The sequence below is a fragment of the Carya illinoinensis genome, chromosome 1 (assembly GCF_018687715.1).
Source record: "Carya illinoinensis cultivar Pawnee chromosome 1, C.illinoinensisPawnee_v1, whole genome shotgun sequence".
Lineage (NCBI taxonomy): Eukaryota > Viridiplantae > Streptophyta > Magnoliopsida > Fagales > Juglandaceae > Carya > Carya illinoinensis.
The window spans coordinates 31,163,162-31,235,250 of NC_056752.1; the positions used below are offsets into that span (position 1 = coordinate 31,163,162).

General features: G+C 34.2%; 4 protein-coding genes across 5 annotated transcripts; 2 read left to right on the plus strand and 2 right to left on the minus strand.

Annotated features, from left to right (window-relative positions):
* The first annotated feature begins 35 nt into the window (after positions 1-35).
* Positions 36-2,802, plus strand: LOC122315074 (CRIB domain-containing protein RIC4-like). Its single transcript, XM_043130800.1, has 3 exons — positions 36-454; positions 567-704; positions 2,134-2,802. The coding sequence occupies exons 1-3, from the start codon at positions 322-324 to the stop codon at positions 2,373-2,375; spliced, it is 513 nt and encodes a 170-aa protein (XP_042986734.1). The 5' UTR covers positions 36-321; the 3' UTR covers positions 2,376-2,802.
* A 15,381-nt stretch (positions 2,803-18,183) lies between these two features.
* On the plus strand, positions 18,184-24,903 carry LOC122315079 (eukaryotic translation initiation factor 3 subunit H). The gene is made up of 11 exons (XM_043130816.1): positions 18,184-18,411; positions 18,522-18,638; positions 18,755-18,858; positions 20,617-20,683; positions 21,896-22,029; positions 22,117-22,165; positions 22,684-22,755; positions 22,840-22,941; positions 23,019-23,086; positions 23,925-24,077; positions 24,609-24,903. Exons 1-11 carry the CDS (start codon positions 18,322-18,324, stop codon positions 24,664-24,666), a joined length of 1,014 nt encoding a protein of 337 aa, XP_042986750.1. The 5' UTR covers positions 18,184-18,321; the 3' UTR covers positions 24,667-24,903.
* A 1,607-nt stretch (positions 24,904-26,510) lies between these two features.
* LOC122315080 (probably inactive leucine-rich repeat receptor-like protein kinase At3g28040) lies at positions 26,511-30,312 on the minus strand. The gene is made up of 2 exons (XM_043130831.1): positions 28,301-30,312; positions 26,511-28,213 (listed from the first exon to the last, which is right to left on the minus strand). The coding sequence occupies exons 1-2, from the start codon at positions 29,845-29,847 to the stop codon at positions 26,734-26,736; spliced, it is 3,027 nt and encodes a 1,008-aa protein (XP_042986765.1). The 5' UTR covers positions 29,848-30,312; the 3' UTR covers positions 26,511-26,733.
* Positions 30,313-40,343: 10,031 nt separating this feature from the next.
* Positions 40,344-47,248, minus strand: LOC122315087 (uncharacterized WD repeat-containing protein C2A9.03-like). 2 transcript variants are annotated; one of them, XM_043130850.1, is made up of 10 exons: positions 47,056-47,248; positions 46,050-46,208; positions 45,779-45,946; positions 45,556-45,642; positions 45,038-45,172; positions 44,708-44,818; positions 42,260-42,351; positions 42,063-42,168; positions 41,447-41,533; positions 40,344-40,986 (listed from the first exon to the last, which is right to left on the minus strand). In XM_043130850.1, exons 2-10 carry the CDS (start codon positions 46,179-46,181, stop codon positions 40,573-40,575), a joined length of 1,332 nt encoding a protein of 443 aa, XP_042986784.1. In that variant the 5' UTR covers positions 46,182-46,208; positions 47,056-47,248; the 3' UTR covers positions 40,344-40,572. The 2 variants fall into 2 exon arrangements, with proteins under 2 accessions (XP_042986784.1, XP_042986777.1); XM_043130843.1 differs by having other exon boundaries at positions 46,050-46,188; positions 47,056-47,247.
* Positions 47,249-72,089: the final 24,841 nt, after the last annotated feature.

The following is a 72,089-nucleotide window of genomic DNA, read 5'->3' on the forward strand; positions in this document are numbered from 1 at the left end:
AAAAATAAAGTAGGGTTGAGTAGCACAGTTTAACCAACTAACAACTCCAACACCCACTCCATAATGATATATTTCTTTCTCTCTCTCTCTCTCTCTCTCTGATACCAAACTTGGGTTTGGGTTCAGCGTACATTTCATCACATAAATCATTCTAGCTTATTCCTAAAGCCAACTGGGTTCAATATAACTTGTACCCATTTTTCTGGTTTCCATGCTCTTAAGATCTACAGATGATATTAGTACTGTATCTCAGCTAGCTAGCTTTGTAGTAGCTCCGTACGTTTTCTTGCTGGTTTATTGTTTTACTTCTATGAAGCTGGGATGAGAGATCGTGCAGAAAGATTTGCAGTTCTTCCTTTCTCAGTTGGCTGCACTTCAGAGTCCAGCGTTGCTCTAGGCGCCTCAGCTAAACAGAAGAAACCAAAGCCAGAATCAAACCGGCCTCCTCTAATGAGTATGCATGGCCGCCTCTACATATCTCTGATGTTTCTCTCCTTGATTGATCCATATTCTCTTTTATTTGCAGTATTTGGTTGATTTTATCAATTTTTTTATCCTTTTATAAGGAAGAGAAGAAGGAGAAGAAAGGCCATCCAGATCAAAAATGAAGAATTCTTTTGGTTTTCTTGCTCTACCAAAGCCGAACATTGCTGGTGGGATACAGCGAGTGTTCAGAAGCATCAAAAGTTTTTCTCAACTCTTTGGTAAGTGAATGATTGATTGATTACTTGTTCGTTTCTCAAGATATATATCTAAACTTCATGATCTTTCTCCCTAAACCAACCATATCCATATTCCATGTTCTTCAACAGCGCATGCAGTAAGAGCTTAGGGAAAAAGACAATAGTAGTTTAGAGAGATCACTTTATAGGAAGAATACAAATTAATAGTTCTTTCGTTTGCAATATATACAAATATATGTACACTAATATCACCTGGAGCATGTGATTGGAATCATGCATATATACATGCATACACATAGATACATGCATACATAAAAAAAACATGCATAGATAGTACACACTCTTACATATTCACTAAGGAAGCCATTTTTTTACTCTGAATCCACAGTGAAGAACTTATAATTCACAAGCCAAACAATAGAGTTGAAAGCTTACAACTGCATGATGGACATTTTTTTACAAATTATTTGTCTCATTAGTACTGTATAATTGCAAACTTGGATATAGATGTGTGTGCGTGTGTGTGTTTCAGATGGTACAGTAAATTAATGGTATACAATATTATGTGTGTATATATATATATATATTGATGGGGGTGAGACGTCATTTTACAACTACTCTAATTAATAAAATATTTGTGAAGGAAACCTCGGGGAAGAAGTTAGGTAGCTAACCTTTGCTTGCATTCTCAGCATAATTAATTGATCAATAATGCTTAGTACCCCACCTGCATGCAGGGAGCTTCATCTTGATCAGATTCCATCCTAAGACTCATTATAATTCAATATAAATATTAAATTTCAACATATAAAAAGTATATATGTCATTGCACAATAATGATACTGATCACAAAAAAAAAAAAAAGGATTTTGGGAGAGATTTTCATGATGCATTCTTGGCATGATGATCTGTGTGTCTTCAATGATGTTATTTTAATATTATTTCTAGCTATATCCTTGATCTAGAACAAAAAGGTATTATCTCTATCACGCCGATCAGAAGTTAAGAAATTTTTAGAATAACTTTAATTAATAGAAAGCATATATAATATATACATTTACACGCGCGTTTGTGTAACTATGTCGAGACGATATTGTCTTATATATCAATATTGGTGTGTGAATTGGTGTACAAAATGTACTTACAAGAAAATCTTTCCTATTGCAAATAGGATAGGAGATGGATGATAGAGTAGAACATGTTATTCTACTTTTAAAAAGCAATAAATAATCTAATGTTTGATGGGTAATGCCACGTCAGTATATATATAGCGGTGATGGAAAAGAGACGAGAATAAAATATATAACATAATTATTAATATTAATTCTATCTTCAACAGTACCGTACTCGTAATTTTCAGATTTATTAGATTATTGATAGTGTCTGCATATTATATATATATACTTCTCAACATGTCATTTACACATCTCTCTCTTTATGAAAAATATAGTTTACAAAGAAGAGAATGAAGAGATGGAAAAGGAGATGGAAATTGGATATCCAACAGACGTGAAACATGTCACACACATAGGGTTGGATGGGTCAACGACAACAAACCCAGCAAAGGGATGGGAAAATCTGACAGCTCCTGAAATCATTTCTTTCCCTTCAATTTCTTTGAGGCAGTTCGAGCTCGCCATGGCAGCACAGGCTCACGAACCACCTCTCGTAGATCATGTTGCTCCTAATTGATCAAAGTTTAGTTAAAATGATTGATTATTTTGACTACGAAGTATAAAGATGATGATGATTAGGTACCGATCGAGTGGTGAAGACAAGTCTTAATATTGGATTGAAAACTTATGGTGATGACCTTATTGCATGTGTGCTAGCAGATAGCTTTGTATACAGCCTGAAAAAATCACATCCAAAACAACGTTTTCGGTTTTTGTTGTGTACTTCTTTCCTGCAAACAGCTAGGTGCTGATGACAAGAGTGCTACTGCATCTTCTGTAGAGATCTTGCAAACCCTGATTCAAACTTCTTTACAAATGTGCTATATATATATATATATGGATGATTTACTTGAATCATATACACACATATTGTGTGTGTGTGTTTTTATGTTGTTTTTACCTTGAACAGCGGGAGATGTTAAAAAATCTTATCCTTTCCTCTCTCTGTCTCTTGTCTGTCTGTCTGTCTCTCTGTGTGTAGTAGTTGCCAAAATCCAAATACATGTGAGCCAATGCATAAGGACACACCGACAGACACTGAGATAAGAAGTGTAGCCTGGCCTCTTTCAAGATAATGATATATATGTTCCAATATATGGATTGGAGTAGATACTCGAAGATGCTGTTAATCTTATTAACTTATTCATGATGACCCTAGCTAGTGGAATACTTCCTCCTATTAAAGTCTTGTACGTTTGAATCTTAAAATACATGCATGATATCTTCGTCTATAAGATGCAGATAATGCAGTTTATTATAGTTTACTTCATCCCAAAAAGCAACATCTAACCCACCTCCACTTATTTGCTTATATGGCAGTCTTAAAAGACAACAACCACTTAATTTGCATCCATATAACCGCACGTATTTTATATTGAAAAAATAATATTTACAATTATAAAGTACGTAAACATTTTTTAAAAAAGAAAATGATTAGTTATAGAATTAATATTAAAAAATTAATTTTTTAAAAATAAAAAAGAAATGTATGAATTAAACTGATCATTTTGATTTTAAAATATACTAAAAGTGGAGCACCACAACGGCCCAATCGAAGGCCGACCAAGTTCGGCATAAAATATCTTGTCCAAAACTACAATTACCCCTTTATAGTGTGAACCCCAAATAACATTTTTGACATATTACACTTTCAAACTACTATTTTTTAAAATTTACCCTCTTAATTATGAACTTCCATTCTTAAGATAAATGGATACAATGAATGACAAACACTACGACCCGTTTGGATTATGAATTGAACTTAGTTTAACTTTAAGCTGAATCTAACATCTAAATATTCAACTTTTAAATCATTAAATTTATCTCATGCTACAACAAAAATAGGTTTTAGTGACAGATGAAACTGTCACAAGAAATGGAAAAAACGTCACGAAATATATTTGGTGACGGTTTCTGACCGTCACCACCACTGTCACGTAATGTGCGTCACGGATTACATTTGGTGACAGTTTACTGTACAAGCGTCACTAAAAATATTTTTAGTGACGGTTGGGGATGTGCCGTTTGAAATAACGTTCGAACGTATTATTTTCTGTGACGGTTAGAATCTGTCACAGAATATAACGTTCGAACTTAAAATTATACGTTCGAACGTAAAAAAGACGAGCTGACATCCGAACGAGAAAATGTAACATTTGTTGATTATAGTTCAGACGTATAATGTAAACGTTCGAACGTTTATACGTGCGAACGTTACGTTTGAATCACGAATCCAACGAAAAGGAAATAATGTCCGAACGTTTGTATCATAACGTTCAGACGTTAATTCGAATGTTAAGAGTAGAGTTCAAACGTAAAGTGTACGTTAGGATTTTTGTAACGTTAAACTTTTTTGACATTCGAACGTTTTTTAACTTGGGTTTAAACGTTCGAACGTTTTGTTACTATTTTGTATGGTTACGTTCGAACTTATTTTTGAACGTGTAATACTGTTGAAACATATTTTATTTACATTCGAACGTACATATCAGAAATGATAAACTCATCCACTTAATAAACAAACCAATTGTTTCATATTACAGTACATATTTCACAACCAATATTGTTTGAAACTATTTTCAAATTAGATGTTAAAAACGTAATACAGAAATAAAATTCATTTCTTTTTCTTTCCTCGCCCAGCACGATTCTGTTGCAATGACATAACACGCTCCATTTGCATCATCATCTCCCGCTGCACTTGCTCTTGGACCTCACTACGGATTCTTTCATCCTGGTCTCTTTGTTGGTCCTGCAAACGCATTTCTAAATGAGACTGTCGCTCTAAGAGGGACTCCAACTCTTGCTGTCTAGACCTCATATACTCATTCTCGAGTCGTGCAGCTTCAAATCTTTGGTAAGATTATTAATTTGTGATATCGATGAGGTTGAGGAAGATGAACCGGAATGCTTGAAAGATCGTCCCAAACCTCTTGCCATACTAGAGTTGGGCCCAAGCACATGTGAAAAAATGTCCAAGTCACTAGGAGAGGAATCCCCAGAAGCTGACTGCATCTCCATCATTTTTTCCTGCAGTTTGAAAGATCAAAACACACAATAAGTAACATATTAAAAGAAATACAAATAAAAAATAATTTAATCACATGTTACATAATTTATTTAACAAAAGGAACACCGCTTACATAATTAATTGCAGCTGCAGGATCCATCCACTCACTATGCTCATTAGTGTGAGCAGCAGCATAGACATGAATGAGGGAAAAGTTTTCAGGATCATCACGTTTCTAAGAAAACGACATTAGCAATTTGAAAAAGACAGTATTAGTACTTATATAAAAGAATAATAAGAAAAAATATGAATTATTGCATTTATTAGTTACCATTTTTTCAGCAAGACGATGGAATGATCTTGAACCAGGACGATGGTGAATAGTCAGAGCAGATCTATTATTTGCATTTGTAGAACTTAAGTGCTACAAAAATAATTCTCACCGTTAATTGTAATATATGTACATACATATAATATAAACAACAAAATATAAATGTAAATAATTATAGAAAATAAATCTAGAATACCTGATATTCTGGAGAGGCAAAAAAATCACAACACTTTATCCAGTCGTCTAATTTCATCTGTTGGAAAGGGGACTATGCAGCCTCTTCAAACGTCTCAAATTTCTTGAAATGGTCGTGACATCGTCCCTTGTGACGTCAGAATAGTGTAACCATTAACTCATTCACAGTTCTCAAATCCTCGCTACGACCAAAGTCGAGGTCAAATTCATCCTAATTATAAATTAATTATGTTAAAAATATGATAAACTAATGTAGGTGAAAAAAATGATATAATTAGTAAACTCACCAGCACACGACTCCGAATGTGTTCCTTAATCTCATTCGGCACATCTCTCTAGGAGCGCACATAAAATGGAGCGTAAGCTCGAATTACTGTGCCAATATAGGAGGAAAGCACTGCTGCACTATCATTCACTCTTCCAGTGGAATTATCAGGAATTGTGATTTTCAGTTTACCATGCCTTCGATTTTTCTCAAGTGAGATGCCACGTGTATAGCCACGACCACGACGAGCCAATTGTTCATCAACTAATAGATGATAATATAATTTTGAAGGTTATATATATTATTTATTGAAACAAACATCTTGATTATATATAGCATTAATGTAAACATTCCTTACCGGTAGGTGTCGACTGTGCATCGTTCTCTGTAATGTTAACTTCATCTTCAGGAACAGACTCCTCAGGTGGGGAGTCCTCAATGGGTTCAGGACTTGGACTCGGTGGAGGAGGCACATTTCTCCTTTGTCTTTTTGGCGGCATACTTGGAAATGATTATATATAACAAAAAAATATTATTAGAATAAATTTATATTTATTATAAAATTCTATAATGGCTGTATATGAATAAACTTTTTAGTACTTTTAGTCTTCATCTTCGAATGTATTTTCCATGTTTGTTTCAGAATCTCTCTGTATAACATCTTCGTCATCATCATCAAGCTCTTGTTCGTCATCCTTATCCACTTCCCCCCGGATTCTTGTTCGTCTTCTTCTTCTGACTCTTCTTCTGTACTTTTCTCACTTTCTTCAATTGAGTGATAATTTAATGAAGACGGGTCGAGATGGATGAGTGGGACGTCATCTCTACATAAGGAGAGCAACTCGAGTGCACCGAGGTCAACAAATAAGTTAATACCCCCTCCTCCATCTTCCTGGTAGGCCTCTACATTTGGAGTGTCATCTTCATCTCCACTATTATCGTAATCTGCACTCGTTCCTACTTCATATATATTTCGAGAGATAAATTTTTGTACAACTCGCCAAGTTATCTCTCCACTATCTTCATCAGCACTTTTCATTGGATCAATCAAGTAATAGATTTGAGTAGCTTGACAAGCCAGTACGAATGGATCATCTTCGTACCATTTAGATGTAGTATTGACACTCGTAAAATGATTATCCCTATATATCGAATCCCGACCACCGCCTAGATCCCACCAATCACATTTAAAGACATATGTTATAGACCCACCCAGATATTTCAATCCGATAATATCACGAATGACACCATAATAATCAATATCATCTGTTCCATGACTCCCCTCGACCAAGATACCACAGTTTTGAGTTTTTCTATTACGTTCACGGTCCAGAATATGGAATCTATAACTTCGAACTGTGCATGCAGTGTATCGAAGTGCTCTATTTGATAGACCACGGGCCAATGCATACAATTCAAAAGAGACTGATCCGGGATCACGAGCACGTTGTTCCAATATCTAACAATTTAAATAATGTCATTTATTAAATATTAGCTAGAGTTAAAACTTTCATCATGTAACATATAGTATAGAGTTTAGTTCATACACGTTGTTCAAACCATCCAGAAAATTATGACTCGTGTCTTGCCACTATATCCTCGACGCCTTCCATCTTAAGTTTGTCCATGTGCTCACTGTATAGTATAAGTTATCATATTATTTTACATAACAATAGTTAAAGTTGTATATAATCTTTAGAATTATTTAAACCTTGTACAATGACATACCTGAGATAGTGATCAATCTCCTGACAATTATTTAGTACGTACCACCGAACTTTACCCAACTTTGTATCAAGTAAATCGTAACCCGTTTGTGCACCCAAAGGTCGTACATTCTGAGAAAACACTGATAGCTCACGAGAAGGCGGAGCAGCAAGATCAGCATTTCGTTCTTGATGAATAAATCGTGTCTCAACACCATGAAGATATAAAGAGCAAAATGTTAACCATTCATCATGTATATAGGCCTCTGCTATTGAACCCTCAGCTCTGGCTTTATTCCCAACAGTGCGCTTCAGTCGACCTAAATATCTTTCAACTGGATACATCCAACGGAACTGTACTGGTCCACCCAACATGATCTCCCGGGGTAAATGTATTGCTAAATGGACCATGACATCAAAAAATGACGGTGGAAAGATTTGCTCAAATTTACATAGTATAGTAGCAATGTCTTCTTCCAGTTTCTGCAGCATATCTCGCTTCACTACCCGAGCACACAAATCCTTAAAAAACATACACAGTTCAGTTATGGCAACACGTACAGCAGATGTTAGCTTCCCATGAATTCCCACCAGTAATAACTTCTGTAAAAATACGTGACAGTCATGACTTTTCAATCCACCAATTTTCCAGTCATCATGGCTTACGCATTTACTGATATTTGAAGCATAACCATCTGACAACTTCACACCTTGCAACCATTTGCAGAAGTCCATCCTCTCCTCCCTTGTCATTGTAAAACATGCATGCGGCATGACCACCCTCTCACCATCCACTCATAAATGCAAATTATATTTAATTCCCATTCTCTCAAGATCTTTCCTTGTCTTAATCGTATCTTTCGTCTTTTTATTGATGCTCATTAATGTACCCAGTATATTATCACAAATATTCTTCTCAATATGCATTACATCCAAACTATGTCGCAACATGCAGGACGACTAATACGGCAACTCAAAAAAAATACTACGCTTTGTCCAATTCAATTCTGCTACGCCTCGTTTTCTCTTGTTCTTTCCCTACCTTTGCCAAAATTGTTCGCTGCCACATGTACCAATTGTTCCAGGATCTCTTCCCCAGACAACTCATTTGGTGCAATTCTATCTTCTACGCGTCCATCAAACTTAGCTGATTCTGTTCTCCATGCATGATTTGTTGGTAGATAACATCGATGACCCATGAAACACAACTTTTGAGAATATTTTAACCACTCACTAGTAGTTTCTTTATTACACGTCAGACACGCTAACTTTCCTTTAGTACTCCAGCCAGAAAGATTCCCATATGCCGGAAAGTCATTTATCGTCCACATTACCACAACATGCATCTGAAAAGTTGTTGATGTGGATGCATCATAAGTTCTGACGCTTGCTTCCCATAACTCTTTCAACTCTTCAATCAACGGCTGCAAATATACGTCAATGTCATTCCCAGGTGATCTTGGGCCGGGGATAAGCAAAGTTAACAAAAAGTTGGGCGCCTTCATGCACCTCCATGGTGGAAGATTGTACGGAATCAACACTACAAGCCAAGTGCTATAACTTGTACTCATATTTCCAAAAGGGTTGAATCCATCAGTTGTGAGTCCGAGACGCACGTTCCTTGCTTCTATCCCAAACTCTGGATACTGATTATCGAAAGATTGCCACGCAAGTGAGTCAGCAGGGTGCCTCATAAATCCATCATTTTAAACTCTTTTCTCTTTGTGCCACTTCATATCGTGAGCTATTTTCTTACACATGTATAATCTTTGCAACCGGGGTTTCAATGGGAAATATCGCAATACTTTAACCGGCACGCTTTTCTTATCCTTCCACCTCGACTCTCCGCATACAGGACATGCTTGTTTCTCCTCGTTCTCATTCCAAAATAAAACACAATCATTCTTGCCCGCATGTATGGACTTATACTCAAACCCTAATCCCTTTCTCAACTGTTTCACTTCATAAAAGTTCTTCGGCAATGCAGATCCTTCGGGAAGCACTTCGTTAAATAAGTCTAATACCATGTTAATTGCTTTGGTTGACATTCCACACAATGATTTTATGTGAAGCAATCACACAATAAACGACATTTTAGAATGTTTTGTACAACTTGGATAAAGCTCACACTTTGCATCTTCCCACATTTCTGGAAAATTATCTGAATCATTTCGTCGCCCACTTGAGCCATTGTCGTCAACCTCATCCATAAACATCCTAGCTCCAATGTCACTCAACATCTCCTCCATCTCATCTCGCTCATAATCATCCACGTGCCGCAAATTTCCCCACTGACTGAATAAGTCATATGCTGATTCAGCATACGGCTCACCATGCAGTACCCATCGAGTATACCCCAAATCCATACCGTTCACAAATATATGACTTTCAGCTTCATCCAATCCTATCGCATACAAATTTTTACAACCTCGACATGGACACTTAATGTAACCACGACTATCAGCAAAGGCCACTGTAAAATCAATGAAGGCCCTTACTCCACGCGCATAGGGTATGTAATCTTTTCCAAGTCTATCGCGTAGACGCATCCAACTTTTTATCCATTTCTAAAAACATCTAATTTTTTAGTAATATATGGAAAAGTTAAATACACATGCATGTCATGATACATCATGTTCAAAGTACTCTTTCTCAAGGTAGTTGGTCCTATCCCATTCGAGATTATATTCTCCATATTGCACAAGTCCCGTCACTCTACTACTTTGAACGTTAGTAAAAATTTCGACAGTACTTCCCCATAGTTCTCCAAGTATACATGTTCACATATAGGGATTATGACCCTAAGAACAGTATACCCGAAGAACAAATGAGGAAGACACTGAAACTTCATATTAAACGTTCAAAGTAGGAATAACGTTTATGTGCAATACATATAATATAATCTCAAACTGTCCACACTGGACAATTCAGGAATTAATGTACACCTAAATGTACACTAATTCCCAAACGGGTCTAAGGTTATTCATGCAATGTTATACAATATCTAACAAAAAAGTCTACAAATAATCATGTGCACATTGTTTGAATTATCCCGATGTACTAATAATATTTATATTATTAATGATTGATAACACTTAGAAATTATTTGTAGACTTATATAATTCCTAATAACAAATTATATGTCATTTACCAGCTATATAATATATAACACTACTATAAAATATCTTATAATTACTATTATAAGTTACTGATAACACTTATATTTTATTTGTTATTATATAGCATAAAATAACAATTTTTACTTATTTATTTCGTATTTAATATAATATATAGTAAATTAGATTATAATTACTAGTTATACTATATATTGATAACACTTAATTGTTATCAGTTATTATATAATTATTACTATTATTGCAAAAATTATTATAATTATTATAATAAGTTTTATTATTAAATAAGTAATTATTATTATAATTACTTATCTATTTCTTATTAATCCTTTTTTAATACTATACATTACATGATAATTATTATTATGGATTAATACTAATAACACTATACTATATATTATTAGATAAAATATTTAGGATTATTGAGCTATTAGATTTTTAGGAATTATTATTTTATAATACTTATTTATATTATAATTTTAGTAATACGAATTTTTATATATACTATATAGTTATGCCTTATAATTGACACTTAGTAATATATGATAATTTCTTATATTAGTTATTTAACTAATTATATAGATAATAGTTTTAATTGTAATATTATAATTTATAATTATCGTTATTATAAATTATATACTATTTATTTTTAGGATTACACAAATAAATACACTATTTATTTATTAAATAAATTTTTATATATATTCTTTTATCACAACAAATTACTAAAATAGACACATAAACTAACAAATAATTATTATTCAAAAACATACACTATACTAAAACATTATCACATTAAGAATAAACATATTCAATAACAATAATTTTTCTTTTTAATTCATCCAAACAACACAATCTATATCACAAATTAAATCCACAATAAAATTTAACAATAGAGTTTAGTATATATACCTTGTGCTTTAAATAAATTCTTCTTCAAAAATCACAACTTTTCAACAATTCACAACAATGATCCTTCAAAAAATACACAATACTAGTTAGTTAAATATATATGAAATAAAACATTGATAATTATCATGTAAATTACAAATAAAAAATGAGAAATATTATTTACCTTAATGCTTAAAACTATACCTTTGCAAACTCTCTCTCACTATAACCCTCCACTTCTTCTCTTCCTCTCTCTAAAACTCTCTTTGTCTCTCCAAACCTTTCCACTTCCCAGCTCCCTCTCTCTAAAACTCTCTCTGTCTCTCACTCTAACACGCATGGAGGAAAGCAGAAATGAATCTGTTTTCCCGTGCGTGAAAGTTTTATTTTCTGCTTGTTATGCGATTAACGTTCGGACGTTCATTAATGAACGTCTGAACGTTTCATTTTACATGCGAACGTTTAAGCAGTAACGTTCAAACGTAAAATTATCCCGCCCAGTAATTATGTGACGCCCCCAAATCCCCACACCCGAACATGGGGAAATCGAGACGTCCGGATGGTGACAACCCGGGTCACCATCCCATCGACGGGTGCCAAGTGTGTGCAAAGGCAACAAATGTGCAAAAGGAAACGCAGCGGATAACGAAAGTCATAAAACTAAGTACTAGAATTTTTTTTTCTTAATGTAATACAAGCTATTTAAAACATACGTAAATAAAATATTACAAAAACCCAAATACAGTTTTAAACAAATATAAAACATATCATCAGCAACCCGGCGGAGCCGCATCCTCGGGCTCAGCCTCCTCCTCCTCATCCTCATCACCTGCACCAAAAGTTACGGAACCACAAATGGTTCCGCAGGTAAGTAAACCCCAACGCTACCAGATAAAAACACATAGGACTCAAACAATATGCATGAAACATGCCCAATGCACAAAGCCCATAAAACATAATTTTTTTCCACACACACCAAAAATCCCATTTGGCCCAAAAACATATCCTTTCCGAAAAACACGCCAAAAGTCACATTTGGCCGCCAAAAGTCCATTTGGCCCAATATCTCGCCAGAAGTCTATCCGGCCCAATATCTCGCCAGAAGTCTATCTGGCCCACGCCAAAAGTCCCATTTGGCCTCACAAACCATTATCTAATTTTAACCGTATACACCATGACCTCCCCTAGGGGTCATCCGCACACCCTGGCTCCAGTGTCACACCGTAGAGTACCACCACGCATGTGACACCTAACGAGCGATGCCCAGTTCCGCGCCCCGCGCGTTCGTAGCCAAGCATCCTCTAGCCCTCGCCAGCGAAGGGCCACGGAGTCGGTGAGTAGGGCGATGCCCGGTTCCGCGCCCGGCGCGTTCGTAGCCAAGCATCCCCTAGCCCCGCTCCCGTCATCGCTCTCGACAACTCAGGGGACATCACTCAGTTTATTCCGCTCCCGAGTGACCAGAGGAGCTCCACCGAGATAATAACTCATCCCGGCTTGGGCTCGTGATACACACGCACCCGCAATACACTTACGCCAATACACAGGCTTTTCACATAAATCCACAAACACACGTGCATGCACCATGTAATGCCATAATAAAATAATCCAACAATCATAAATCAAATAAACAGGCAACTCCGTCCTCCATCCATCCGACCCCCGAAACTCCTCGGACTCAGTCTGGAATCAATAACCAACAACAGTAAATAATTGAATGAGCAATATATATTAAAATCTGAAAATAGGGTTTGGAAAATACTTACAGCGCTATATGGCAATTTTAGAAAACAAGCGGCGTTGCAAACGGCGGAGGAAAAGCAACGTAACAGTGTAATTTACACTGTTGCCGTGGGTAATAAATTACCCACTTTCGAACGAGGACAAACCAAAGCTCGGGATTGATAGGGAAGGGTCTTGAGATATTTATGAAGCTAAAGGAAACGAGTTTTGGCCGTGGGTGGTGGTGGAAACGGCGGTCGAAGGCCAAAAAGGGGCTGAACGGAGATGAGCTCGTGGGAGCTACTCCGGCAACGGATCGGGGCCGAAATTAGGTGGGTTAGGTCGGCAAGAGGTAGGGGAAGAAGCTGTGAAGAGATGGTGGCCGGAGGTGGTGCGACGGCACCGGAATCGGTGAAAAACCGTGTGGCTTCAAAGGGCTTTTCTGGCCAAACGGCCGGCCGGATGGGGGAGATATTTGGTGGGAAGGTGTGCCGGAGGGAGGGGGTTCGAACGAGACCGGTGGCGAGCCAAACGGTGGCCGGACGGCGGCGGTCTGGGCTGAAGAAGATTCCGGCGACAAGGGCAAAAACAGAGCAGGTGCAGCGACTTCCGGCGGCTCTCGAAAGCTAACGGCTGGTCCAATGGCTCTGAAAATTGGTGAGGATGATCTATGGTGGAAGGGGAAGAGAATGGTGGTGACGGTGCATCAAACGGTGGCCGGACGGCGGAGAACCGGCCGGTCAAAGGGGCAGCGACGGGATGGATAAATGAGAGAAAAACGCACGGGGGGGGAGGGGTCGACGCACGGGAAGAAAAGCAGGAGAAGAAAAAGAAAAAAGAAAAAAAAAGAAAGAAGAAGAAAAAGGAAAGAGAAAAAGGAAAAAGGAAAAAGATGTGAAAAGAAATGAGGTTCAATCCTCACTCCGGGAAAACAAAACAAACCGCCGAAAAGAGATTAAAAACCACAAAACAACTAAAAGAAATAAAACACAACATCAAGTAAATTAAAAATCAATTTTAAAACGCATGTAAATTAAAATAATAAACTAATATATTAATTAAAATAAAAACAACCATTTCAACGAAAATACACTCAAAAGCGGGTCGGCACAAATTATACAGTACGTTCGCACGTATTATTGTCCATCCTACGTATTCGTCAATAACATTTGAACGTTTATATAGTACGTTAGAACGTACTGTGCAAATTTGGTTTAAGCGGGAAATTTCCCTCCGAATTTATTATAACGTCCGAACGTTTCGCATGAAGGTTCGAACGTAAATATTATTATTTACATATTAGAATTTAGTATATTCCTCATAATATACTTATATATTAAATTATAAATTATACAATATTAATTAATATATAATTTGTACCAATTATAATATATATAACATAAGTATTATATAAGAACGTACTATATATATATTATAACTTTATATTAACTAATAATATAAAATATATATTATATTATAACTATAATATAATAAGTATATTATATATTATAGTTATAACAAGTATATTATAATATATTATATAGGAAAAATTGTATATTATCCTAGTATACTACATACTATATAACACTATATAGTATACACTATATAGTATATAGTGTAATATACTATATACTATATAATATACATACATTATACGTATATAATACTATACATTATATAATATATCATATTATATAGTAATATATAGGTAATATAATATATATTATAATAATATATTATATAATATATATAATATAATATATAGTGTAAAAACGTTCGAATGTTATAACTAAAACGTTTGGACGTTTTGATTGACGTTCGAACTTATACGTTATACGTTCGCATGTTAACACAACGTCCGAACGTACAAGTTATACGTTCGCACGTATGATTTTAAGTCCGAACATAATTTACATAACGTTCGCATGTGCAGTTAACGTCCGAACGTTAATTAATTAACGTTCGGAACGTTAACTGTATATAAGGCCAGGCACGACGATTTCCAGGCCATAACTTGTACGAAACCGGTTATAAAACTCAAACTCTCTCTTCCTCTCCGCCACGCACGCAGCCGCAACTGTCGCCATCCGCCACCGCAACCGTCACTAAAAGGTAATGTGCCCTCTCCCTCTTATATTTCCTTGCTTTTAATCGGTGGGTTTCAAAAATTCGAAACCCACCGTAGGCCGATTATAAAACTTGCATTTCCGGCCACCATTCGTAGTAAATTGATAAAATAGGACCGTAGAAACATTCCCCACTGTATATAAATGCTTATTTTGGTTGTTTGTGGCTTCGAAACATGCGTTTCGAAGCTTTCGGTAATGGCTGAGTTGACTCAGCGATTCCGTGTCGTAACGTTCGGACGTCACGACACAACGTCCGGACGTGTGACCTTTGGTATTCTTTACGTTTGCACGTTATATTGTAACGTGCGAACGTATTATTTTTACGTGTGAACGTTTTTATCCAACGCTTTAACAGAACGTTGGATAAAACGTTCGAACGTAAACCGTTGCTCTTCTTCAGCTAGTAAGAACGTCCGAACGTATGACAGTTCAAATTCATTACGTCCGAACGTTTAGATAATACGTTCGGACGTAATGAACTCATTCGGACGTTTTTATCGAACGTTTGAATGAAACGTTCGATAAAAACGTCCGAACGTATCATCTTTGTAAATTCGCACCTATTTTAACGTGTGAACGTACTTTCAATAACGTTCGAACGTTTCCTATTAAAATATTTTTATATTGTTTCTTTTAAGTATTATTATTTTATAAATTGAAAAAGTGAAATTATTTAAAAGTTTTACTGGCAAAATTATGTAAATTTATAAGGATGATATTTTAATTTTCTGTATAATCCATATATGTCATAATACGTATGTATCTGTGATTATAATCATTTTTTTTAAATGTTATAACTTATATATTTTTTTTAATTTTTAGGATATGGCTCAGTATATGACGACAAGGAAGCGAGGGAGGGATGGAGGCAATCCGGATATTGCTCGACTGGGGGCACGAACTGTTATGGGGGAACGACAAATCCTCATTAATGAGTTTGATGAGCTCAACTAGGAGCAGAAGAGCTGAGAGACGTCTTCGTCACCAGAGGCTGGGGCCCCATATGCACATTGAAGGGAAAGATTTAGCCCACAATGGTTCGAGAGTTTTACATTGGGATGGCCACCATGCCTAACGATGCATCATCCCATACTCTCAGTGTACGCGGTGTACAGTTTCAGTTCTCAGCAGATGTTCTCGCCGACTTACTCCAGATTCCGCGTATACTACCTGAGTCGACAGCTGCTCAGGCTGGTGACATAGCAGTTGCATTTTCCCCGGGCATATTCGAGGCAGATCCAGCCGCTTCTGCTTCATCTTCGGGCCCTGTTGAGTTTATGCCCAGTCATGAAGAAGATCGACCCAAAGGCGATCCTATTGCTGCTGAGGTTGGTGACGATGAGCGGGACCAGGATTTCTACAGCCTCACTGGCACGGACCGCACAAAGCTCGATAGGCCGAACTCCTTCAGCCAGAATCAGCTGCTGCCTTTCTTTCGCATGTTGCACATTTTTGTTGTAACAAATGTAGACCCGGTGGCACATAAAAGCACATTCAGTCGGGCTCGTGCACAGTTCCTGATTGGCTTGGCACGTGGTGAGCCCATTGACTTGCCCCTTGTTATATTTGAGCGGATCCGTTACGAGGCCAGCATCGTTACCACGGATAATCTCCCGTACGGAGTCATCATCAGCCGCTTATTACTAGCCCGGGGAGTGCCACTCCAGGCGGAGGAGATGGTGATAAACCAGATGAGCCTTATCGACATAACCACACACCGCCGGAGCATTGGACAGGGGAGAGGCTCAGCTCGGCGTCAGTCTGGTCCTACGCCAGATCTTGTTCCCCCGACTGAGTATGGGGCTGATGTTGCTCGCCCGTCGGCGAGTACTAGTTAGCAGCCGGGAGTTACATCTGCTGGGGATGTGCGACCTGCTTGGGTTGATACAATGATGACAGATATGAAGGTGCATATAGACCAACAGATCGATAGACAGATTGCACATATAGATCAAGCTGTCGCACATCTTGCACATCATGTAGATGTGCTAAACAATAAGGTTGAGACATTGACTGAGGAATTTCGATCTTTTGTAAACCAGCAGTTCTGAAAGTGATTTGTAAAAATTTATCATTCGAACGTTTTTTATTTTCGACATATGTAATGGACACATATTTAATGTATGTATTGTGTAGCTTAATTTCTACTCTTAATTTTTTTTTAATATAACGTTACTCAACCTTACTATTAAAAAAATATATATTATGGTTAATTTATGTAATTTAACATATAACGTTCGAATTTTATCACATTAACGTTCGAACATTGGGGTTAATATATTAACGTTCGCACGTAATTAGTTAAAACGTTCGAACGTTCGCGCTAATTTTTTTACGTTCGCACGTAAATATACATAACATTCGAACGTTACTGTGACGTGCGAACGTATTATGTGAAACGTCCAAACGTTTTGAAATTCTTGCCCAACATTTAGTGACAGTTCTCACAAACTGTCACAGTAAATACGTTTTAGTCACAGTTTGGAAACTGTCACTATTTATAATCTGTCACTAAAAGCCATATTTGTTGTAGTGTCAACTCAAAACCTCTTTACACATGGGATCTATAACTTTTTTCAACTCAACACATTTTTATACATGAGACCCACAACCTTTTTCAATTTTCTATAAATACATCTAAACTCATTGTAAGTAAGTCTCACAAAACTCACTTCACCATCTCAATTCATTATTATTTATAAAAAATTTAATTTATTTTAACTTAACTCAACATCTAAATAAGTTGTAATATTGTATCTTTATGGTTGAATTATTTGCCGTCTAATTTTCATCCCAAGTCATTTTCTGTTTGGATCTGGTCCAATAAGAACCTTGACATAATACTTTCTCTCCTCGCCCAATTTCCAATTCCAGCCCACGGTAGAAACTTTTAAGCCCAATGATATAGCCCAAGTAAAACGCATCTGCCTCTCAATCTCAAACCCCACCGAAGCTAGGGTTTTTCTTTCTATCATTTTTTCGCTCCTTCATCCATTCAGTAGGTTCTTGTTCTTCGGTGGGCCCTCAGATACGAGAGAGAGGGAGCTTCCTTTCCGTCCTCCGTACACTCGTTATCCTTCGCCATGGCTGTCCCTGCGGTTAGGTCGTTCCTCCAAGTGGCAGCCACCGAGGAGGTTGCTTCTCCTCTGCGTGTTGTTCAGATCGAGGGTCTGGTAATGCGATTTGCAGTCACTTTGTTTACAGGAGAATGATTCTATTACAGTTTTTTTTTTTTTTTGTTGGCTTTTTTGGGGGGCTATAAATGATTTCATTGAACCAACAGGCTATCTTGAAGATAATCAAACACTGCAAGGAGTTCTCACCGGCTCTTGTTACGGGCCAACTTCTCGGGCTTGATGTAGGCACCGTTCTTGAAGTTACCAACTGTTTCCCCTTCCCGGTAAAATAACCTCTTGAGGAAATTCTGATTATCATCGTTTCCCTCTCCCTCTCCGTTTCTCGCTGTTCTTAAATCCCACCCATTATTTCTGATAACTTCTAATTGTGAATGTTTAGATTAGGGAAGAGGATGAGGAAAACGAAGCCGAAGGTGCCAATTACCAGCTCGAAATGATGAAATGTTTGAGGGAGGTTAATGTTGACAACAACACCGTTGGATGGTCAGTTTTGATGTAGCTGATACATTGCTGAGTTTTTATGCCTTGCTTTTGATTTGCCCTTGGAATTATTACATGCTTAAAATCTATAATAATAATAATTATAAATAAATAAATAAATAAAAAGAAGAAGAAGAAGAAGAAAGAACTACAGTTCTGGCAATGCAATACGTACATTCGTGGTTTAACAGCTTTAAGTTGCCAACAATCACAATTACTCAATTATCTTCTGATACACGGTCAAATTGTAGGTAGTTGAAATCCGGTGGCCTTTCATGCTCATTGTTCTTGATTTAAAACATTCTCTGTATTAGTTTGGAGGTTGTACTCAGATTTTGCTTGTGAGACTATATGGGGGACTAAGATCCCCATTAAGAGTTTTTGTTTGCTTGAACGGCTGCTTTAGGGAAGATTCTCACCATCTATAATTTAAGGAAAAGACACATCATTGTGATTGATTAGCATTGCATGTGTAAGAGGACTGGTGAGTCCGTTTATCATCTTTTACTCCTTTGTAAGATTGCTTGTGCATTGTGAAGTGACTTCTTCAGTTGGGTTGGTTTGGCTTGGGTTAGAATGTGGGTCAATTTGATTCTTCAAGAGTGTTATGTGGCACCCCGCAAATTGCAGCAATGTGGAAGATGGTTCCGACTTTCCTTATTTGGTATCCGTATATTTGGAATGAAAGGAATGATGGAATCTTTGGGGACCCCAAACGAACAGAGGAATTCAAAAATTCCTTTTTAAATGCTCTTTTTTTTTTTTTTCTTTTTTGGACACCCTCAATAGCCTTTAATGGACTAAACTTTCATGATTTTCTAGATAGGTGTCTATCTTGTATAGATCTTGTCTACTTGGTTGTGCCTTTTCTGCATTCTAATGAAGATTTCTTACCCATCGATATAACCTTTCCATGGAAGTCCATATGGTAGAGTGCGGCCCCTCGAGAGCAACTTTTTCTTTCAGGATGACTGCACTAGTGAAGATTTGACCTTGGAGAACTTGAGGAAGAACATGTTGTGGTAATAGAATGATGCTACATGTGCAAGAGGAATGGGAAAACCATGGATCATCGTTTAGTCCGTTGTGAGATAGTGAGAACTATATTGAAAGCCATTTTTGGTCTATTTAGGTGATATCTAGACATTCAGTAGATCTTTCAGCATGCTGGAAAGGAGGATCGAATGATCACAATGGAACCTGATGGACAATGATTATCTTTTAATGTAGTACATATTTTTTTTTGTGAAAAATCTTTTAATGTAGTACATATGGAGAGAGAAATGATCAGAGCTTTGAAGACAGCTCAATGACAATGGATGACCGCGCAGCTTTCTTCTTCAATACACTTTATTATTGGATGGCTCGCTTCTGTTTCTCTAGCTTTAGAATTCAGGAGTTTCGCTTCTGTTGCTACCTAGGCATATTTGATGTACACTTCCTATGTACTTGGACATTGCCATTGTGATTGCTAATAAAACTTAGTTTAGAGATAAATAAATAAATAGACAAATTTGCTACAATCTATTGTTATTGGCTTTTCCTTGCCCAATTCACCAGGACCTAAGGGGATTCTCGTCAGATTGAACTTTTCTAACAACTAATATCTTTTCAAAGAGGTTAACTATATAGGGCAGTGAAACTATTAAAGTTTACAAAGTACAGGCATGCGTTTGTATGTAGGTGAAGCTTCTTTTCAAGTGTTATAAGTGGATAAGATGTCTGAAAAGAACAGTGAATAGCTTCCCTTCAATTTGACAGGTACCAATCAACCTTATTAGGTTCTTTTCAGACAGTCGAATTGATTGAAACCTTCATGAATTATCAGGTATTGGTTATATGTCACTGTTCTCTATTACATTTTTGTGCAAATAAAATTGATTGTAAATATGAAATCTTGAAGTAATGCGCCCTTGAGAAACTTTCTATACATGAATAGTTGACACATTGAAAATGGGTGGTGTGGCTGTTGTCTCTTTTTCTTTATCATATTTTCCGCACCTCAATCCCCTGTCTTTTCCTATATGCATGGAATGTTATCTGATTGCAGTATGGAGACGTATTTGTTGGGGATCTTAATACATGTATGTGTAATGAAGAGTTATAAAATTGTTGTCTTTGATTGTCAAATAAACTATTGGCTATCATTTGAAGAAAATCATATTAGTGATGTTGGGAATTAATACTTCAGTGATTATCAAATCAGCCTGGAAGTGGCTACCTTATTGACCTAATTGGTGGATCCTGAAGGTTAATTGATACTATAGTATGCACCTCAACTTTTCCATTGGATTGTTAGACGGTGCATTTGCATATAGGCAGGCAGTCAGAATGTCAAAAGGAAAGTGTAATAACCCAAAGAATGCCCAAGCCACATTTGGGCTCATACTCATAAGGACTAGTCAATGGTACTATTGAAGTTCATTGGAATCATTGTGAAGGGCAAGAACTTCTCCCTCGCAAGTAATGCGGGATCTCATTCACTGCTTTCCTATTCAATCCAAGGTATTACAATCTCCTCCCTTAAATCTTGACATCATTGTTGGGCCATTCCATGATAGGTGGCCAACTCAAGTCCCATACTCATGGTTGGGTTTGGCTCTGATACCATTTGTGACAACCCAAGGATGGCCTAAGCCACATTTAGGCCTATAGTCCGAAAAGGATTAGTCAATACAATTAGAGCCTCTTGAGATCATTATAAAGGGTAAGAACTCACTCCAAGCAACATGAGATCCTGTTCACCTCCTTCCTATTCAATTTTGGATATTACAGGAAAAAAAAAAATGAATTCAGGAAATGAAACCTTTGACTATAAGTTTCTAGATCCTCTATGCATGGAAACTGATAGATCTCAATTTGTTTTTAAATGTTTTGTATTGGAACCCTCATGTAAAACATTTTATTAGAATTTACCTTTTGAAAGGTGTTTCTGGTCATTAGAATTTACCTTTAGGTAATATACTTTTTCATGCTTCTCATCAAAATATATATTTTTTCATGCTAATTATTCCTATTGAAAACCAAAATGTGCTTGCAGGAGAATATTAGACGCTGTGTCTGTATTATCTATGATCCATCAAGGTCCAGTCAAGGCGTCTTAGCTCTCAAGGCGTTGAAGCTTTCTGATTCATTCATGGATCTTTACCGCAATCACAATTTTACTGGAGAGAAGTATGGAAGTTTTTTCTGCCTTTACGATATCACATGAAATCTCATTATCAGATGAAATCTCATTTCTTATATCTTTTTGCATAATAGGTTGAGAGAGAAAAACTTATCATGGGTGGATATATTTGAAGAAATACCTGTAAGTTCTTGAGGCTTACTGTTTCTTCTATTTCAATATCTTGACTTCCATGTTGATACTCATACCTTCAGTTATTTTGTTCCTGATGCATGAACATTCACATGATAGCATTGTTCTTGTTGATTGTAGAGCATACCAATAAGTTCTCATGGTAATCGTCTACATATTGTATAATTAAGAGAAGTTGTAAGATATCAGAATATATTTAATTTAATTTGAGAAGAACCTAGAGCATTCATTCCCTGTTAGGCAGGTAAGACTTCTGGTACCTTTTAACTCAAGTTATTACCTGATTTCTCGTATCTATAAACAAGTTTTGTGAATGGCATAATTGATTGATTGACTTTTGTCATCTCATAACATTTAAGACGTCAATGGTTTTTATTTTATTTTTATATTGTGACAGTAGGCGTTTGGGGTTTATTTTTTGTGGATGCTTTATGTGAAGGAACTTGTTTAGGCAGAAACTCTGGTTTCCATTTCATCTTGATGCTTATGATGCTGCTTGCTCTCAACAGATCAAAGTTTCAAATTCTGCCCTTGTCAGTGCCTTTATGACAGAGCTAGAAGCAGATACACCAGTTACCCAGGTGACATATGATGTCTATGAAAATTGTTTTGAGTACTAGAATAATTCTCTCTATACTCTAATTATATTCTGGTTGCTCTTTTAGTGTGATTATGATAGGCTACAATTATCAACAAACCCATTTATGGAGAGGAATATGGAATTTCTGATTGAATGCATGGATGATTTGTCAATGGAACAGCAAAAGGTCGTGTTCCCCTTTAATCTAAGGCTCTGTTGTCATATTTTTTGTTTGCTGATCATTATAAATCTTGTCGCTTCCAGTTCCAATTCTACTACCGGAGCTTGTCTCGTCAGCAAGCCCAGCAGCAAGCATGGCTTCAGAAGAGAAGGTAATATCATCAACATACATTGAACTGCACAATACTTATTCTGCTATCATATTTCATGTGTCATGATTTTGGGGTTCCATAGGTGGGGAGTTCTTTTTGTATGTGTTGTCTCTAATTGGTACAAATTATAGTAGTAATGATTAGACTAACATTTATATACAAGGGAGAAATTTTGAATTTGAATTATTTGATTTTACCTATGATTGTTTGCATGTATAGAGATGTCAAACCCTATTATACTAATCTGCTTAGATTGATAACTTAGTAGATTTATTTTGTTCTTTTTTTTTTTTTTTCTTTTTTCTTTTTTTTTGATGTCGGGGAACCTCTCCAAGGCAGGGCCCGTTGGACCGCATCCCTGCAGAGTAAACCCCTATCGCGTGCACTGCACCCACCCTTGGAAGGGCCCTGCCTTGGAGAGGTTCCCTGACCTAAAAATAAAATTAAATAAATAAATAAAAGTGGGTGGGACAGGAAAGCCTTTCCTTTTATTCTTGCTTGGTTTGAAAGGATTCTTAATATACATTGAGCTCTAGCTCGGATGGTACTTCTCCATGTAGGAATAGGGTGGAGGGTGAAGTTGCAGGGTTAGGCCCACTGGATGCGTGTGGAATACCAATGGAAATAATGTCACTGAATGGATCACAATTTAGGCATAAAATATTATTCTGTATCATTCAATGAAAAATAAACATGTTTGGTTAATGTTGTAAAAATTGATATTTTTAGTTGTAATATTGGAAACTGATAAAGTTCATGGCAAGTCTAACAGTGTACAAGATGGTAATTGAAATTGTTAATTTTAGATGTACATTTGGTTCTGTTGTGTGTTTTTCAGGGCAGAGAATGCGGCACGCAAAACTGCTGGAGAAGAGCCATTACCAGAGGAGGATCCTTCGAATCCCATATTTAAGCCAGTCCCTGAGCCATCACGGTTGGATAGCTTTCTTATAACGAATCAAGTCTCAAACTACTGCAACCAGATTAATGGGTATGTTATAAATTTTAAAGACGCTCATAGTTCTTTCTTGTTTTGTCACTTAAAGAGGTAAGCTTAGCAATAATTTTTCCTCTCAGGTTTCTGCCTTTTAAAAAATATATATATATTTATCGAAACTATGACCCATGGTGGGGACATTTTTAACTTTTGCTAATGCCATAAGGTTCTGATGCGTTCAGTCCCCGTCTCTCCCCCACCACACCCCACCCCTGGGTGCATCTCTGTTTTGTATGAACTTAGTTCGCCCCCTCTGCCTATGCATTGTCTCAAGTTATTTTCAAATTTTCATTTGATGTTATAAAATAATCTTATTTTCATGGGATTGATCTCTTGATAACGATGTCCATTGCCGTGTGTATCTTAAGTCCACATGATCCTGACTGACTCTAGTCGATGCACAGCCAGCCATACTGTTTTCGTTCTATTTGGTTGACTACAATGAATTTTCTTTACTCTTTTGCTCTTGTAACCTGTACTGATAAAAGTACTGATACTTTTATCAATGTTTATACGTGAGTACAGGGTTGCGGGGCAGAACTTCAGTAGATTGTATTTGATGAAGGCTTTGCATGAAAATTAAGGCATCATGGCTGGTGAAGTCCACTCGCAGTGCGTCATGCACTTTTTTGGAATGTTATCATCGAGTAGGGAGAGGGACCACTATTGATGTTATTTGAAAATGATCCAAAGTTGCATTATATTTGTATCTTTTTCATTTTATTTCTGAATAGCAATATTATGAAACAGAGAATTTCAAGAAAGTTTAAACCCCAGTTGTTGCTATATAACGCTTCTAGAAGAGGTGTTTTTCTTTTCATTTATTTTTACTTTTCCTTTAATTTCTAGTCGCTTCGTTGTATTTCTATGCGAGGATTTTTCGAACTGGATTTATCCTTGGCATTATCATTCGACCCGTGCTGTTAGGATTAATTCATGGGCACATAGCGCCTGTCCAAACCCATGTAGAGGACAACAATGCATTTGTGGCATCTTTACTCATTGGCTTGACTATTCCTGCTGAACCGTAACCGCGGTCCCACCTCTACAATGTAGGTTTCTGTTCCTTACAAGTCCTACATAAACATCGTACTTGGGGGATCTATTATAGTTACCAAAAATATATATATATGTAAAAATACAATTGCTTTAACATCCGTAGTGTTTAGTGTGATAGGTTTTTCCAAAGAATTATCAAGAACGTTCGGTGATTTCTGTTTGGCAATTACAGAAAGAAAGCGTCTGGTAATTACCTCGTAGGTAACGAGATCTTTGTTAGTTTATTCTCCCTCTTGCATCTGACATAACTTGCAAAATGTTCAAAATCAAACCTGGGGAGAATACACGTGGAATTTTGGTAACAGATACTGTACTAATCTTGTTGAACTTTGAGCTCTAAGCCAAGCTACAATATATGATTTTCGCATGTAAATCAACCCAAACTTGAAAAGTTTTGAAGAAAAACTGATGGTAAAAGTGGACAGATGACAAGTTCTCTGTTGTCCTCATCTTCCAAAGCCTATTGAAAAAGTTGTTTCTAAATGCCACACCGACCTCTCCCTACTTTATTTTATGCTCATTGAGTCACGAGGAAAAAGAGACTTGTGAAGATGGAACATCGGTGGGGACACCCTTTTGTCGTAAGTCACGGATTGGGTTTGATTTTTTAGAACAAGCACGTGAATCTCTCGACACGTTCTTTGTCTTTCTAATCCAACAGTAATCATTTTTGTTCTTCGATAAGAATTATGTTGTTGTATTCAATAATAATCAGCATTACTGGAATATATAGAAATGCACGTGAAGTAGTAGACATCGATAATCAGTCTAGATGCAGTGTGGTATGTGGTCATTTCGGAGCATCTAATGATTTTTGTCCTAGTATTATTGTATTAATCTCCACGCCCACGGCAATGTTAAGTAGCATTTGGCAACAGAACCATTCGAGTTTTGGGTTGAGAAAGAAAGAGTCAACAAACAACAGACCACATCTCGTGAACATTCTTCTGTTGTAGAGGAGAGAATAAAATATTGAGAATAGCAGTGCTTGCTTACTAATGAGAAACCGTGGGTCCCCCAACATTTAAAAGCTCTTCCTGATGAGAACGAATTTATGGGTTTTGATTCACAAGCTCACTTGAAAATCTGTAATTTATTGGTGAATTTTAATTTGTCACATTCAAAGAATTCCCACCTGCAATGCATTCCAAATGTTTTATTATCCAAAAATTATAAGTTTTGCTTCCAGTTTCTTTTGCTTCATAACTTGAGATGCAAGCAAATGGATTTAAGAGTATTTCCAATCTTCATGTTTCTTATGGAATCCTTTCATATGAATCTAAAATTGAAGACTTGCAAAGAAAATGTTACGCCAACTCACATTGGAACACTCAAAATGTGGTTCTAAAAGTGAATCTGAAGAGAACGTTCGCATAAACTTGGCAATGATCATATTTAGAATCCACCAGAAGTTTGAAAAGAGAAATAAGAAAGACTTACATCGAGGGAAAGGCCAACAACTAGTACATGAGCATTCTCATCAATCAAAAGAAGCAGAAATAGTAGAGACTTGTAAAGACAATAATGAGGAAACAAGTTTCTTGTACAAGCAAGCTAACAGATATCACAGTGCCTAGCTAAATTGATGTTATCAGTAGTACAATCCCGTTCTCTGTGGGGCTGGGGTCTTAATGAGCTGCAGAATGTGCACCACTTCTTCCATTGAAGGTCTGCTGGAAGGTATCTGAGAGGTGCAAACCAGAGCCAATTTCAGTACTGGCAGGACCTCATCTTCTGGGTACTCACTCATACTCGGATCAACACAATCCAATGCATTACCTTGCTCAAGCGAAAATCTCATATGGTCACTCAATATCACAACATTGTCTTCTCCATATTCCACAGGCCTTTTACCAGTCACAACCTCAAGAATCATTACCCCAAAACCATATATGTCACATTTTTCGTTCACCCTTAGGCTCTGGCATGCTAATTCTGGAGCCACATAACCAAGCGCGCTCTGAAATCTGTTGCTTATTATGTGCTTTTCGAGCTCTGTTAGAAGCCTTGCCAGTCCAAAGTCTGAGATCTTCGGGTTGTGATTCTCATCAAGCAAGATGTTGCTGGGTTTAATGTTGTAGTGGATGATTGGAGGACGGAAAGAATGATGCAAGTGGGCAAGCCCCTTTGCTGTGCCAAGCAGGATTTTGAATCTCTCGGCCCAAGAAAGAGGGGGAACTGAAGGAAGCCTTTCGTGAAGTTTTGATTGTAAGCTGCCATTGGGTGCAAACTCAGACACCAGAAGCTGTGTTTGAGGAGCCCAGTAGTAACCCTTCAGTTTTATCAAATTTGGGTGCTCCGCTTTTCCCAAGACTCTAACTTCTCGATCGAAGTCTTCTGGATATCGGATTATGTTTGATGTAACAAGCTTTTTAATTGCTACCATTCTTCCTTGTGTTCCCAATGGAACCTTGTAAACTGTTCCAAACATTCCGCCACCAATCTCGGAGGCCTTATTAAGCAGGGGTTCAGGATTGCCAATCAAATCAGGGGATGACCTTGAATCAAACAGAACGAGCTTTCCTGTGGGTGCACTTCCTGATCGTGAAGAGCTCGAGCACAAGCTTTCCAAGGCATTGTCCACAAATATAAGCCTCCTACGGGCGGAGACATTGAGTAGAGCAATAACAATCACCCCAAATGTGATAAGTATGGCAGCTGAAATAGCTACAATAGCAGAAACACTCAAGAAATTGTGACGACCAATTTCTTTGGACTTTGAGGATCTGTTTCTTTGTTTATGATCACCCATTGGATTATCGAAGGCATTGGGGTTAAGGACTAGAGGCTTTGGAACATTCAGCTTGCATGGTCCCTTCAACAAGGGTGAGCATATGCCCAAGTTTCCCTGCAGGGAACTTTGATCCAGATTTGGAAATATACCCCCAACAGGAAGCCTGCCTTCCAGCCTGTTGTAAGATATATTTACTGCAAGAAGATTTTGCAGTCTTCCAAGTTCTTGGGGTATCTCCCCACTAAGTTCATTGAATTCCAGTTGTAAAATCTTCAGCTTGTTTAAATTTGAAATGGACTTGGGAATTGAACCATTCAAATCATTGTGGGACAAGCTCCTGCATTTAAAAAATAATAATCAGAATTGATACATATTGATCAAAATTATCATGCACACACTAGACTTCATAAACTCTGAAACTTACAGTAAGTAGATAGATGTACAGTTCCCAATCTCTTCAGGAATCGAGCCCATCAATGCATTTCCATCTAACTGAAGAATTCCTAAACTTCCAGAATCACATATTTCTCCAGGGATCGAACCATACAAGGCACTGTTACGAAGATCTAGTATGGTTAAGTTTGGGAAGAACCCCAGCTCTGGGGGTACCCTAGATTTGAGATTGTTCCATGATAGATTCAAGTATCTCAAGTTGGAGAAAAGACCCATTTCTGCAGGAATGCTTCCAGTGAGATTGTTCCTTGACATATCCAATTTGTGGAGAGATTCATAGATCCTACTTGAACCACGTGGGATGGAGCCCATCAGTTTGTTACCCGAAAAGTCTATTTCCTCCAATCCCAGATCGAAGAAACTCTCTGGTATTCTTCCATCAAAGCTGTTGCCCCCCAAGTGGATAACAGATAACCCAGTACAATAAACCAGTGACATTGGGATGTTTCCACCGAGTTTGTTATGAGACAAACTCAAATATTTCAGTGATTTAAGTTCACCCATTGATGATGGAAGGTTTCCTGCTAGACTATTCCTTGAGAAGTCCAAGTATTCCAGACTACTCATGTTACCAATCCATGAAGGGAAATCACCTGTTAACATGTTATTAGATACCCTGAAAAAGATCAGGGAATTCAGCCTCTGCAGTGAATCTGGAAGTGCTCCTGTGAAACGATTATCGCCAAAATCCAATCTATACAAGTGCGGACATAGTCCTGTATCAACTGGCAGTGGACCTGAGAAATGGTTGCCCGATAGTAAGAACTCCTTCAAGTAGTGTATGGCTGCTATCCCATTTGGTACTGGTCCAGAGAGTGCATTTTTGGAAAGATCCAAAACCCGAAGCCTTTTCAACGTCCAAATCCCGGAAGTGAAATCCAAAGTACCGGAGAAACGGTTCTTGGAGAGATTAAGGCTATTCAACAAGGAGCATCTAGGCAGTGTACTGGGAATCGACCCTTCAAGCATATTCCCCGCTAACGACAGTTGCCGGAGGGATAAACAGTTTTGAAACAGATTATCAGGCACTGCACCGGAGAATGAATTCTCCGAAAGATCAAGAACTCTAATGGTACTCATATTCACAAGAGAAACGGGAATCCTGCCCGAGAGACTGTTACGACTAAGATTGAGACTGACAAGGGCAGAGGTGAGAGCAAGCTGAGGACTAATACTACCAGAAAAGTTGTTACGCGAAAGTGAGAGTACCTTCAAGTGTCGCAACTTCTCGAGACCTCTTCCGATTCTCCCCGTTAAGCCCAATCCATCGAGTGAAATCTCCGAAACACGGCCGGAGACGGGATTGCACTGAATGTATTTCCAAGAACATGGGGAGTCATCGTCTTCGTTCCAGGAAGAAAGATGAGAAGAGGGGTCACGAAGGTCTGATTTGAATACAATAAGGCCTAAAACATCGTCATTTAGTCGGATAGGGACGCCATAGCCGTCCCCCATGCAACCACGCAAAGAAGGCGCCACTGAAAGCAGCACGTAAAAAAGCCATACAAGGAAACCCATGATCTTCCTACTTTAATTTTCTCAGCTCTTCTGCTCTCGATCGATCGATGTTCTCTGGTAGTTAGCTATGGCTATGGATATGAGTAGCCCAGGAGAACATACTCTGAGCTACCGTTACCTTGAAACGGAAATATAAGTACTGCAGTAGTACTACTGGATAAGCAAAAGTGACGTTACAATATATGTTCACGAGACAGATAACATGATCAACAAAAAGATGGGGTTGAAATTAGCTGAGAAGTGGGGAAAAGGAAAAGAAGAAGGGTTGGTGAAAGTGAAACAGGAACTGGAAGTGAAGTTGGAAATTAAGTGAGAAGTGGAGATGATATTAATGAATGAGTGTGATGAATTCCGATCTGAGACAGAAAGAAACAGTAGTAGTTACATATTTCCAGCTAGCTAGGTAGCGCATACCGTTCGTTTCTATATTTGTCGCATGCCTGCCGGACCATGTCGCTGCGCTTCGTCTGCATGCGGAGGATTCTCTATATATCTTATATATATATTATATATACTATTCTCAACAATGTTTAATTAATCTCCACTGGGAAATTAAGGAAACACTACTGTTTTAATTTCTCTTCATATTAATTTGTTAAAGCAAGCATATTATATGTTTTCTGTCTAATTTAGTTATGGTTAATTGAACAAAATGTAGAACACTTATGATTTGTACGAGAAAATGAGTGTTTTACGGTGACAACATTTTTTTTTTCCATAACTAATGAAAAAAAGTAATACTATATACAAGTTTCAAATAGACAAATATCACATAAGTTCTTTGTAAAAAATAGATCACGCTAAAGAAAAGAATAGTTCTTTTTACACTAGTACTTTTTAAAAGTGGGGTCCACTTCTCACTAAAACTTATCTATTTGAGATTTACAAGAAAAATGATAGGATTATTACCTTTTTATTACCTATTTACTACTTTTTTTGTATTTGATTTTTTTTAATATTTAATTTCATTTAATAGTTAATAAAATGACTATTAGTAACTCTATCACTACCCTTTGTACAAATAATTTATCAGGGAAAAAAGTGTCCATTCTAGCTGGTATATACGTGCTTTTTAAACTCTAAGTTGAAAAGCACACAGGGTTCACTGCCCGTTCTTGTTTTTCCTTTTAGTTTCTTTAGCCTCGTTTAGATAATGATATGAGATAAAATTATTTGTAAATAGTAGTGAAATTATTTAACTTATAACATTTTATAGAGTTTTGAAAAAAACTGAATAAAAATATCATAAAATTAAAATATTATTTCTATTTTGGGATTTAAAAAAATTGAATTTTTTTTTTCTATTTTATTTATAATTAATTTAAACAAAAATTATAATGATTAGATAAAGATAAAATGTAAAATTTTAAAATTTAAAATTAAGATACTTTGTAGATCAGTAAGAAGCAAAGATTTCTTCAATCGCAATAATTGATGTAAAATTTGTACAATCTCTAACTGCTGTACTTTGAAAATTATCTTTGATTGTTTAGTACCTAAATTTGAAAATTCTAGAGGCATTGGAGGGTTCCTAATCCCAACGTCCTTCTCATGTACTTTGGATGTTATAATAAAATTCTTTGCTTATGAAAATAAGTAAAAGCTGCAGAGCATTGACATATGAAAATGACAAGGCCAAGTGAATTGCAAGAAGAAGGTAGAGGGGAGCATGTAAGTTCTATTTTCAAGCTGCAAAGTGAGATTGAACAGTACTTAGCATAGGAAGATCTAAAATGGAAGCAATGGGCAAAACAATATTGGTTGAAAATAGGAGACAAAATTACAAAATTTTACTACCTACAATATGCCACTCAAAGAAGGAAAATCCATAGAATCACCGAGTCTTGGACAGCAGGGACTCACTGGTGACTGAAAAGTTACAGATTGGGTCTATTTTCTCAACCTTCTTCTCTGATCTCTTCACCACATCTCACCCCTCTGGTATAGCAAAATGCCTTGGGGATATGCCCCATAAAGTATAACCTGAGATGAATGACTATCTGTTGAAGGAATTTACAGAAGAAGAAATCAAGGTGGTACTGTTTTAGATGAATGGATTACGCTCTCTAGGGCCAGATGGATTTCCAGCATCATTCTACCAATCAAACTGGGACCTGGTTGGAGAAGAAGTCAGTAACTTTGCTCTTAACATTCTAAACAAAGTTGGTTCCTTGGAGGGGGTCAATGAAACTTTCATTACTTTAATACCGAAGGTTAAAGAGGCAAAAAGAGTTTCTGATTTTAGGCCTATTAGTTTATGCAATGTATTATACAAAATTGTTGCTAAAGTGATTTCAAATAGGCTCAAATTTGTACTGCCTAACATTATTTCCTTAAATCAAAGTGCATTTGTTTCATGTAGAGCCATCAAGAATAACATCTTGGTAGTTTATAAAACTCTCCACACAATGACAACCAGAATGAAAGGAAAATCAAGTTTTATAGCTTTCAAACTTGATATGAGCAAGGCACATGACCATGTGGAATGGACATTCCTATCTTCAATGATGTGCAAATTGGGATTTGAATGCTGCTAGATCTCCCTGGTAATGAAGTGCATCTCTTCAGTCACCTATTTTATTTTTCTCAATGAAGAACCCCAAGATTTTTTCAAGCCCTCTAGAGGCCTAAGGCAAGGGGACCCCCTCTCCTCTCCCCTTACCTTTTTATTTTATGTGTAAAAGCAGTATCATGTCTTCTTAACAAGGCAGAAAGGGATAGGAGTATCACTACTGTCCCAATGGGAAGAGGCCCCATTAGAGTTAGCCACCTTTTCTTTGCTAATGACAGCATAATTTTCTATAAATCCAATTCCCTGGAGAAATCATCCATTTACTACAGCAAGAACACCATATTTAAAAATAAGAAGACTATCCTGCAAATAGCTGGGGTAAAGGCAACTGGTTTTTTCGAGAAATATCTTGGTCTTCCTGCCATGGTTGGTAGAGCCAAGACTGCAACTTTTCATGGGTTAATTGATAGGGTATGGTCTCGAATTACCAACTAGAAGACAAACTACCTATCTGTTGTTGGAAAAGAGGTTTTGCTAAAATCTGTCCTGCAAGCTATTCCCACCTATACCATGAGTATCTTCTCTACCCTCAGTCCATTATAACAGGTTGGACCAGCTATTAAGGAAGTTTTGGTGGGGCTCTAATGAGGACCACTCTAAAATTCAATGAGTTAAGTGGAGCAGACTTAGCAAATCCAAGAAACAAGGTGATTTGGGATTCAAGAATTTCAAAAGCTTTAACTTGGCACTTCTAGCAAAGTAAGGATGAAAAGTACTCACAAAACCTGCCTCTCTTCCTACTCTAATCCTAAAATAGAAGTATTTTGCCTATGGATCCATCCTAAATGCAAAAATGGGGCACAGACCTTCTCTAGTCTGGAGGAGTTTGAAAGCTGGACTAAATTTTTTGAAAGGTCTAATTTGGAAAATTGGCAATGGGTAACAGGTTAAAATATGGGAGGATAGGTAGTTTCCATGACCCTATTTTCTAATTCCAAACACTTGCAGAAATGACACAGCAGCAGTAAACTCATGTGTTTGAATTGATTGATCCAGATCTAAGGAAATAGGATGACAATTTGTTAAATAACCTATTCTCATAAGAGATTGTGGACATCATAAAAACCATGCCATTCAATTTGGGTAGCAGAGAGGATCGTTTGAGTTGGTGAGGCACATCAAATGGCATCTTTACAGTAAGGAGTGCATATCACCTTCATAGAGAGTTACAATCCAATCTAGAAGGTGGTACCTCAAACAATCCATGTCGGATGGCTTTTGGAAATCAATGTGGAAGCTGCAGGTGCCAAGTGGTATTAGAATGTTTTTTTGGAGGGCTTGCAACGAGGCTTTGCCCACCTTCAGTAACTTGTACAGGAGGAAAATCAGAGAGGACAACCTATGCCATGTCTGTCATTAAGGAGAGGAAACCTCATGTCATGTCTTGTGGAGTTGTGGGGCTACCCAAGATGTATGGGGACAATCAAGCAGGCAACTACAAAAACTATTCATGAATAATACATGCTTTAAGGTTATCTGGGAACAAATGCTAGAGAGTCTGCCTCAACATGTATTGGAAGGAGCTGGCATAATTGCAAGACTCATTTGGACTAGGAGAAATGATTTAGTGCATGGAAAAGCTTTCAGATACCCTAACACTATAATCCAAAGAGCTCATATTGATCTGAGGTGTTTCAAGGCCATCAAAACTATTGTCCCTGTTGGTATGTCCAGACCTAGTTCATTGAATGTTCAGAGATAGAACAAAGCACCAAATGGATGTTATAAACTTAACAGGGATGCATCTGTCAATGACTCAGTGGGCTTAATTGGCATTGGGGCTATACTTAGAGACTATCATGGAAGGGTTTTGGGCACTCTCAAAGCCATAAGAGATCTTAAACTCTCGCCATTTGTTGCAAAGGCATATGCCTTGATGATAGTTGTCTTATTCTGTAAAGAAGTTGGCATCTGTGAATTTACTCTAGAAGGTGATTCACTTCAGGTGGTCAAGAAGCTGTAGAAGTCAATTGAGGATTGGAGTCCAAGAGGCTTGCTCATTGAAGACACAAAATTTGTACTGAGGTCTTTTGCAACTTGGAATGTTTGTCATACTAAAATGGATGCTAATGTGGCTACACACTTGCTAGCTAATGATGTCCTTTAAGTGAATTTGATCTCCATGATCTAGAGGATATACATATTTGTATTAAGCAAGTAGTTGCTGCTGGATTCATGTAACTTGTTTGCTTATGCAATAAAGTTAAATTCAATAAAGTTATCTTCTCTTTTAAATAAAAAAAAGTAGAGCATTGACATTATATATCATATCTACAAGAAATAAGGGTATTAAGCCACAAAATCGCAAAATGCCTTTTGCCACAATTAATTGACAGCAGGCATACCGCTCGGAACCAAGCCTGACATATGCCCAAATTCTCACCGCAATGTTATCGCAGCAAAGTCATCCTTATTTGGGGCTAATTTTTTCGAAGGCAATAGTCTCAAATGTCGTTGCAAATGGTTTGCCAACGGCTACATGATAAATGTAGAATCTTCAATTCAACGATTTTGGCTCATCGAAAATAATTTGTTATGTCGTTATTTTTTTATGCAAATAATTATTTTCAACGATAAAAATCATCACAAATTAGTATTTCTAGCATGAAAATTAAGATATTTGGAGCGATTAAAAATCATCTGAAACAGTCATATATAAATTTTTAAAAAAATACTAGTAAAGCTGTATGGCTGTCATGCATCATGCCCTAAAACACATAAATGATGTGAACAATATATTACAAATACACTAAGCTCATATAATTTTTTTTTAAAAGAACAAAAAATAGTACTTCAAGAACTGGAATATATGTGACACAAGAAAACACTAAAAATATAGTTGAAAACTGATCAAGTATATATGACTAGCTAGGTCTATAAGCTCATAATTAACAACCTTGGGCATTATTGGTTTGTGATCTTTCAGTCCCCACTTAGGCTGGAAACCCACTCCTAGAAATTAATCTGATTCCCATTTCCTATGCAACAACTTTAAACTATTAAAATGCTGCATGCGATTGAAGACAACTAATAAGTTCAAAAACCATATAATAGATTATTTTCATGTGAGATCCCAAAAAATGTTGCATGGTACGTACTAAACTAAAAAATAAAAAAATAAAAAATAAAAAATAAATAAAAGCGTTGAATTATTCAATATTCCTTGACGTGTCTTCGAGGTTACTTCCAAACAAATTAGAGTCATTGTCCACAAAATTTCCTTGTGCGAATATATATATATATATATATATATAACTATTAAATGTGGCTACTTATATATTTTTATTTTTTTATTAATAATTAAGGATGTTTAAAAAATGCTTAAAGAAAAATAAAAATAAAAAACTTATTTATACAAGTATGCACGTTTGATAAACATCCTAACATTATATATATATAAATGAAAAATATTTTATCTATAAAAATATTTTACAAAAGTATTGATTATATACTTATAAATTGATATATCTTAATGTGATATCTCGTATTATATTAAATTACGTCAGGTCAAATCATATGAAAATTGCATGTATAGTTGTCAGGATTTGGTGTGAAGCCGAGATTTTACACCGACAATCTTAATGAGCCACATGATCAACAAGAATTACAATATACTCAACTATATAATGGATTAAAATCTAAATAATTCAAGCTTTTTGTTATAGGATATAAGTGTAGTGTGTGTATATATGTAGTAGGTTTTCCTCTTGGAAGCTTGCACGTACGTAGCTTTGAAAGGAAGATTAATGGTATATTTCGAGTAATTCTAGTTGACCAAATGTAGGGCAGTACACAACAACGTCTCCATCATCTGCACCAATTAAATCATAAATAAACCTATTTTAAATAGAAATATGGCAGCTCATTGATTTTGAGTCGTCGTCATACCTAAGTTGGAGCTGTACGTATTTTGGGTAAATAATAATAATAATAATAATAATAATAATAATGAAATTGATATAAAGACAACAACATGAGAAAGTGGGAGAGAATGTGCAAGAAGCTCTGCATGCATGGGACCCAATGGAACATGGGTGATGGGTTTGGATGCGTTGGAAAGACAGTACATGTCACAAGATAACAAAACTGGTTCACGAGTGGAATAGAACACCCCGCCCATTTCTTTTCTTTTCTTTATTTTCAAATTAATATATATTATATTGTAGCTTTGTGAGCCACATGATCGTAGGCCTACAATATACGGTCCTAATATTATCAATTTATATGAATAATTTTTCTCATCAGTTACTATTCATAAAAAAAAAATCTATACACCTTATAAAAAACACTCACATATTTTATAAAAAGTTATAAATATGAGATGTATGATGTGAATAGTGGATTTGTAACAAAACTCTATTTATATTATTCATCACAAGCTCTGGCTAGCTATTGAAAATGAAGCAAGCTTCCTTCCTCGTCACGTGTTTTCACTATTGATAGGATTAAGCAAAAGAGAAATTCTATTTGCATTTTCACGTGGAGAATTGAATGTGCAAAACTATTGATGTATGAGGACAAAAGGAAAAAAAATTCATTTTAAGAAATATCTTTTTATAATTTTAAAAAATTTTAAAAATAACTATATGGATTTATAAAAGCAAGGACTGTACGTAGACTAACACTGAGCAAAAATTTGATTTTAAAGTTGGATTTGGAGGTGTTGTTGGACTTACTCCGATCTGACTCTGAGTTTTATGCTCCGACTCAATCTCTGTCGACTTTGCCTTCTGACTTCACTCTTACTCTGTATCCAACTTTGATATTATACATATATTTATCATATATACTAATATAGTTATATATTTATATAACTAGAACTTATATAGTTCAATAATATACTAGTATGATTTAATTATTATAAAATAATAATACTTCTACCATTATACTAATGATAGTTTAGTATATGTAAACGTCATAATATTATTACCATGCATTATCAAGTATAAAAAAAAAGTTAGATACTAATATTTAAATAGGTTTAGTATAATAAGCTAATAACACATACTAATTTACTAAAATATAATTAGATACTAGAAAGTCCAGTATATGATTAAGTTAGACATTAGTATAGTAACATGTAATTAGACACTATAGTATAAGTCTCGTATAGAAATAAATACTAATTTATTAAGTCTAGTATATAAAGTTAATAACACATAATATTAATTTATTAAAGTATAATAATATGTAATTAGACACTAGAAATAAGTTTAGTGTAGAAATAAATTATAAATAACTTGAGAAATGATTTGTACAAACTACATACAAGTACTTTGTAAAAAAGTAGACTCACTTTTTTATAAAGTGTTCGTATGGGACTTGTCATGATCTATTTGAGGCTTATACCTAACATTACTCTAATATATAATACTATAATATGATAACATATAATTAGATATTATAATATAAGTTTAGTATAAAAATAAATTAAATATTAGTATAAGTCTTGGATTTAGTTTTATTTTTAAATAGTTTTGAAAAAAATTAAATTTAAAAGCCCACAAAAAAATTCTTTTTTAAACTACGCTAAATATGAAGTTTAAAACTCCCCCAAAAGCTGAAAACTCAAATCCAACTCTATTTCAACAATTCAGAGTATGAGTTCAGATTTAAATTTTGACAAAATCGGAGTTAGAATCAGAATGAAAATAGGATATATAAGAATAATCCGACTCCAACTACACGATCAGTGGTCACCCCTAAAGTCTATTGGCACCTTTTGGTCTGATTTGTTGTGTCAAATCATAATTGTTTTATTAAGACAAGAGTACGTATGTGATCATTAAAATGAATCAAATAAATAAATAAAGTTGGTATAGTGTGGTCAATCAATATCTTCATGTTGTGTCCAACAACACTTTTAATTAGCAAAATCTGACCTGATCTTGAAACTTTACTTTGAAAAGAAATTTTCCCATTAGCTCATATATAGATAGCCTTAGAGATCAGCATATACCAAATTTAAGGAAAACTTAGAGACATGACTCACCATGCATTCGCACAACGCAGTACTCCACGGCCAATTGTACGTACGTGTTGTTATGCTGCAACGTCTGTATCGTCCGTTGGCTAGACTATATGGGAATCACTTTTGTAGCGTTCTCGGCCTCCTCGTCATGATATGTAGCATAAGCTCAAAATCTATTTGTTGGATTTAGCGGTGTAGTAAAAAATAAAAATCAGAAAATCAATTGAACTGATGGGTTCGATTCAGTTCGTAACTGGTCCGAAATTAGTTCGGTACTAATTTTCATATTTTGAAAATTAATTTAAATCAAACTGGATCGATATATACATATTTGTTATATAATTTTGTATATTATATTATATATATTATATGCTAAATTGCTAGTTTTGATCTTAATAATACAAAATGTGAAATTTCTTTGATAAAAACAAATATTAGAGAAACTGGATCTCAAGTCTCAAGTTATGGGTGCCACAAGTGTAAATGATAAACTGGAAAAACCGGACCGGAGCAAAACTAGAAAAATTCAAAGTTCTGATTTTGATAATGAACCAGTCCATGTCGATTATTAAATTTTCAAAACCGATATATAATATCGATTTGGTTTTAAAATTTTCTAAAATCGGATTGAACTGGACTAGTTGTACCCTTAGTTGGATCAATTTCCCTTTGTTTTATTTTGCTATGCGTTTGCTATAATGAGACTAAGAAATGATTTATCCATAAAGAGATCATAAAAAAATCAATCTATAAACACATGTAGTTTAATATGATATATTAAATTATAAAATTAATTTTATTATAAAGTAGATTTACATATCAATGATAATATTGTCGAAGTCTCTCAACTCTCGTGTTCTCTCTAGTTTTTAATCAAATATGAATCAATATAAATTAGATATACAAAAATAGACTGGTGAGATCAAGAAGCTCGAGGAAAACTTGCTTTCTGGGTTCAAAGCATTAAATGCTTGTTAACCAAAAAAGCAAAGGTAATGATCTTCACGTAAAAGACCAAACTCAGTTAATATAATGTCTGTAATGCTCTAATTTAATATAATTTGATTAAGGATATATATATCTATTATATTATAATAAGTAGCTATCTAACTATAAATAGTAACTTCTGTTATTTTTGTATTAACTTTTCTTATTTTTTCGTTAAGTCTGTTAAATCCTATTTTATCAAGAGGCTCGTAAGATTCTTGATCATTTGACGTATAACTCACTTGTAAAATTTAATGAAAGATCTTGTTTGAACCTTAAGACCCTTTATCATTTGATGTGTAGTTTTCTTGTAAAAATTAATAAATGATCCTATTTTACCAAAAGTCTCTTAATAGCCCCGCGGCACACATAAATTAACGTTTCTTTTTCATGTCTTTTTTGTTCTGATAGTCTACTCATTTTCTTTTCTTTTTGATTCAATTTTTTTAAAATAAAAAAAATTAAAATGACTACTCTTTAAAACATAAACGCTTTAGAACATTCTCATTATAAAATTCAACTTTAAGTAAATTTAACTAATAAAATATTTAAAACACTCGATATATAATATTAATTATTAATTTAATTAGAATATAATAATTATTATTATTAATACTTATATTTAATATTATTAATTTGATTAGAATATAATTATTATTAATATTTTAATTAGTAGAACTATAAAATATGATAAAAATTAAAATTCAAAAAATTATTAAATTAATAATATTTTTTATTATATAGAGAGTAAACAAATCATATCATGACTTGTTTACTAGCTCAAATTTATATCACTGATTTTAATATCCTTCTTCTCTTCATCTTCATAATCCGCTTTTATATAAATATATCCTCAAAACAGTTCCTTGATGTTATTTAGGAGAGGAGGTATTTGGCTTTGTCAAATGAATTACTTAGGCTCATTTGATACTTACTTCCACGAAAGAGAGAGAGTGAGAGAGAGAATCAGAAGAAGATGATCATTTGCTTTCTTGTAAATAAACAAAGTATCACTATACACATACTAAGGTTCTAACCAGAAATAACTTATTATTCTCTTGTCCATTTTGAAGATATAAAACTGACCTAAACATCAAACGAAGAGTTAAATCTTCGGTATCTTTTCATCCTCCTCCAACAATTCTGCGGTCCCATTGTAGATAACCACTCTCTTCACAAATCCTTCACAACTAACTCACAAGAGCGAATCAAGATAACCATATGTATGCCTTCTGTTATACTGTAACAAGCTTGCATATGTCCGATCCCAGATTCCTATATACAGAGATTCATCATCCGGACTCAGCGATACGCCTGAGATCTCTCCAAAGAAATCAATCTCTTGGCGCTTTTTGTAATCTGACTTTGTGCTATACACATGAACAAAATCTGCAGGTTCAGCCACCACCATGAACTGACCATCCGAGGAAAAGCGTATTGATCGGACAGCACCCAAGTTACCCTTGAGAATTGCAACTGGAGATGATAGCTTTCTAATATCCCAAACTCGGCAAGTCTTATCCTGATTCCCAGTGGCAAAGGTGCGTCCATCAGGGTGCCAAGCAGACGCAAAAGAGTAATCTAGATGACCAACCACCGTAGCAACAGTCTGAAATATGTTAAAAAACCAATTCCCATCTTGTCAGTGAAAATTTTCATTTCTTACTCTTAAGCACCAGCAATTTGCTTCTTTTAAATCCAATTTAAATAAAAATAACTATGATGTTTACATAGCAGAGAAGATGCAAACAAAAGATAGCAAACAAGTATAGTGATTTATAATACACTTGACCATATGCCAACCCTAGCACAAGGTGAAAATGGTTCCCTAAAATATAAAAGAAAACAATTTAAAACTGGATTACATCAATGGTCTTCCTGAAAAGAATAAAAACCCTTCCTTTTGACAAACAGTGTAATGTGCTATTTGACAACAAAGAAAAATGTAGAAAATTTTAGGACTGCTACAATTGAAACAATCATTTCACTAATCTCCTCGGTAAAAATGTCTATACCTAGGTATGGAAAGAGGAAACACAATACGGTACAACATCATAAAACTTCTTTACCTTTCCACTCTGTGAATCAACAAGCAATCCATCGGTGTGATCTCCAACAACAGTAATAAGCCTACGGTCTGGATTCATTGATGTATGCTGCATTAGAGTGAACCAGATGATTCATAAGAAAATAATTATAGGATCATGCTAGCTATGGACTAGAGTAAGAAGAAAAAACGGTTGTGTAGGTCTCAAACTGGCCATAGATAACTTAACATATCAAAAAAAGTATCACACAGCACCAGCAGACAATACCCTCTTCACAAGCTTTGTTAGGTGTCTTTACCTTTTCCTTTTAATTGACCCATGTCCTCAATACTTTTCAACGTTCAATACAAATCAATGAGTTGAGAAATGTAAAAGTCGAAAAAAAATGTGGGTTCCTTGTCCAAAACTTGATGTCAAGAGATCAATTTGACATAAAAACCTTAGCCATTTATAGCCTCATAACCTTAGTGACCATTGCAATTAACCTTCCAGATTATTATCCTCATTTCAAATATTGGGAAATCGGAATTGTAATGATAATCGCTAGCATTTATCAGGGAAATTAAATCAAGAATATCAACCATTTTATTCTAAATACTTAAGAGACTCATTTCTTCTAAGTATTCAAGAGACTCACATTCACTGGCCAGGGGAATCGGAAGTGATTCAAAAGCTGAAATTTTTCCATGTCATATTCTCTTACACCACAATCATTATTGGATGCCATGAAATTGATTCCACCGCTGCAGAAGAGTTTCACTATCAAATTGTGTTCCACGAAAAACATAAGAGCAGCTCAACTGTTCTATTTGAAAAAAAAAAATGTTCTGATACCTCAGGCTGTCATATATTTCGATAGCGTTTGTGATGGCATTATCATCATATGTGGTCCGGGTGCAGAAACTAACTCCTTGCTTATCCAAACGCTGCAGCAATGGAAAAAATAAAATCTTCACACACAAAAATGTACATGTAATAGAAGTAGCCACGGAAAAATTAACTGAATCTGATTATATATCCAAATCATTCAGAAATATATCTTCTGAAGATTTTGTTTGTTTCCTTTTAAGCTTGAGAACTATAATGCTTTTTTGATAAGTAGCTTAGGAACTATAATGCTTACAAAGGTATTCTAGAAACAGAAATCCGATACAGTGATGTAAGTGTTGGACAGTAGGTGATGGGAAACACTTTCTATCCTTCGATTGATTTGCTAGAATTTACATAGATTGGAATTATTTTTATGAGTAATCAGAGATTATATTTAAAAACAATATAGATTGTTATTTGAAGGTGTCATTTTGTTATGAAGGGTATACAGGAAATAAAGGAACCTAGAAAGAACTGAACGGGTATGTTGATCTTATTTCTGACCATTTAACTGCCTATTGAACCAATACAAGATGCATTTCTCAGGGTATAATTTTACCATTGTTACTCCTAACCCTTGTACAGTATTGTTAACCTGCTAGCAATATTTTCAGATTGTTAATCAATTTTATCATACATAATTTTGATGAGACGGATCGAGACAAACAAAGGACAGATACTTGTATATTGGGGACAATTCTAGGAGACCTTTTAAGTGCAAGTAGACAACTGGGAAGAACTTCTACTACAATCGCAGAACACGGATGGTTAACTCAGAAATTACAGTGCAGAATTGAAAGCATAAGAACTGAAGGAGACAAAAACTGGATATCAATGGATTAAGGGAATTTCTAAGTGCCACAGAGAATTAGGCCTGGTTTGTTTTCACAAACCATCACATCTCATCTAATCATTACAACTTTACACCACTCCCAAACAAAATACCAAAAACAATTCAATTTTTTTCAGGCATTGGAGTGGTGTTCGGGGTAACATTCATATTGTTGCAGTGTGTAAAATGATTCCTCATTATGTCATGAGGTGTCTTTGGATGTAGAAAAAGGGTAGGTGTTTTGAAGATCGGGACATTCCTTGGACGAGTTGAAGAGATTCTTCTTTGACACTATTTTCTTGGGCTTCTGTTATCTAATTGTAATGGGACTAGTTTTCATAATTTTCTTTGTATCTTTATCTAGTTCCTGTTGGTTGCTAGGCACTTTCCGTGTATACTTCCAGTGTATTTGGCCTATGCCTATTGTTCGATCAATAAAATTTTATTCTTAATTTAAAAAATATATATATATATATCCAGAATGACAAGGCAATACTTTCATTTTCACCCCATCGCTTGGTTCCACCCAAATCCTCAAGCCTCCACAAAACCCTTGGTCATCAGCGACCAGTCATGTCCTCTTAAACTTAAAGTAGCATTTACTCCACACCTTATCATCACAAACAAGGACCAAGGGAAAACAGTCTGATAGTAACGAAGAAGCCCCCTCTGAAATTATAATGGAACTGGGCTTCCCAGTCAGAAGTGAGAATGAATTATGAATCTATCAATTCTACAACATGCAGAATAATCACTGTTGTTTGAACATGTTCAAAACCAAATTTGGAGAACTTCAACAGACAAAAATAACAGATCTTGCTTGACTCTCACTCAGATCACACACATAGTTCACACCCTCATTGCCAACCCAAACACTTGACACCCACTCACAGTACGTTTGTAAAAGAAGATACGCGCAATATCTACACCAAAACTCTATGCAATCCACGCCAAAACAGTGGAGAACCACTATTTTTGAGTTAATTGTAGTCTATTACACTATCATCAAAGCAATTTTCTCTGCAGAGGACAATGATTGGCAACATATTATGTCTCAAAGCCCTTTGAGAAAGAACAAAGAGGAAACGGTACTCTCCTTTGGCATCTCAAGGAACCAGGCCTTACAGCAAAGTCAAGAAAATTTTGCACAAGGCCTCCTCAGAATTGTGCTTTTTTAGAAGTGCAACTTTTCCCCTAATCAGGCACACTCTGAATTCTAGATTACTGAATGCAGAAGCTGGTATGTCCCTCCATAAATGAAAAATTCGCAATTTTCCACTTTCCTTATGAAAAAACTGGCAGTGAAAAAGTTATACCACTAGTTGCTTCATTTGGTGAAGGATTCTCTTCCTCTCCCTTTCTTCTTTCTTATATAGAATTTTTTTTTCAAGAAAAAGAGAGAGCTGAATAATTTGATATCCATCCACATAGATTAAGGGTGAAATTGCACAAATGATGGGAAAGTCAAATGAATTCATTTCTATTTTCAAGACATATATACGAATATTTATTTCCAATTGTAGCCAATAAGTCTACCAATAACCACTCTATACATGAAATGCAGCCAACATATAACTTACCTTGCAAGTAAGCTCTCCTTGGAAGCCACCTGCAACCAGGAAATTCTCCTTGACCGCCAGTGTGCTGATTTGTGTCTGCATAAAACCTTCCAATAAACTTCCTGGGTGTTTCTACACGACAAAATAACATAACTTAGAATGAAATATAAATATATATACAAATAAGATTTAAAAAAAACTATGAGCATATAGTAGCGGAATAACAAACAACATGAGGAGAACAAAAGATATATCCACAAGTACTTATGTAAAGCAATACAATTTTGTAAAAATGCTTTTGATAGGATAAAATTGTTAACACCTATAGGATTAAAATAACCAAAATAATACCTCAGCAGGTGCTATGTGTCCTGAGAAATTGAGGATCTCAGACAAATTTCCGGTTAATGATGACCAGTGCATTACTGAATAGTTTGACAGTAGATAGACATCATGTTTCGAAGTAGCCCAAATAAGGTTTCTTAGCTGCATCCCAATTGCAAAAAAGTGTCAATTGGACCATAAAATTGCATGACAAAGAGAATGAAACTCAGATATGACAGCAGTGACCATGGAAGAGGGTTGCAATATTAAATACAGGAAAAAGATCTTACAATTCACCAGGAAAGAAAATACCAGCTTTAAAGGGCAATTCTGAGCAGTAAAAAAATTCATATATATGTGGGTGCTTTATTTGGTGTATACAACCATTTAAGACAAGGAGGAATATATAATACTAATGACACAAAAATCCTAATTAACAAATTAATTAAAAAAATTTTAAAAAAAGAAAGAAAGAAAGAAAGAAGCTCAAACCAAAAGCAAACAAATGAGAAAATCGCAATAGGAGCCTTGAAAAGTCCACAAACCTGGAAATGAAGGATTGTTGGCTTAACTGATCTCGTGTTGTGAAAAAACTCATAGTAGTGACCACCCTTCTCCATTGGTTTGCACTCCTAACACATGGAATACAATCATCATTATATTTCGTAACAACTCCAAATACCCATGACCCCTTAAAGAAAGGCATACAAACAGAGAGACAGAAACAGAGAATCAGAGAGAGACCGAACTTTAGGACAGGTAACATACCTTGTCTATTGATTCCCCAGATAATGGAACATTCTCATAATTCCTGTACTGTTCCAGCCTCGTCACCCTATAGTTATCCCTCGTTATATTAAGTGTATCCCATGGTATACCTTGAATATCTTTTCCCTTCCTGGCTTGGGCAGCCGAGGTATCTGTCCCTCTGGTCACCTGCAAATTATGGAAGAGAGTAGATAACTCAAAAATTGTCTATGGTATCCAAACCAAAACAAAATAGGCATTTATACATATTCAGAGCTAAAAGGGGGAGCACCATGTCATACTCGTCAAGACCCAACTCTCCACCATCTCCACCATAGACTTCTTCCTCGAATTCATGACCGAAATCTTCCATTTCCTGCTCATCCACCATGTAATCGGCTCCGTCCACTGCCTGGTAGGACATGCTCTTTCTGCATTCACGTACAAAACTCTGAAAATTAACCATAACGAAAAGGAAAATCAAAAGAATCAATCGGAAAAAATAATCAGGAACCCTATTGAAAATGAGAAACAACCCCAACCACTAGATTATCCCTATACAAGCAGAAATTAAAAATACATAAACGAATAGACAAACAAACATTTTTTTGATAAGTAAAGAATAGACAAACAAACATATAAACAGATACCCAGAAGGTAAAAATGAAATTGGGAACGAGATAGTAATAAAGAAAAACTAATGATAAATTTCTTGCTAGGGCCATTGCGTACAACATTCGAATTTGAAGAAATCGAAGGATTTTTAAAACGAGAAACATAGAATGCATAAATAATTGCTATCAGAAAAAAACAGAGACCAAGATATATGTGAAGCAATTGTAAATAACTACTCAAGAAATTTCACAATATATATCAAGAAACACCCCCCGCCCCACCAAAAAAAAAAAAAAACTCCTCCTCCTCGTCATACATGACAAATTGAGGTTGTTTTCAGAACGGAAGGGGAGGGGGGTGGTTAGGGAATGGATATATGCCTCAAAATTACAATTAAAGCTAAAAAATAAAACAAGATGATGGAAGATTGAGTAAAAACGAAGCCTTTGTGTGTAAATAGATAGTACGAAAATATAATTGAAGAAAGGAACTCCCCAACGCCTCGAAATACAAAAATGAAGAAACCAAGTCGTCGCGGGTTGAGAAATCAATTTGGGGAAAATAACTAATCATATATGCTTGCTTCGAAAAGCACTCAAAAACAAAAGAAAAATCCGGAAAACCCTAAAGAAAAAGCTAAAACAGAAGATGAGAGAGAGAGAGAGAGAGAGTAGAACCAATACGTGATAAACTGAGAAGCGTCTCCGTCAAAGCGAAAGAGAGAAGGAGGAGGAGGGACGGGGGCAGAAGAGTGGGCAGTGAGTGACGAGAACGGGCGAAGAAATCAGGCAACTTTTGCTGTAGCGAGTTGGGGAAGGCAACGAAGGAAGAAGCCTTGTGTCTATCTTTTGAGAGTGAATGATGTTATATCGCGGGGAGGAGAAAGAAAAGAGGTAGAAAAGTGAAAATAATAATAATTATAATAATAAATTAATTTTTTTTTTTTTTTTTTTAAAAAAGTAGTAATAATTGGGGGGTGGGGAGTGGGAGGGTGTTTCGATGGTAGTGTCGGCAAAACCGACTTTATACGCTGTGGGGAAATGAAACCGACTTGATGGCAATTTGCACGCAACAAACTTCCTAATTAAATACCCCTATCCCTTTATTTAAAAAAACAATAAAAATAAAAATTCCTAATTAAATTATATTTTTCTTCTTTTTTTTTTATAAATTTTTTTTCCATCTCAAAAAATATTATCTTTTCTTCCCTTTTCTTTTCAAATTCACTTCAAATTATCGACATAAAATATTCAATTTGATATTACATGCAAATTTTTTTCTCTTTTATCTTTATTTTTTGGTAAATAAATTTAAGCAAGGTATGGTATTTTTGGTAAATTTAACATGGTATTTTTTTTCTTTTATTCTTAAATGATATAGAGAAAAAATAGATGAACTGTTATATAGTATATTGTAAATTTTAGTCAGTAAAATAGAAAAAAAAAAAAAAAAGAGTTTTAATGATGTATTTATAGCACTCCAAACAGTTTATTTTATCCCGTTCTCTAAAATACATCACCAAACTCACTTTTTCTATTTTTAAACTAACTTTTACAATATATCATATATCGTCTTGTTTATATTTTTTCTATATCATTTAAATATTTTTTAATATGATTTTATTTATTTCAAATATTTTCTCTAACTATTAATAAGTTTATAATTTTGATCTTGCAATATCTCTCCATATACAATATGATATAATTTTATCATATACACACAAAATAAAAATACATAAGCCAAACAAAATGCGATACCCCGTTTTTACGTGTATTTTCATTGAAGAAGTATTTTAATTTAATTAATATATTAGTTATTTTATTTTAAATTATTATATGTTAATTGGATTTATTTTAGTTTGATGTGGTGTTTAATTTATTTTAATCGTTTTATAGTTTTTATATTTATTTTCATCGGATCAGTTTTTGGACTCTGGAGGTGAAGATTGGATCTCATTTCTTTTCTCCATCTTTTCTTTTCTCTTTTTCTTTTTCCCTTTTTCTTTTCTTTCTTTTCTTCTTTCTTTCTTTTCTTTCTTCTTCTTTTTCCTCTTCTCCCCAGTGCGTTGCATCCTCTCTCTCTCCTCACTAACACCGTCCAGCTTGTGCCGCCCAACACCGCCTCTCACCGGTAACGTGGCCGACACCACCCACCCAGAAACTTCCCCCTCCGGCCGGCGCACCTCCTCACCAAATCTCACATCCATCCTAGCCGCCGTTTGCTACAGAGAGCCCATCTAAGCCACACAGTTTTTGGCCATTTTCGCCATCGTCGCTCTACCTTCGGCCACCATCTTTTCACTACTTCATTACCTACCTCTTGCCATCCTAACCCACCATTTTCCGGTCCCGATCCGTTGCCGGAGCAGCTCCCACGAGCTCAACTCTGATTTACCTTTTTTCCGCTTCCACCGCCATTTCCACCGCCACCTACGGCCAAAACTTACTTCCATTAACTTCATAAACATCTCTAAACCATTCCCTATCAATTTCAAGTCTTGGTTTATCCCCGTTCGAAAGTGGTTATTTTATAACCCACGGCCACAGTATATTTTATACTTGTTGCATGTACACACATTTGGCACTTGGCGACAGGGTGGTAACCCGTGTTGTCATCATTCCGACGTCTCGATTTCCACGTGTTCGTACGCGGGATTTGGGGGCGTCACACAAAAGCTATAAATAAAATCAAAAGATGAAAAAATAGGATTATATTATGAGAATATTTTTAATAGATTCTTGGGTATATGTTGAGAAACTAAGATATGAAGTGAAAATATAAGAGAATCAAGGAAAAGGAAAATAATATTTGCATTTTTAGAGTATGCAAACCTCTTACACTTCCATTGAAAAAAGTGTGAAATATGGAATTTATATAAAAAATAATAATTTTTTTAATGATAGACTTCACTTTTTTAAAAAATGAGTATATAAGACTTGCATATTTTAAAACTGTATCTAGCATTACTCATTACATATAGCGAGTTTTCAATTGACAAATGGAAATACATATGAGATACATACTCATATGTATGTGGAGTATATGAGACTTGCACATTTTAAAACTGTATCTAGCATTACTCATTATATATAACGAGTTTTTCATTGACAAATGGAAATACATATGAATACATATGAGGTACAATTTGAAAAGGTGGAGTGAAAAATGAAATTATCATAATTTTTTCAGTTAAGTTGAGAATCCTAGTTTATTTTTAGAGATGAAATGAGATGAGATGAGATAAGTTGAAATTCAAATTGGAAGTTGAATAAAATATTATTAGAATAAATTTTTTTAATATTATTTTTGTATTGAGATTTTAAAAAGTTGAATTGTTTATTTTATTTTTGTATTGGAATTTGAAAATGTTGAATTATTTATTTATTTTTGTATTGGGATTTGAAAAAGTTGAATTGTTTATTTTATTTTATACGAAAATTTGAAAAAATTATAATGATTAAAATGAAATGAGATAAAAGTTTTCTAAAAGTGAATTTTTTTAGTTTTAATGATGTTCTTTTTTTTTTTTTTTTGGATTTTCTATTTTTTACATTTTTAATATTATTCCATTTTAAGGTTTTCCTTTCTATTTCCCTTTTATTTTAGTTTAAATCTTAATATTTATATTAATTTTTTCTTTCTTTCTTTTAATTTTTTTTTTTTTTTTTTACTTTTGTATATTTAGATTCCGACTCTTAAAATTTGAAATTTGTAGGTTCCTTTTATTTATTTATTTATTTGGTATATTTAGGTTGCCTTCAGTTTTCTAGTTTGAAGTTTCTTTACATTTTTTTAAAATTATTGCTATTTTCTTTTTATAGAGACATAGGTATCATATCATATTAATCATTTTTACTGACGTGGCACTTTATATTGGAATTTTGGAAAAGTAATAAACGAAATGAGAGTAAATTTGAAGTTGGTATTATTGTTCACAATTGATATAATTATCAAAATTCTCTACAATTAGATTTAAATAGTTAATATTGATGTATGAATATTATTTGGGAGTGACTAGAAACCGGATTTGGTGTACAGATGGGGCTTAGACCCTCCAATGGCCTAACGACACTTCATCATCTCAGGAAAATTAGAATGGAATTAGATATAAGTCATCCACATCATTTTCCTGACTCTTTTTCTCTCCTCTCTTCTCTATGAAGCCATACCAGTTACACCTCTAAACCGTTATTTCCGTTTTATCGGTTCGGTAAAAGTTTTTTTGATATGTCATATATATAGTATATATAATATATTATAATATATAATAATATGTTGTAGTATATTATAATATATAGTGATATTATAATAGTACAACTACTAATGCTATAAACTATAATGATAATATATAATTATTTATATAGGATTTTCAGACTTAATGTTATTTTAATTAGTATTTAGCATATAATACAAGATTATTTTATATATAATTATGTATATTAGATATAAAAATTTTATGAAAAATATTTTATATAATATAAAAAGTTAATATATATATATGAACTGGTTCGGTCTGGTGTTAGAAAAAAAAAAACCAGAATCGTATCGATTTCAATCGATTTTGAAAAAAGGGGAACGGGTATCGGATTGAACCGATTTAGAATCGGACCGAACAGGTTCGGTTTACCAGTTCATTGGACTTTTTTTTTACCCTTACATACTTTTATCTGATTATATAAAATATGATATTTTTCATCACTCTTAGCTCATCATTTATTTTTTTAAAGGAAACATAAAAAAGTAATAGAATGTCTCCACATCATAAACAAAAACGTGGTAAGCAGAATTAATTTTTCTATACATTATGTTATTGTCTTTTCGTTTTTATTATTATTAGAGGTAGGTCAATATCAAATAGGTGCCCTCTTTCGTTGAATGATATCAACCAATGATATCACGTGATGTAGGCCACAAAAGATAGAATCAAAGTCAAATTGGGATCCCAAGATATTCTTAAAATTTCTACGTGAAAAATTGATGTAGACGGTAGGAAGAATTGTGATGGACTCCTCAAAGGTTCACGAGCATGGTAAATAGGGGTGTAAAAAAAAATTGGAAAATCGGCCTGGACCAAACTAGACCAGACCGGTTTTGAAACGGTTCGGTCCGGAACCGGTTTTCATAAATGAAAAACCGGTCGGAACTGGTCCGATTTCAATTTCGGTTAGTTTTGGACTGGACCGGACCGGACCGGTACTATTTATATATTAATATTATATATAATATATTTTATATTATATATAACTTTTAATCACATAAAAAATAATTACATATATACTAATACTAATATTCTAATATAGATTATAGTTAATACTCATACTAATATAGTTATACTAAATCATCAAAACTAACACTAACATATAGCTATACTAATAGTCTAATATTAATACTATTATATTATCTAATATATTATATAGTTATAATTAATACTAATATATATATACTAATACTAATCGTCTAATATAGGATTATAGCAGATTTTTTTTTTTACACTAAATTTTTTATTTTTGTTTTTGGTTTATAACAGTTTTTTATATAGCGAATTTTGTTTATATAACAGATTTTTTTTTATAAAGCAGATTTTTTATATCAGAATTTTTTACATAACAGATTTTTTTTTTATAAACCAGATTTTTGATAGCAGAATTTTTTTACATAACAGATTTTTTTTTTGCAAAGCAGATTTTTGTAAATGGTAAACAGAATTTTTTAAATCAGTTTTTTCTTTTAAACAGAATTTTTATAAAAAATTTGTATTTTATCCAAACCGGACCGGAAACCGGTAAAACTGGAATACCGGTTTAGGAGGAAAATCGGTGCGTAATCGGTTTTGAAAAATGCAAAACCGGTGCCTACCGGTTCAGTCCTAGATTTTGTACAAAACCGGACCGAACTGGACCGGTTACACCCCTAATGGTAAAATATGCAAAGCATTTAAATATATGAAATGATAGTTGTATTTGTAATATGTAAGATGTAATTATTTTGAAAAAAATAAATAAATAAATACGAAACTCACACGAAAATAAATTAATTTTTTAATAGTAACCTCTAGTATTTTTTAAAATAATTATACGATACTTGTACACTCTATAACTGTATGTAACATTATTTTTTAAATATTATTATAAAATGTGTTACTAAAACATGCTTGCATTCTTAGGTTTGATTTTAATTTATACATTAAGGAATACTATTTTATTTGACGTCATATTCCTCATCACGCAACCTTGTTTTGTTAGGACTTCTATATGATTGCTGCTACAAGAAAGCCCCCTGTAGTGCATGAAACACACGAAGTGTGCCAAGGTGGATAAGTACAATAAAAACAACATTAAAAAAACAAAACAAAACCACAAAATGTAAAAATTGAAGCTTCTTCTCACTATTTACTTGTTATGACTTTTTGCTTTTCTCCCTCGATATCGCTCTTTCATCCTCCCGCCCAAGTTCAACAACAATCTGTCTATCCTCTCGCAGAATTTCACTCATCCAATAGATTCTCTTGAAGAGAAGGTAATCACCTCTCTTTCTCTTCGGTCTTTGTAGTATGAGTGTAAGTGAAGGAATTTATAAACGTATTTTTTTAGGTAAAATACGTATGTAAGTGATCTACAAGTGTCAAGAGCTTGTGGTTTAGTTAGCATGAGACTCAACCTCCATAAGAGAGGTCTTGGGTTCAATCACCCTCCCCAAATCTCTCAATATATATATATATATATAAATAAAAAAAAATAAAAAAGTGATTTGCAAGTGGCTCTTGTCAATGTTCAGAAAATGCGATAAATCGAAAGAATTTCATAACCTACCCATAGACATTTGAAAGTGACTCTTGTTCTTGTTTTCTTTCCTCTTCAAAAGAAAATAAAATAAATCTAAAAGAAAATCTAAAAATCGAAAGAAAATACCAGAAATTTGAAAGAAAATATTCCTCATGTTTTCTTTCTTCTTCAAAAGAAGTCTTTCGTGGGTGGGATCTGCAAGTGAAAGGGATGATTTCGTCTGCTAACATCTGAAAGTGAAAAGGGCTTGTTTTATATGAGGGTAAAATCAACTTTTTATATTGCTGAGATGGAGGGTGTGCATTTCTTGCATAAGTGACTGGCGTGCTTTGTAGCATTTTTCCTTGTATATATAGCATCCAAACATCCATTATTGTTGTCTTATTAGAGTGTCATTTGAAGTTTTATAGTATGGCTTCATAAAACTATCATTTTATATTGTTTGGGATTTTAATAAGTCTACATATGGCAATTCGTGGATATTCTTAAAGGTGTAAGAAAACAATCCAAAAAATTGATTGAATCAACCGGTTCGTAACCAGTCTGCTTCGGTATCGATTCTTAATAACTGAAACTGGTGGTAAACTAGTTCGGTATCAATTTTCATATATTAAAAATCAGTTTGAACTAAACCAGACTAGTATATATATATATTTAATTTTTTATATTATATATAAAATATTTTTTATATAATTTTTTTAGATTATATTATATATAATATATGCTAAATTGTTAATTAATACACCATGAAATCTTAATCTTATTATTCATGTATATTTATCTTATAACAAATAAGTTAATCTCACTAATAAGCTACACACTACTTATACTATACTAGTATAATTAGATACTAATGAATTGTAATTATTAATAATAAATACTAAATTCTAACAATTAAATTTAGTGTTGAAAAAATTATGATACTAAACTTATATAGTGCCACACTTATAAATGGTAAATCGGAAAAATTAGACCAGATCGAATTGAAACTAAAAAATTGAAAGTTTCGATTTTGATAATGAATTGGTCTGTAGCGATTCTTAAATTTTCAAACAGGTGTATACCGACTCGGTTCCAAAATTTGTCGAAAACCAGACAGATTATACCCCTAAGTTATTCTTTTAATTGTTGATAATTATCATTATTTTTTATGAAAATTGAGGAGTGAGAGAGTTTTTTTGTTATCCTTAGGGATGTAATTGGTCTAGTTCAATCCAGTTTTAGACAAATTTTGAAACTGAACCGGTATACACTAGTTTTAAAATTTAAGAAATGATATGAATCGATTCATCACCGAAATTGATACTTTCAATTTTTCCAATTTCAGTCCAACTCGGTCCAATTTTCTGTTTATATGTTTGGCACTATATAAGTTTAGTATTATAATTTTTTCAATACTAAACTTAATTCTTAGAATTTAGTATATATTATTAACAATTAATAATATATTTATGTTCAATTATACTAGTATAGTATAAGTAATGTCTAACTTATTAATAAGATTAATAAACTTGAAGAATAAGATTAAAATATTATAATTAATGTCTAGTTATACTAGTATAAGTAGTGCACAACCTTCATCAAATGTTATATTAAATTTGTCTTATAAGATTAATAGACTTGAATAATAAGATTAGAATTTCATATTTGATTAATTAGCAATTTATCATATAATATAATATAAAAAAATTATATATAATATAAAGAATTAAAAATATATATATACCGGTCTAGTTTAGTTTAAATCGATTTTCAAAATTTGAAAACTGGTAGGGGTGAGTTCGGTTCAGTCCGGGGAGGTTTTGTGGACCGGATCGGACTTATTTGGTCCAAGGTTTTCCCACCGTGGACCTATTCAAGACAGTCCGATCCCATTCAGTCTGGTCCGGTCCCGTCGGTCTATTCAATCCATGGTTGACTTTTTTTTTCTATGACATTTTGTTTAATATTTATGTAATTATATTGTGAAATATTTAATATATATATATATAGTATACTATTATATATATTAATATATATATATATATATATTAGTAATATGTTAATACTATTAGTCTATTAGTATATAAAAAATTAGTAATAGTTATTAACTTATTTACTATAACTAATAATACACTAGTACTAATACTATAACTAATAACTATATGTAATAATAGTATTACTATGTGATATACTAGTATTACTATATCTCTTCAAACACCACACATTGATTAGTACTCTATGTAATATTATATTAAATAATAGTAATACTCTTATTACTAATACGTTATGTAATTATATTAAGTACTATATTACTAATACTCTATATAGTTATAGTGATTTAATACTAACATATTAATATTAAGTTAACTATACTAATACATAAATTCATAAATTATACATATATGATATATTATAATTTATACCATAACTCTTATAATATGTTAATATATTAATATATACTATTACTACATATTATAGTTAATAGTTATACATTAAACAGTATAATAATACATTAATAATAAATATATATAGTTATATACTTATAATGATTTAGTTACTACAAATTTACGATTAGTATAACTATATATATAATAGTATTTGTATTAGATTATTAGTAATTTAGTATAGCTATATTATATTAGTAATATTAGTTATGTTAAATCAATCAGTTAGTATAACTATTTTCTACATTATTAGTATTAATAATATTAGTATTAGTTATAACCATATAACCTATATTAGACTTAAGAGTCTTAGACTATATAATAGACTAATAGTATTAGTACAACTGTATAAGTATACTATATAGCTATATATTAATACTAATTATAGGGAAAAGTATAACTATATAATAGTATTAATAGTAGACAAATAGTATAGCTATATATTAGCATTAGTTATACTATTATAGTGATTTAGTATATTATAATTTATACTATAATTCTTATAATATGTTAGTATATTAATATATAGTAGTATTTTATATTATAGTTATACATTAAAGAATATAATAATACATTCATAATAAATATATATAGTTATGCTTATAGTGATTTAGCTATAACTATATTAGTATTAGTATTACTTATTTAGCTGTAACTATATTAGTATTAGTATTACATATAGTATTTAATATAACTATATAGTCTATATTAGTATAAGTATAACTATAGTATATTATAATATTAGACTATTAGTATTATTTTTTTAATACCATATTAGATTATATAATTAATTTATAAAATTATTTATATAAATTATATTTTTTTAATTTATATTTCATTCAGTCCGGTCCGGGGTGGGAAACCCCCGGACTGGGACTGGACCGAACTCATTCGATCCTCCCAAATGAGAACCGAACCGGACCGGACCCAATTTGGTCCAGTCTAGTCCGGTTCAAAAATGGCCCGTCCGGACCGGCCGACTCTCACCCCTAAAAACTGATACTGTACCAAACCAAATCCACTCCTATTTATTTGTTATCATCTCGAGATTGATTTTGAGTTTTACGAAAGAGTTGTGGGATAGGAAAATAATTTATATAGTTCTAGAATGTAGAAGTCATGCACACTTCTTTTAAAAAAAATTAAGGAAAAGCTTAAAACACATACAAAAAATCCAACTTTTTCATAGTAAGCCCATTTTTTTTTTAAAAGAAGTACGCAAAACTTAAATGCTCTAAGATTATATCTAGTATTAAAAGAACATGCTTTTTTTATATAACATCTACTGCATTTTTACTATCATATTTGATATTGAACATTACATCAACATGAATAAAAAAATAGATTCCAAAATCAATATTGTTCCAAGGTACATGATGAGAAAAACAAAGATTGCTTCTCTTTGTGGGCATGTAACAATTGGTAGTAAGGACTAATTATTATGAAGATATAGTCTCACAAACTCTCCTCTTCCTTTTGCCACCCCAACACAATCTTGATCATCCCTATTTTACCTCTAAACAAAACCCAAGACAATCAAAACCCCCTTCTTCCCCCTTCCCCCCAAAGCACATCCATCGCCACCATATTAAATCGACCATTCCTCCCTCTTTACCCTATTGATACTTTGATAACTAAATAAACTCATCGACAAACAAATGACCTAGTTGCAAATGGCTTCTATTTTTCTTTCACTCGCCGAAAAATATACTTAACAGCCCAATTCAAGGAAGTGTTGCAAGGTGACTACAACAAAGCCCCTAGAACATCGAAGAGAATCTTCTCATCCTAACATGAGCATGGTGGGTTGCGAATGAGATTTTTTTATAAAGAGTATAGATAAACAAAATCATTGTTATCTGAACAATTCTTTCTTTAGCAATATATGTTGGTTAGATGAAGAAATCTATATGATCCAACCTCCAAGTTTTGTTTATCCACAATTTCCTTGATATAAATGCAAGCTTTCATAAAAAGCTCATAATGGACTAAAATGGGTATTGCGAGTTTGGTCTTGACTTGGGTTTTATGGATTCCAAATTAGATTCATTACCTTTCATATATATACTGCTAATTACATTAATTTTTGGGAACAAAAAAACTTTACCTTCAACTAATAGATGCTTTGCATTCTACACCACAAACAAAATTGACATATTACACCTTTCAACTATCAAATCCTAACAATTAGAACCCTAATCCAATTTTGACTATTAAGATGGATTGAAAATGGATGAAATCATAATTATTAGATTTGATTGAGGGTGCACATTAAAGAGAGAGAGAGAAACACACTTTTTACATATATGCCAATTATTTTCTACTTATCTATCTATTATTTAATGTCATATTAGAGGATAATAAAAGTGATAGAGATCTCTCAAAGTTTTTGACTCTAGGCCTAGAGTGGGAGATAGATAAATACATGAAGTATGCTTTGGAACATTTGTTGGGCATTTAATGTTGCTTGAGAAATTTACTTGGATAATTATAAATGATGTGATGTCCATTGTCCATTTTATGTGCATATTTGTTTAACTTTAAACTATCAATAATTCTAGATAATCCAAATCCTGATAAAAGGATAATTCTCAATAATTCCTCGCTTCTATCTTTCTAGAAAGAAAAACTCCCACTTCTTTCTAGAAAATTTTCTGATTAGTGTTTTCACCAGAAAGGTATCCTCCTCTCCGTTCCTTTTTTAGTACCTTTCTGTGTATAAGTTTCTCTGTTGATGTTTTTAATCCCTCCTTTCCACCGACCCTGTTTTGGTTAGATCTACCGCACTCCAATGACCAACAACTTACACACGCCCCACCACACAACCCTTAGCCGTTGATCTATTGGGACAAAGTTGAACTACGACGAAAATCTCAACTCGTGATTCTCACGCGTGGTTTATTCCTCATGCAGGCGTCAAGCTCCGCTATTGTAAAATGCGTCCAACGGCTACACGCGCCGTACTAGTAGATTCATCACCTCAAGATCTTCAAAATCTGACCTACCCCATTCCACAATTGAGACCATGCGCCGCCCTAGAAACTCAATCAGTTGTAGTTCAGGCCATTCAACGCCTGTCTTCCTACCTTGTTTCCGCTTTCCCTAATCGATAATCTTGACAAATTGAATATGGGTCTCTTCAAGAAACATATCAGGATAACAAACTGCAGCGCACTTTCAACATCCACCACCTCCAACCGTGGAATCACAATTTATACAATTGCACAAATTGTAAAAAATTATCATTTAAGATGATGCCCTCTTTGTAGGGTATGGGTGGAGACTAAGATTTTTGTACCAAAATCTTTTTTTTTTTTAATATCACTTTATCATTGTAGTTATTGTAATGGGGTATTTGTTGGGAAACCCCACCTCCTCCTCCTCATATATCTCATTTTTCGTATCTTAATGATATGTCTACTTGCTTAGAGAAAAAAACATATTGACATCATGTATATTTTCTATTGCTAACAAATAGTAATTGTAATTTGTCAATAATACCCCCCCTCTCTCTCTATACATATATGCATGTATATCATGGAAGCTCTTAAGCTAAAAGAGCTGACTAAACTTTGGAATAGATGATGGTAGGGATGGACCCAAGATTCATTTACTTTATTTTAAGGCCAAATCATGAATAAGATTCCATATTAAGGTTTGTTCACATGAGGCTAAAGCCTTCTTAATGGTTCTTATAATTAATCTTAGTAGTTAAAATGGCCCATGAATTGTGATTTATAAAGTAAATGAATTTGGGTTAGTTTTTAGTGACTTCACCAAACTTAAATTTTTGGCCTAACAATATATAGATACCTCATCATCATAATATTAGTTTTAGAAAACGATTTCTGTCTACAACTTACTCCTTTTAAGATTAAGCTTCCTCAGATACTTCAGGGCCAAGAAAGAAAAAGGTTAAAATGGATAATAATAGTTATTTAATGAAAATAATTGATATATCCATATTATGAAAAGTGAGAGTAATAGTATTGTCGAAACAACCCCTAAACATTCACTAGATTTCACAATTTGAAAGTTTCATGTTCTCCTTATTATCAAAATTGGTGATGATTACCAAAATTGGTGACGATGGTATGAAAAAATGGAAAAAATACACTTCAACTTGCAACCTAGGGCTAGGTTGTGAGATGAGCATTTTTTTTTTAGATGAAAGTTAACAAAATTATTTTTTAATATTATTACTGTTTTGAGATTTGAAAATGTTGAATTGAAATTTAAAAAAGTTGAATTGTTTATTATATTTTGTGTGGAAATTTAAAAAAATTGTAATGTTGATATAAGATGAGATGAAATAATAATTTTATGTCTCATTCTATGCCCCAAACCTGTCCTAAACTACCTATATTTTTTAATGGTCAAATTTAAAACTGAGGGTGCAAATTGAGAAATGTTGGCAATTTATGATGCAAATTGAAATCTTTGGTATTTAATGGTGAAAAATGAAAATAGAAGATGTGTTAAGGTAAGACAATCGATACTACTGCATAGGATCAACACCATGCCAAACAAACTGTGAAGGAAAGGCTCACGTCGTCTAAGCACCTTCTACTACAGCTAGAAGCTTCTAGATTGATTCCCAAATAACAGAAATATTCTTGTGGTCCCTAATACAATTTTTCTCTTTTATGTTTTTGTATAAATAAGACCAAAGTGGTCACTGTACTGTATATATATATATATATATATATATAAACTTGAAATTATACTCTGTAATGAAATATCACTGAAAGAGGAGTTTCTTCAAATACCACCACTACACCTTTCCTTTTCTTGGTATCAGAGCTACCATAAAGCTCATGCTATCCTCTTCTTTATAGACACCAAACATAGCAAGCAACAAAAAACATCCAGAACCAACGTTCTCATCCCCAAATCCCACCTTTAACTCCTTTATTTTAAATTCGACCTTTCACTTCGTGACCCTGAAACTCAATATAGACAACTACCTTTTGTGGAAAGCTCAAATTGTACATTTTCTAAAGGATCATAAGCTTTATGGCTAGGTGGATGGGACTATTCATATGCCTCCTCCCAAAATTGATAAAAATATCAACCTAGATCATACTTGATGGCTCTTGTAGGATCAATTGAGCATATCTGCTATCAACTCATATTTCTCCAATATAGTCCTGTCCCATGTCCTGGAGTGCACCACTTCACGAGATGTCTAAACCACCTTACAAAGTCAATATGCTGCACAGTCCTTAGCTCACATTGTTCAAATCCATTTTGGACTACTATCACAAAACCACTTCTCTTATGCTACTTTTGGCGCAGCAGGCCACCCCCTATCTTCTTTCCAATTTTCTATCTACCTTTTGGCAGGATTTGGCTCAGACTATGAGTCCATTGTTCACTCCATTGCCACTCGACCAAACCCACTGTTGTTTCATCAAGTTTATAGTTTTCTTCTTAATCATGAATCCTTTACATCCGACTAGTTCCTCGATACAGCGACCACAAACCACTTTACATCCGACTTTTCTAACCTTAATCTCAAGTCCACCCCATATATTGGCACTGACCAAGTCAGCATTGGAGATGGATCCATACTTCCTATATGGAATGTTGGATTTGCTCATCTCTATACTCAATCTGGCAATTATCTTCTTCAAAATTCTCCATGTTCCGCCCATTACAAAGAATTTAAATTCAGTTCATCAGTTTTGTTTAAATAACTGAGTTTATTTCGAATTTCACTTGTCTCATTTTTTTTGTAAAGGATTTACGAATGCAAGGCACTTTTCAGGAGTTCGTTAAAGATGGCCTATATGTCTACCAACAGCCTTAACTTCTTCGACAGCCCTTACGTCAACTTGTTCAACTCTACCTCAAGCTTGTTTTGGTGAAAGAACCACCCTACAAATCTAGCATGCCTGGCTTAGGCACTCTTCTTCCCATATTACAACTTTCACATCTCACCAATATCATCTTCCAGTTATAAATAAATATGTTTTAGGTTCTTGTTCTACATGTAATCAGGTCAAATCCCATGCACTACCACACCCTCTCTCCCCTTCTAGATCATACAAACCATTTCAACTTTTATTTCTTGATGTATGAGGACCTATTCCTATGTTATCATATCTAGGATGCTGTTTTTATTTTTCCATTGTTGATAACTACTCTCAATATATTTGGATTTTTCCTATACAAGCTAAATCTAATGTGTCATCTACCTTTTTGGCCTTCTTATGGTATGTTAGTAACACATTTTCTACTAATGTTGTTTCCATGCAATCAGGCTGGGGTGGGGAATTTCAACCACTACATTCCTTATGTAATCCGTGTGAATAAATTATCGTGTCTATTGTCCTTATTATCATGCCCATAATAGCACTGTCAAACGACAACACCGACATATAGTTAAGACTGGACTGTCTTTTCTTGCACATGCCTCTGTCCCACACAAGTATTGAATTGAGACTTTTTAAATGGCAGCCTTTCTCATTAATCGCATGCCTACACAAACTCTTCACAATCTTTCTCCCTCTCAAACTTTATTTCATCAACCACCCAATTATAATTTTTTGTGCACTTTTAGTTCAGCATGTTGACCCAATCTACGGCCTTTCAACCGTCACAAAAGTGATTTCAGATCCAAGCTATTTGTCTTTATGAGCTACAACCTAGACCATAAGGGCTATTGCTGCCTCCATATTCCTACGAGCCATACGTATATATCCCGAGATGTGATTTTTGTTGAAACCGATTTTCCATTTTCGCCCAAGGCTACTTCATCCTCTCTTTCCCACTCTGCTTCCAGTGGGCCCGCATCTACTTCCCCCACTTCTGCCTATATTGGGCCCATTTTCCCTGCACTCAATCCCGTCTCTATTGAGCCCATTCCCTCTTCATTTCCTATTCTCTCAAATCCTCGTTAGCCCATCATTTCCGCATACATCAAATCCACAAATCACACCATCTCACATTTCCTCACTTTCACCTTCGTCAGTTTCCACCTCACTCCTTCTTGAATCTTGTTCACAGTCATGTTACCCCTTTCCCAAACCCAGAAACCCTACACTTTCTTCTACCACTAAAACGACACCATCTCTTTGGCTACACCCTTTCCTTCTCATCACCCCATGGTCATGGTTACTCGATCTAAGTCCCATATACAATGTCCCTATCTTCAATTTGATAGCACCATACCCTAGCCCCCTCCTAAGTCCTCTGCCCTCCTTGTTGTTTCTTCTCCTAGTTCCATACTTGAGGAACCTTCATCCTATACAAAGGCCTTGAAATACTCTAAGTGGCGTGAGGCCATGGTGGCCGAATTCCAAGCTTTAGTTCAAAATCATACCTAGGGTTTTATTCCCAGTTCTTCCTCTCTAAATGTTCTCGATTCAAAATGGGTCCTGAAGACCAAGCGTAGGGCTGATGGAACCCTTGTGGCCAAGGGTTCCATCAGTAACCTGGTTTGGATTACACTGAGACTCTATGAAGCCTGTAACTATACGCATTCTATTTTCTCTTGCAGTAGCTTTGACCTGGTCATTACGGCAATTGGACATCCAGAAAGCTTTCTTACACAAAGATCTCAAAAAGGATGTCTACATGCAGTAGCCACCTGGGTTCGTCAATCCTAACCTTCCATCTCATATCTGTAAGCTTAAGAAATCTATCTATGGTTTGAAATAAGCCTCTAGGGCTTGGTTTTCTAAACTGATAGACAGATTAATTTCTTTAGGATTTCATGGCTTGAAATCAGATTCTTTATTATTTATTCTGCATAATTCTTCTTACTGTTTATATGTTTTGGTGTACATAGATGATATTATTATGACTGGTTCGAATGACTTATGATTTATGATTTCATTGCTGCACTGTGTACCTATTTTCCTATCAAGGATCTTGATCCTTTACATTATTTTTTGGGCATCAAGGTATCTAGGAACTCCATGGGTTTATGCATATCTCAATCAAGATATATTTTGGCCAACATGCATAAGTCCAAAACTATTTCGACTCCTATGTTATCATCAGTTAAACTCAACATGCATAAGTCCAAAACTATTTCGACTCCCATGTTATCATCAGTTAAACTCACTGTACTGGAAGGAACCTCAGCTTTATCGGAGTGTCATTGGCAGCCTCCAATATCTAGTCTTTACTCGGCCAGATATTTCCTTTGCTGTTAACAAAGTTTGTCAGTTTATGCATTATCCACGACTGCCCCACTGGCAAGCTGTTAAAAGAATTTTGCGATATCTTAATCTTACTCAAGATCTTGCTCTTTATTTTAGTCTTTTTTCTGCATTGAAGTTATCTACTTTTTTCGATGTTGACTGGGCTAGTTGCCTCGATGATCGCAAGTCCACTGATGGTTTTTGCATTTATTTTGGCTCACATTTGATTTCTTGGGTTTCCAAAAAAAACCAACCATTGCTCGGTCTTCTACTGAAGCTGAATACAAGATAGTAGCTAATATTGCATGTCAGCTTCTATAGCTCTAGTCTCTCCTAAAGGAATTAGGCATTTTTCTGAATGATCCACCAACCTTATGGTGTGATAATTTGGATGCTACCTACTTGACTGTCAACCCTATTTTACATGCCCGCATTAAGCATGTTGAATTGGATTACACTTTGTTAGAGACCAGGTGGCAGTTAAAGCTCTTCAAGTCTCTTTTGTGTCGAGCAAAGATCAAATTGCAAATGTCTTCACTAAATCACTATCTTCAGCATGGTTTACTCAATTATGATTAAGCCTCAAGATCTCTCCTATATTGCCTGGATCGCGGGGAACTGTTAAGGCAATGGATGCTGCTGCACAAGATCAACACCATGCCAAACAAACTATGAAGGAAAGGCCCACATTGTCTAAGCAACTTCCACTATAACTAGAAGTTTCTGGATTGATTCCCAAATAACAAGAATATTCTTGTGGTCCCCAATACAATTTGTTTCTTTACTGTTTTCGTATAAATAGTACCTAAATGGTCACTGTACTATATATAAAATAAATAAATAAAATCCTGAAATTATACTCTATAATGAAATATCACTCAATGAGGAATTTCTTCAAACACCTTGTTTGCACCATTGCACCTTTCCTTTTCATTATGTATGGGTGAAAAGTTTTCCCATACTAAAAAAGAAGTGACCGATGCAAAGAAGTTGGATCCACACCTTTAAGCTTCCAAAAGTTGTGAGCTAAGGTTCACAACAAATGCGATGAAAATATCAATATAAACTTATTTCTATATATTTTCCTGTCTAATAAGTAAATATAAAGAAATCTATTAGATGCAAAGAACTGTATTGAAGGAAGAAAAATATTGTTAGGTAAAAGTATGGTCATGATCATATGAAAATGACAGTTGATCAGTTATGGTTTCAAATGCGTTTAGGACAACTATATTTTAAATGATTTTTTGACAATTACTGCGAAAAATAAGTGCAAAGACCCTTTAAAATTTCAAATTTTGTGGATTGGGAGGGGATAATATGGTTCCACAGGAGAGAATTTTCATGCTTCCAAAACTATATACAGAAATAGGTAATTCTACTAAGAAATCTTGGTAGAACTTGAATTTGTTGGTACTCATAGCCTTTGAATGTAACAGCCCGCTAGAAATTCAGTTGTGAAATTTCTATTGACTTTAGGAACCTCGTGAAGATTCTATAAGTTTTCACGAATCCATTAATCATATAGGTTTTAGTCTAACCACATAGTTAGTGTTATTATTTACTATGGTATCCGAAATGTGTTTTTGATTATTGGAGATAGTTAGAAGTGTCAAAATGTATTATGGTTTGTGCCATTATACTCGGAGGGTTATTTAAGGTCTTATGGCGCAATAACACTTTTTCATATTTTCGGACGAAACGTCTGCTCAAAATTGTAGATATTATTGGATAAAAATATCTTGATCTAATTTTTGTAGATATTATTGGATAAAAATATTTTAAACTAATTTTGTGGATATTATTGGATAAAAATATTTTAAGTTAATTTCATGGATATTATTGGGTAAAAATATCTTGAGTTGATTTTTGTAGATATTATTAGGTAAGAGAGTCCTACACTCCACTCTCACTTCGGGTAAGAGAGTCCTACACTTAACTCTCACTTCGGGTAAGAGAGTCCTACACTTAACTCTCACTCCAGCCTCATCTCTTCCATATCTCATCCATAAGTATCTTCAGCCATCCCTCCCCACGAAATTATCTCATTTACACTTTCCATTAAAAGAATATCAAACACTCTCTCTCGGACAGATTTTAGGAGTTCTATTGCACACCCATTTCGAAGCTCTTGTAAGTGTTTTATCATAAAGTCTCCTTCATATAAGTTGTTCCTTTTTGAGTCTAGTTTACATGGATATCTTATTTGACCCATTTGAAGATCATTTGGTCAATAAAATATTATATAAACTATAGAAAGGTCATTCTGGGGGATAAACTGGCGAATATGTTATAGTTTGGAGTTTTTGACCAAGCTAATGGATAGATATTGGTCTGAAATTTTTATGGAGTATTGTTAACATGTATATGTGACTATTGGTTAAGGAGTTTTGCATGATTAAAGGTTTTGATGAAATATTTTCTTAGATTTAGAAACTTAGAAACTGGAAGAAGAAAAACAGTTTCTGTTTTGAGAAAGTTTAACTCTTTGGTGGTCTAAACCTATTCTAATGACTTTAATAATTTTATTGGAGGATCCTAAGCATCTTATATACATGTTATATTATTATTTTGAAGATATTTGATATTAGTTTCAAAGATATGAAATGTTATCCAAAGAGATATTTAGATAAGCCAAAGTGTGGATATTCTTGGCTAAATTTATGTTTTGGTTAATTTCTAACCATGTGATCTTGAATTAGAAGCTTATATATGTTTTAGGACATCTTTTTAAACCATGTGATGGTTTGGTTTGAAGATCATATATTTATAAGTCATAGATTAAGAGATTTATCAAAACTAGTTGAGGAAAAAGTTTCTGTTTTTGGACTAAGTGTAAAACCAAAAACTCCAAATGTTATTTTGTGATTTTGGTGACTTTAGTTTGATGATTTAAAACATGGTTGATGTTAGGATGATATTATGAATATGTTAGAAGTAAGATTTGATTTTTGAAATTCTTGAAGATGTTTTGATTTAAGGTCAAAACTTGTGATTCAAGTGCTTGGATCTTTTTACAAAAAAGTTTGGTGTTAATTATTATCCTTTTCTAAATGGATGTTTTAAGTATGGTTTTGAACTTAGGATTGGAAGATGTTTGTTGCAAAATTTTGGTTTAAGCATGAGTTTTGAAGTTGGAAGGAATTGCAACAAAAATCAAGGGAAATGGCCTATGGATGTTTCGGCCATAGTGTGTTTTTCATAGTTGTGTTTTGTTTTAAATTTTTCTGAGTTGATATTTAAGTTTAGGACAAAATTTACATGAGGAATGTAAATTTTGGAAACTTTTGGAGTTAGTATGCAAAATCCTTAAGTTATGGGTAAAATGGTCATTTTCTCACATGTAGAGAGTAAAATGAAAATTTTACTTTTTAAGTTAGTATTTTCCATATTTCAAATTATTAGTGATTTAGTTCTAACTTTTAGAATCACTAATTACAGTTCCTCGTGATCGCACTTGAAGTTTTATAAGAAACGCGGAGATCGAGATAAGTTAGCTTTTAACTTACTAGCAGTCTACTGTGTTTGTGTGTTATGTAAAGGAACTACAATATATGTATGTGTGTTATCATATATGTCATGCCATGCCAAGTTATCACGTAATTGTCTATTATACAGAATTTATTCTGTCATCAATTTTTATCTGTTACATAATATATTCTGTCATGTATTACTGTACCTTACAAGTACGTCATGCTAAGTATGCCATCTATTACATGTATGTCAAGTCATGTAATATTCACTGTTGCAAGTATGTCATGTTAAATATGTTGTCTATTATATGTTATGTCATGTTACGAAATGTTTCTATCTCAAGTTGGTCATGTATTTCAAGTTATATTCAAGTCACGTTATGTTACGTCAGGGCTTCAGTTATTTAGTATTCCAGTCATGTTTCATCTTGATTACTTATATATGGGATCACAGCAATTGTGACGTATACACAACGTGAGACACAGCAATTGTGACACGTAGAAGACATGGGGCCACAACAACTGTGGAGTATGTATTTAAGCAGTTAAAGAATAAGTTTCCATAGAATACATGGGGCCACAACAACTGTGGAATATGTATTTACACGTAGAATACATGGGGCCACAACAACTGTGGAGTATGTATTTTTCATGTTAAGTCAAGTTTCAGATCAAGTTCATGAGAAGTCAAGTTTCATATCACGTTCATGTTAAGTCTAGTTTCAGAACAAGTTCATGATAAGTTAAGTTTCATATCATGTTCATGTTAATTCAAGTTTCAGAGCAAGTTCATGCTAAGTCAAGTTTCAGATCAAGTTCATGTCAAGTCAAGTTCAGTTCATGTTTCAATTTAAGTTATGTCAATTATGCTATGTTGTACGCCAAGTTATGCTTTAATTACTTATGAATTTGATTATGCATTTATGCTTTTACTGTCATCCATGCATCATTAGCTTGTGTGGAAGTTTTTTGTTAACTTACTGAGATTTGTAATCAAATCTCACTTTGGTAGTCCCAACTACCATTCCCCCCGAATGGTAGATCTTATTACAGGACCTGAAGGAGAATCAGGAGCTGATCAACTAGACACAGTTGACTAAGCGACGGTGCGACATCAATGTTAATATAGTAATTAACGTAAATTACTACTTGTACGATTGAATTGCATCTCTAGTAATTTTTGGATTATAACCATTTTGGACTAGTGTTATGTTCTTAGTTGTTCAATGGATTTTTATGTATGAAGTATGTTTTAAGCATTTGGGATATTTTCAATTTGGTGCATAGTATTGCTAAAGAAAAAATTTATCCGCTGCGAATATTGCATATTGGTAGATGCATGTTAGGAACATTGCATCTTATATGTCATGAACGGGAGCATGTAACCTTGTGTTGCATGTCTCGACGCTTCAAATGTCCGTCCGATCCCAAACAGAATTTGGGGGCGTCTCATTGAATGTATCTTATTCATCAACTGTATAAGCAAGCTCCTAAGAGCATCTACATCCGGCTCATCATAAAATTTCTTATAATTTAACTCAAAATCACATTCATTCAAATTTATTCCTAAATTTTATTCATCTTCTAAAAACATCCTATATCCCATTTCCCATTTCTATCTCTATTCTATTAAATAATATTTTTTTATTATTTTTTTCTTACTTTTTTCTCTCTTCCATTTACAATCTTAACTACTAACTCTTTTGTCTTATTATCTTCTTTTCAAATTTCACTTTGTATTAAATATTTATACTATCTTGACTATCCAATACAGTTTTATTTTTCTCACCGTGATTTGTATTATAATAAAAATAGTAATTTTTTTAATATGTGCATTTTCTAACGTGATATGCAATTTTTTTTTTATTTAGTACTCTTTATGAGTTTCTCTAATCATAATAATTAGTCATGTATTGATAATAAAATTTTAACTCATTTTTGTAACAGTAATATTTTTTGTCCTTTATCCAACGGTAACATATTTTGTCTTCTTTCCAACGGTCAATTTTTTGTCTTATCTAAAACGGTAACATTTTTTTCATATATGTAACGGTAATTTTTTTCTTCTATAAATACGCACATTGCTAGCATTCATATTCTTACAAACTCAAGTCACATTTTATCTATAGAATCGAAATTCAATAGTTTCCCCTTATCTCCCACTCTCTTAATCAAATGGCTCGTACTTTCTTTCGCAAATTACTGACATACGTATCTTTTGAAGATGATAGCGATATTATTCTTAATGACGAGGTCGTTAGACAGTCATTGAGGCATCGTGAAAATCGCCAACATCGTAAGTTTATTCGACGTTGATAGCCATTAACACTTGTGACCTAATCCACACTATAACACCATCATCACAGCTTAATAACAACCCCCTCCCCTGAGAGACATGCAACACTGCAAATGACCCAACATCAAATAAAAAACTAGAACATCAAATGAACTATAGAAAAGCATTGATATTACAGGAGGACAGTTGCAATATTCCAATAACTTAGCATATAGAAAATGAGCATGTTATTGGCGCACCATTAAAAAAACCATCCATTCATACACGTGAATAAATAAAATTATTACTCCGACAAAAATAACAAAAACTCAAAGTTGAAGTCAATTAATCCATAACCAAGAAATATATGAAGAGGAAGGCAACCAGAGTAAAAAGAAGAGTGTGGAAAATGTGATTACACAATAAATATTTTCTATATGCTAGTATGACTTCCTCTCCCCGTTGCACAAACAGACAAAATGTAAGAACATCAAGAATGAATATAGAAAATATAAAAACACACGAGATTGATCGATATAAAGTTTTTTTAAAATAAATTACTTATTTAAAAAACCATTCTTGCATTTCTAACAAGGGTTAATAAAAGTATTGAAGTGAAATATGAAAAAAACATTCTCGATCATGTACTGATATTCATTGATTAAAATAAAAAGATAAAGCATCAAATGGAAAGTTAATAAAGAATTAATCCATTCAAATCTCAGAAAAAGTAAAAAAATTTAAAACTCTAGAAAGTAGTTGTAAAGAAATTCATTGTCAAACAAAATCATTGTTGGTAAGAAAGAATGTCAATGTATCGATCCTAATTGCATAATCAAAATAGAAACAACAAAAAGATTCATATTCATCTAAAAAAATTTTGGAAATGTAAGACCAACAAAAGGCAGCGCAAAATGTATGCATTGAATCCAAACAATATGGAAAATCAGCAATACAAAAATCATCAAGATTATTTTCGCAACAACTGAACAGAATATGAAGGAAAATATGCAAATCAAAATCATCAAGATTTTCGTACCAACCAAACAATATATGAAGGAAAATCAACACAGAAAAATCATTAAGATTTTCACAACAACCGAACAGTGTATGAAGGAAAATCAGCACAAAAAAATCATAAGCCGAACAGTATATGAAGGAAAATCATCATAGAAAAATCATCAATATTTTAGCAGCAACCAAACATTATATGAAGGAAAATAATCACAGAAAAATCATAGAGATTTTAGCAGCAACTGAACAGTATATGAAGGAAAATTATCATAGAAAAATCATTAATATTTTTGCAGCAACCAAACATTAGAGGAAGGAAAATCAACATAGAAAAATCATGGAGATTTTCACAACAACCAAACATTATATGAAGGAAAATTAGCATAGAAAAATCATGGAGATTTTCGCAGTTCCCAAACAGTCTGAAGGAAAAAAGGTCAGAAAAAGGCTACAAGATTTTCGCAGCAACCAAACAAATGCCGATAGGAAAATTAGCACAGAAAAATCCTAAATATTTTTGTAACAACCAAACAGTTTACTCAGAAAAATAGACACACAAAAAGCATCAAAATTTTCTCAGTAACCAAACTTCGGTGAGAAAATTAGAGCTTTCATCATCAACATTTTTGCAACAACCAAACAACGGTGAAAAAATGAGAATGTGAACAAATTTCCCAACAGCCAAGCAGGAAAAAAAAAATATATCCAAAAGCAAAAACAGATCCCAAATTCATCCCAAGAATAATCGGATTTACACATACCAAACACTCAAAAAAAGAGGCTTCGCACAGAGAGGGAAAGAGTTACATTCGTTGTGAGGGAGAGGCAATGGACAAGGGCACCAACCGTCGAGAGCAAAGCACATGGGACAGGAAAAGGAAAACTGATTTGGGAATGTACAGTCGTTCCCCAAAGATGGAGAATTTCTGTACACCCCGTAAATAAGCACTGCATTTTATGGATTGGGATGGAGTGATGATTTTATCAAGAGTCCTAAAACTTTTATCAAATTATAGGAAAAATCGGGAGATGCAGAACCGGATGAGGGATGCTCTAAGGTAACGAGGCAGTCTTCGCTCAAGGTAAGTCAAGATCGATATCTTTTCTGTTTGTTTGTGTTTGTGTCTGGCTATACTCATGGCAAACCCTATTGTCCTTTAATCTTTTGATGGCACGAATCCTTGGTTCTTGAAAGGGGATTTCAATGAAATGAATGTGTAATAAACCTGTACTCCTTGATCTTGGCCCTACAGGATGCTTCTTCGCATGCAATCACAAGGGGGAGGGGTTGGTGTTTTTGGCAGTTGGCAAAATGGACCACACCATAACAGATGATACATTGATAGAGACATTTGGATAGACAATCATTGAATTTCATGCTTGGTATCTCAGACCACTTCACTGATGTAGCTTCTGGGAAAGGGAAGCACGCAGTTTTGTTTTTGATAAGTAAGAAAATTAATTAACCCACATAATTAGACAAGTACACAGAAAATTAAGAGAAAAACACTTGATTACAAACAGCACGCAGTTTTGTTCCAAAACCTGAACATGATCAACTCCATGACACCCTATCATTATAACATTTTTCGTT

Coding starts and splice junctions, on each gene's coding strand:
- LOC122315080 (XM_043130831.1), bottom strand. CDS start 29,847: ATGGGTTTCCTTGTATGGCTTTTTTACGTGCTGCTTTCAGTGGCGCCT. Junction 28,214..28,300: donor TGTACATCTATCTACTTACT/GTAAGTTTCAGA, acceptor TTTTAAATGCAG/GAGCTTGTCCCACAATGATT.
- LOC122315074 (XM_043130800.1), top strand. CDS start 322: ATGAGAGATCGTGCAGAAAGATTTGCAGTTCTTCCTTTCTCAGTTGGC. Junction 455..566: donor AAACCGGCCTCCTCTAATGA/GTATGCATGGCC, acceptor TCCTTTTATAAG/GAAGAGAAGAAGGAGAAGAA. Junction 705..2,133: donor AAGTTTTTCTCAACTCTTTG/GTAAGTGAATGA, acceptor TGAAAAATATAG/TTTACAAAGAAGAGAATGAA.
- LOC122315079 (XM_043130816.1), top strand. CDS start 18,322: ATGGCTGTCCCTGCGGTTAGGTCGTTCCTCCAAGTGGCAGCCACCGAG. Junction 18,859..20,616: donor GACAACAACACCGTTGGATG/GTCAGTTTTGAT, acceptor TCAATTTGACAG/GTACCAATCAACCTTATTAG. Junction 24,078..24,608: donor TACTGCAACCAGATTAATGG/GTATGTTATAAA, acceptor ACGTGAGTACAG/GGTTGCGGGGCAGAACTTCA.
- LOC122315087 (XM_043130850.1), bottom strand. CDS start 46,181: ATGTCCTACCAGGCAGTGGACGGAGCCGATTACATGGTGGATGAGCAG. Junction 45,643..45,778: donor CTGGGGAATCAATAGACAAG/GTATGTTACCTG, acceptor TCCATGTGTTAG/GAGTGCAAACCAATGGAGAA. Junction 40,987..41,446: donor TTGATTCACAGAGTGGAAAG/GTAAAGAAGTTT, acceptor AACATATTTCAG/ACTGTTGCTACGGTGGTTGG.